The 66,821-nt window shown below is 44.6% G+C and overlaps 3 protein-coding genes, 1 non-coding gene and 1 pseudogene across 5 annotated transcripts; 2 read left to right on the top strand and 3 right to left on the bottom strand.

Moving 5' to 3' along the window:
- Positions 1-24,996: 24,996 nt before the first annotated feature.
- On the bottom strand, positions 24,997-26,012 carry LOC136464193 (putative invertase inhibitor). Its single transcript, XM_066463152.1, has one exon. The coding sequence runs from the start codon at positions 25,928-25,930 to the stop codon at positions 25,364-25,366; it is 567 nt and encodes a 188-aa protein (XP_066319249.1). The 5' UTR covers positions 25,931-26,012; the 3' UTR covers positions 24,997-25,363.
- Positions 26,013-26,370: 358 nt separating this feature from the next.
- Positions 26,371-31,408, top strand: LOC136467499 (uncharacterized). 2 transcript variants are annotated; one of them, XM_066466228.1, is made up of 14 exons: positions 26,372-26,640; positions 26,738-26,785; positions 27,070-27,130; positions 27,261-27,293; positions 27,536-27,660; positions 28,671-28,805; positions 29,054-29,130; positions 29,238-29,485; positions 29,795-29,851; positions 29,942-30,110; positions 30,259-30,316; positions 30,394-30,479; positions 30,581-30,637; positions 31,051-31,408. In XM_066466228.1, the coding sequence occupies exons 1-14, from the start codon at positions 26,511-26,513 to the stop codon at positions 31,123-31,125; spliced, it is 1,359 nt and encodes a 452-aa protein (XP_066322325.1). In that variant the 5' UTR covers positions 26,372-26,510; the 3' UTR covers positions 31,126-31,408. The 2 variants fall into 2 exon arrangements, with proteins under 2 accessions (XP_066322326.1, XP_066322325.1); XM_066466229.1 differs by lacking the exon at positions 27,261-27,293 and having other exon boundaries at positions 26,371-26,640.
- A 3,567-nt stretch (positions 31,409-34,975) lies between these two features.
- Positions 34,976-36,632, bottom strand: LOC136464191 (E3 ubiquitin-protein ligase ATL4-like). Its single transcript, XM_066463151.1, has one exon. It carries the CDS (start codon positions 36,376-36,378, stop codon positions 35,221-35,223), a length of 1,158 nt encoding a protein of 385 aa, XP_066319248.1. The 5' UTR covers positions 36,379-36,632; the 3' UTR covers positions 34,976-35,220.
- Positions 36,633-47,727: 11,095 nt separating this feature from the next.
- TRNAM-CAU (transfer RNA methionine (anticodon CAU)) lies at positions 47,728-47,799 on the top strand. Its single transcript has one exon. It is a non-coding gene; the product is annotated as a tRNA-Met (tRNA).
- A 794-nt stretch (positions 47,800-48,593) lies between these two features.
- LOC136464190 (dolichyl pyrophosphate Glc1Man9GlcNAc2 alpha-1,3-glucosyltransferase-like) lies at positions 48,594-52,464 on the bottom strand (annotated as a pseudogene).
- Positions 52,465-66,821: the final 14,357 nt, after the last annotated feature.

The raw sequence follows: 66,821 nt of genomic DNA, 5'->3' as shown, positions 1-66,821 counted from the left end.
GCAGGAGGCACTGTCGACGAAATCTGGTCGACAGTCTATCGAGTGGTATACCCATGGTAGTAGATGAATCGGTGGAGGTGCGTGTGAGACGAACCAGATGGTAACAGAGACACAAGATTTATACAGGTTCAGGCCGTCAGCTTGACGTAACACCCTACATCATGTGCTCTGTTATTTTGTATTGATTGTGTATCAGATTCGATATATCTCGTCTGGGGGACCCCTGCCTCTCCTTATATACTCTAGAGAGGTAGGGTTATAAGAAAAATATCCTATTTGGTATTATATAATAAATCATATCTTCTTGTAGCCTTGCGGTGCACGTCATGATCTTATGGGCTGGGCCACCTCTGATGGTGCGGCCCATGTCTTGTCTTGTGAGTACGGGGGTATATCCCCACAGCTAATCCTCGAGCGCCTTATATCCTTTGAGCAACGCTGTCTTGAATAAGTCCGAGCAGTTTGACGTGAAGCCGACCAGTTTAACTGGTGATCCGAGCAGTGGAAGTCGAAGCCGACCAGTTTAACTGGTTAGGAGGCCTCGGACTTAGCCAAATAAGGCTTGCCAAAAGGATGAAAGAGGCTCAAGATTAATTTTAAAAATTATTCACCTCAGATGAAGTGTAGCCACTTAGACTCCGTTTACGAGGTCGGATGATTATCATCCGTGACTTAGTCAATAAGGAGGGTAAATCAAGAAATAAGCACTACATTCACCGTTAGGTGAAGTGTAGCCAATTAGTCCCCGAGCCTGCTGAAAGATGAAGAAAAAAATCTTGTAGCAGGGTCAAAGAAAATAAGCCTGAAAGCTTGCCAATGTCATCTGTCATGTGCGTATTAAGACCCCAGACGTGCTACTCAAGATCAGCACCATGATCCGAACAGCATGCAGCAAGTTGATAGCACACCGATGAGACATAGCAAGATCCGACCGCCAAGGAAGTCCCCAGCTTAGCTGGCGACTCTTGCATGAAGAATCCGAACGCCGAGAAGTCCCTAGCTTAGCTGGCGATGCTTACACGAAAAATCCGAACGCCGAGGAGTCCTCAGCTTAGCTGGTGAGCCCCCATCATGGCTGATGATGAAGCGACAAACAATCCAAACGGCGAGAAGTCCCCAGTTTAGCTGGCGAACCCCTAGCGTAGCTGACGATAAAACGACAGACAACCCGACCAGTTGGTTGGTGAAGAATCGAGCACCGAGTAGAAGTGAAGGCCGAACAGTCCGACAAACTGGTCGGCGACGAAGTCCATGAACCTAGCGGCCCGGCCAGTTGATTGGCGGAGAAGTCCGAAGGCCAGGTGGTTCGACCACCCGAACGATGATCTTGCAATAAATATGTAGAATGGGTAGTACATGATGTAAAAATAAACAAATGAACTCGACGATGAAGGCAACAGAGCGGAATAGATAAACATTATGTTTGTATGAAGTGTTCATATTTTAAATATGAATAACTTCCTACCAGTTGGTTCTGTATCGCATCACCAGCCCCGACTAGTCCATACTCCATAGCATAGAGTGCTTAGCACCCGTTTACGTGTAAGAGCACAGGCGTCACCGAGGAGCCACTGCCGACCACCCATAATGCAGAGGGCTGACACTCGTAAACGTGTAGGGGTGAGATCGAGAACAGGGCTGTTTCTGGTAACGCAAGTGAGAACGTGGCTGGTTGGTGAGTTGATGAAGAATATCTTAAATATATTGTAAATATTAAGTTTCCTTTTGGAGATGTGTTTATATTTAATATAAACTGCCCGAGCCGTTAGTTTGTTGGTTGAGCCCCCCAGCCCCGGCTAGCCCGTAAACCGTAACGCGGAGCACTAGAGCTCGTGTACGTGTAGAAAGACAAGCATCACCGAGGAGCCGCTGCCGACCACCCATAACACAGAGGACAGGCGCTCGTGCACGTGTAGGGAGAAGGCAGAGATAGGGTCGTCTCTAGAGAGCACAAGCATAAATGTGGCTGTTTGAGGAGCCGTTGAGGCGAAAGCGTATGTCATCTTTAAGATGATATACATGAAGAAAAGTCGTTTGGAGAATAATCATGTAGAGAATAGTATGAAGAAACATCATGGCAAAAACTTTATTAAATATTCATATATAAAAAGGTACTTATCTTTAGACATAACGTCTGGTCGGCGGCGATGAAATTGTCCGACCCTCGAGCTCTCTGGCCTGTCGTCATGGCGGCGGTCGTGGTTGTTATAACGCCGTTCTTCGTGGAGATCATTGCGATGCGGCAGACGATCGGAACGAGTAGTCCGGTCCACTCGCTTAGCGGCTCGCTTGATGGCTCGGACGGTTCGTTTGATATCTCGGACAGGTACGCGGAGTCATAGGCGAACGGACGTAATCGGAGCCTGACGAAGTCAATCCACATGGGGAGGTGAAGTCCTTGAGCATGTACGACCGAGACGAGGGCGCAGTCCAAGATCTTCCTTGCATGCCTGAGATACGTGAGGTTGCCCGCATGGTGGTGCAGATCTAGATACATATGTGCTTGTATATCTCTTCAACTACTCCAATTAGCTTGTATGGCCGACCAACATCTTTGGTGGAAACACTGCTCCACATCGCGTTATGGCCGGCCGCCTTTCCTGATTGCTGGTTGTCGTGATCCACGAAAACGATCTTACGTATCCGATCAGAAATCATGAGCAACAACAAGATATGATTAGGTTTCTCCCAACCGAAATAATGCAGACATACAGATATATCTAGAAGTATAATAACAATATTTAATTAGGAAGCGACTTTGACTTAGTTTGCTTGGATTGCTTGACTCCGATCTTGTTGTCGTGTGTTGCATCTGTTGGAGGCGCATGGCAAGGCGTCAGAATCTAGCATGTGCGGTCGTTCACCGAGGAAAGTGATCCGCTGTGTGCCAGCGTCGAGTTGCTGCCGAATGCTAAGTTACCGACGATGTTGATTGAAGAAAAGATTCCCATCTGGTTTGCCATAGAATCAGCACGCACATCCCCTGCCTGGCACGCCACTGGCGACGAAATCTAGTCGGTAGTCTACCGAGGGGTATACCTACGGTAGTAGATGGATCGGTGGAGGTGCGCGTGATACGAACCAGATGGTAATAGAGACACAAGACACAAGATTTATACAGGTTCAGGCCGTCAGCTTTGAAAGCATCTAGGCCCCTAGTTGGATTTCGGTGATTAATGTCAATACAAGATTACTATGACTAACGTGTGTTTTGCAGAGGCAATTAAGTTAGGTCATGGTAATGGAGATCGATTGGGCAATCGAGGTTGTCATGCCCCTACGATGGAAATCGTTTCGGTTTTCAAAGGATGGACGACAAGGTTAAGGATAACTAGTTCTAAGTGTCGATTGAAGTTGGAGAGACACTTAGAGTAGTTTAGGACTTTGTTTTTTCCTTTGGCCGTACTATGAAGGGGGGTATGAACGGGTAGCTTGACCTAGTTGAGTCTAGTGAGTTAGGTGTGGTGCACACTTGTTAAAACTAGCTCTAGGTAGCTCCTATGAATGCCTAAGATCCTTTGGAGCAAACTTCATTCATATATGTTCGGAAGTTGGAAGTGAATGGAGGGTCAAATACTGACCGGACGCTGGCTCCGGTGCGACCGGACGCTGGCCGCAGGGTCTGGTCAGTTCATTTGACCGAGAAGATCAAGTCTGGTGTGACCGGACGCTGGGAGGTCATGTGACCGGACGCTGAGGGCCAGCGTCCGGTCAACTCCAGTAAGGGTCCAGACTTGGAAAAGTGTGACTGGACGCGTCCGGTCAGTGTGACCGGACCCTAAGTATCCTGCGTCCGGTCATTTACAGTAAGCATCCAAGAGCGACCGGACGCGTCCGGCCAGTACTGACCGGACCCTGACAGCGTCCGGTCATCACTTGAATGCTAGTTCGCGGGTTGAACTGACCGGAGCGTCCGGTCATCACGACCGGAGCGTCCGGTCATCCCGCAGAAGCTCATAACGGTTCGTTTTTCAGGCTGGCTTATAAATAGAAGCTCCACTCGTGAGTGGAGTATCCTTTGCTCATTCCAACAGCTGAGAAACACGTTTGTGAGTGCCAAGAAGAGCAAGATCCTAGTGAGGTGTTTGTAATTTGAGAATCCAAGAGAGTAGCCTCACTAGCAAATCAAGAGTAGCAAAGTGTGCATCCATCTTCTCATTAGGCTTCGCGTGGTCAAGTGAGAGTTCGTGCTTGTTACTCTTGGTGATCGCCATCACCTAGACGGCTTGGTGGTGATTGGGAGTTTGGTGTTCACCCGGCGGAGCTTGTGGGTGACCCAACTCAAGTTGTGAGCGGCTTTGGGTGATTCGCCGCGACGGAGTGTCGAAGAATCAACCCGTAGAGAGCACTTGATCCTTGCGCGGATCAAGGGGGAGCTACACCCTTGCGCGGGTGCTCCAACGAGGACTAGTGAGGAGTGGCGACTCTCCGATACCTCGGCAAAACATCGCCACGTTCCTTTCTCTCTCTACTTACTTTGAGCTCTTACTTTGAGTATTTACTTTGAGCAATTCAATACTTGTTTTACATCCATAGAATTGCTTGCTAGAGTAAGTTTGGAACATAGGTTGAGAGGTTGTTGTGCATTAGTTTGATTCAAACACTTTTCTAGGCACAAGGGGTTAATTGGGCTATCCGTAGGATTTGATTATTGCAAGAGAATTTAGAATTAGCCCAATTCACCCCCCTCTTGGGCATCTTGATCCTTTCAATTGGTATCAGAGCCTCGTGCTCACGTTTTTAAGCTTAATCGCTTAGAGCAAGATGTCTCACGGGGATGGACCTCCTCCTATCTTTGAGGGAGATGATTTTCCATATTGGAAAATCCGCATGGAGGCATACTTAGAAGCTCTAGATGTTGGAATTCTTAGAGCCGCCTCTCAAGGGTTCCCCGCACCTAGGAATGCCGCACAACTTCAAGGCGATGAAGTGAATTATGAGAAATGGAATGCAAAGGCTCGCAACACCATTTTTAGAGGCCTTTGCAAAGAGGTGTTCAATCGTGTAAGGAACCACAAAGACGCCCATGCTCTATGGTCGGACGTTTGTGCGCTCCATGAGGGAACCAAGAGTGAGCGTGAGGAACGCTATCATCTTGTGATTAAAAAGCTAAATTCTTTTGAGATGTTTCCCAAAGAAAGTGCTAATGAGATGTATTCTCGATTAAATGTTCTTGTAGAGGAAGTCAATGGGCTTGGACTTACTCAAATGTCACCATCCGATGTTGTGAGAAAAATCTTGAGTGTCCTCCCCATTGATAAATATGGACACATTGTGACCGTGCTACATCAAGGTGATCTTTCCACCGCTACACCGACACAAATCTTGGGAAAGATCAATGCTCATGAGATGTACATGCACATTACACCACAAGATGGCTCATCCTCTACAAAGAAGAAAGAGAAGGACTTAGCATTCAAAGCTAGCCAAGACAAGGGCAAAGCAAGACTTGAGTATGAGAGCTCAAGTGATGAAGATGATGAAGAAAGCCTTGCCCTCATGGTGAAGAAGTCCACCAAGATGCTAAAAAGGCTAAACAAGAGTGGCATCAAGTTCGATGGCAAGAAGAAGAAGTTCTTCACAAGCTCAAGAAGAAAGCCAATCTCCGAGATGGATTGCTACAATTGTGGCGAACTTGGCCATCTAGCTCATCAATGCACAAAGCCCAAGAAAGACAAGTTCAAGAACAAGGGCAAGAAAGATGATTCAAGTGATGAAGATGAAAAGAAGAAGAACAAGCCATACAAGAAGAGAGATGGCAAAAAGAGGGACTTCTATAAGAAGAAGAAGAGTGGCAAGGCCTACATTGTCGGTGATTGGCTCACGGACATTGATTCATCAAGTGGATCATCCGATGATGAGAGTGACGATGAAAAGGTGGCCGCCATTGCTATTGATCTTGCATCTTCACCGCCACCATCGCCATCATCCTCTACACACCTATGCCTTATGGCCAAAGGTAAACGCAAGGTAACTAAGAGTGATGATAGTAGTGATGATGAACATGCTAGTGATGATGATAGTGATAGCGATGATGATGACTCACCTACATATGATGATCTTGTCAAAATACTAAGAAAATATACTAAGATCATTAGAAAGAGTAGAGCTACAAATGAAAAACTTGATGCTAAAAATGATTCACTCTTAGCTAAGTGTGATACATTAGAAAAGGCTAATGATGAGCTCAAAGAAACAAATGATTCTATATCATCCAAACTCAAGGAGCTCAAATCTTCTAAGAAAGAGCTTAAAGATAAAAATGATAAACTTGAGTGGGTGCACAATGAGCTTGTCACTAGTTACCATAAGCTAAAAGATGAATATATAACTCTAAAGATCAATTATGATACCCTTATTATTGCACAAGAATTCTTACCAAATGAGCCATATGATGCTACTAACCATGTTGTTAAGATTGATATAGCTACCTCATGTGATGATTTAATTGATGAAAGCATTGAGCATGGATCTAGTAGCAAGGGCAAGCAAGTGGTTGAGTGCAATGACTATGATGAGTTTGTCAAGCTCAAGAGTGACAATGAGAAGCTAATGAAAGATCTTGAAGAGATGAAAAGTCACAACACCATTGTGCTAGAAACTCTTGATCATGACAAAGAGGTGATCCTTGAGAATGAGAAGCTAAAAGAAGAAATCAAGAAACTCAAGGAGGAGAAGAACAATGATATTCTCAAGGAAGAGAATAAGAAGCTCAAGATGGAGAAAGAGCATCTCAAGGTGGGATTGAGCAAGTTTGCTAGAGGCAAGCATCTCCAAAGTGAGCTACTCATGAATACCGTCATGAAGATGGATAGAAGTGGCATTGGATATATGGCAAGTGTAGAGAAGAAGAAGGCTCAATCTCAACACCAACAATCAAAGCCAAAGCCAAAGCCAAAGAGATGTTTTGAGTGTGGACTAGAAGGCCACTTTGCTCATGAGTGTCAAACTCCACCACCACAACCCTTGCCCAAGCATGCTAGACCCTTTGCTTTCAATGCTCACTACATGCTTAGAAAAGATTCGAGTGGAAAGATGAAAGTCATGTTCTTAGGTCCCCCCAACAAGAGTAGGCCTAAGAAAGTTTGGGTGGCTAAGTCACTTGTTGAGAAGGTGAAGGGCCCTCAACAAGCTTGGATCCCTAAAGCTTGAATCTCTTGTGTGTAGGTGAACTACAAGACCGGTGGAAGTCATTGGGTTATTGATAGTGGTTGCACTCAACATATGACCGGTGATCCTCGTATGTTCACCTCACTAGATGAAGAGATAGATGGACAAGAGAAAATAACATTTGGAGATAATTCAAAGGGCAAGGTTAAAGGATTGGGCAAAGTGGCAATATCAAATGATCATTCCATCTCCAATGTGCTCTATGTTGCTTCATTGAGCTTCAACTTGCTATCCGTTAGGCAATTGTGTGATCTTGGCTTTCAATGCTTATTCACCGAGAAGGAGGTGGTTGTATCCAAGGTAGATGACAATCAAGTGATATTCAATGGATTTAGATACAACAACTTATATCTTGTTGACTTCACCTCCGAAGATGCAAACTTGAAGACTTGCCTATTCACCAAAACAACACTTGGGTGGCTATGGCATAGAAGACTTGCTCATGTTGGGATGAGCTCACTCAAGAAGCTTATGAAGAATGATTTGGTGAGAGGGTTGAAGGATGTGAAGTTTGAGAAGGACAAGCTTTGTAGTGCATGTCAAGCCGGCAAGCAAGTTGCAAACACTCATCCAACCAAAGCTTTCATGTCAACCACAAGAGTGCTAGAACTCCTACACATGGATTTATTTGGACCAACAACATACAAGAGTTTGGGAGGAAATCTCTATTGTCTTGTGATTGTGGATGACTATTCAAGATATACATGGGTGTTCTTCCTTCATGACAAATCCGAAGTTGCATCTTGTTTCAAGAAGTTTGCCAAGAGAGCTCAAAATGAATTTGAAGTGAAGCTCAAGAAGATAAGGAGTGACAATGGCAAAGAGTTTGACAACACAAATATAGAAGCTTATTGTGATGAAGTTGGAATCAAACATGAAGTCTCCGCAACCTATACTCCTCAACAAAATGGTGTAGTTGAGAGGAAGAACCGGACTTTGATCACTCTTGCAAGGACAATGCTAGATGAGTACAACACCCCCGAAGCTCTATGGGCGGAAGCAATCAACACCGCATGTTATGCATCCAACCGCCTATTTCTTCAAAAGTTCCTTGTCAAGACACCATATAAGTTGCTAAATGGAAAGAAGCCGGACGTCTCCTTCTTTAGGGTGTTTGGTTGCAAGTGCTACATCTACAAGAAGCGGCAACACCTAGGGAAGTTTCAAAGGCGTTGTGATATAGGTTTTCTTGTTGGTTACTCATTGAAGTCCAAAGCATATAGAGTATTTAATCATGCCACCGGCTTGGTTGAAGAAACATATGATGTAGAATTTGATGAATCTAACGGCTCCCAAGGAGCACATGAGAATCTTGATGATGTAGGTGATGAACCATTGAGGGAGGCTATGAAGAATATTCCAGTGGGAGACATCAAGCCAAAAGATGATGAAGATGATGTACAAGTCATTAATCAACCCTCTTCATCAAATGTACCACAAGATGGTGAAAAAGTTGGGAGAGTAGAAAATGAAGATACTCATATCTCCCATGAGCAAATGGTGGTACAAGCACAAGATGTTGATGCTCCACAACCTCCTCCTCAAGTGGTCAATAGAAGAAATACACCTCTCCTACAAGATCATCCACAAGATCTCATCATAGGGAGTCCAACAAAGGGGGTGATGACTCGATCTCAAAAGCTTACTTCATTTATTGCTCATCACTCTTTTGTCTCTTGCTATGAGCCTACCAAGGTAGATGATGCTCTTAAAGATCCGGATTGGATCAATGCCATGCATGAAGAGTTGAACAACTTCACTCGCAATGAAGTTTGGAATCTTGAAGAGCGACCAAAAGATGCAAGAGTCATTGGAACAAAGTGGGTGTTCCGCAACAAGCAAGATGATCAAGGTGTTGTTGTGAGAAACAAGGCAAGACTAGTGGCAAAGGGGTTCTCTCAAGTTGAAGGTTTAGATTTTGGAGAAACCTTTGCACCGGTTGCAAGATTAGAAGCCATCCGTATCCTCCTTGCATATGCATCACATCATGAAATGAAACTATATCAAATGGATGTGAAAAGTGCATTCTTAAATGGCTTTATTAATGAACTAGTCTATATTGATCAACCTCCCGGGTTTGAAGACCCTAGATATCCTAATCATGTTTATAGGTTGTCCAAGGCACTATATGGGCTTAAGCAAGCCCTAAGAGCTTGGTATGAGCGCCTTCGGGACTTCCTTATTGAGAAGGGCTTCACCATTGGGAAGGTCGATACCACACTATTCACCAAGAAGCTTGATGGGCATATCTTCATTTGTCAAGTATATGTTGATGATATCATCTTTGGATCATCAAATGAAGACTCATGCAAAGAATTTGGTGAATTGATGTCTAAGGAGTTCGAGATGTCAATGATTGGTGAGCTTACATTCTTTCTTGGTTTTCAAGTCAAGCAAATGAAAGAAGGCATATTCATCTCTCAAGAGAAATACACAAAAGATCTTCTAAAGAGATTCAAGATGGATGAATGTAAGCCAATCAAGACCCCAATGCCTACCAATGGACATCTCGACCTAGATGAGGGAGGTAACTCGGTTGATCAAACTCTCTACCGTTCTATGATTGGTAGCTTGTTATATTTAACCGCATCTAGGCCCAACATCATGTTTAGTGTGTGTATGTGTGCTAGATTTCAAGCTAGTCCTAAGGAAACACATTTAATTGCCGTAAAAAGAATCCTTAGGTATCTTAAGCACACACCAAGCATTGGCCTTTGGTATCCCAAAGGAGCTTTATTTGAATTAATTGGCTATTCCGATTCGGACTACGCCGGATGCAAAGTTGATAGAAAGAGCACATCCGGAGGGTGCCATTTGCTTGGTAGATCACTTGTGTCTTGGTCCTCCAAGAAACAAAATAGTGTGGCTTTGTCCACTGCCGAAGCGGAATACATTGCCGCGGGTGCTTGTTGTGCACAAATATTATACATGAAACAAACTTTACTAGACTATGGAGTAGTTCTAGAGAAAGTACCTCTTTTGTGCGACAATGAAAGTGCGGTAAAACTTACAAATAATCCGGTTCAACACTCTCGCACCAAGCATATAGATATCCGCCATCACTTTCTAAGAGATCATGTAGCCAAAAATAATATATCACTAGAGGGTGTAAGATCCGAAGATCAATTAGCGGATATCTTTACTAAACCGTTAGATGAAGCTACATTTTGTAGATTGCGGAATGAGCTCAATGTACTTGATTTTAGTAACTTCACTAAAAATTGAGCTTGTGTTGTCCCTTGCATTCATTGTAATATACAACATGTTTAATTTGTAGCAATGCATATAGGGCTTGTCTAACATGGTTAAGATAACCGCCGAAAAGCGTGTGAAGAAGCTTAACCTTGGATCAAACTTGACAAGCAACTAGATTTACTTACAAGCATTACATATGCATGAATGTTGTTTTGTCGTTTTGTTCCATTTGCCCTCTTGTTGCCTAGTTTCTTAAAAAGAATTATAGCCTAAAGCAAAATATTTTGAAAAATATGAGGGTTTGAGAGAGGTCACTCACATCAGTCCCAATTGGTGTTTATTTGGATCTTATTCAAGTTGGGACTTGATTGGGAACAGGCAGCGCAAAGGAAGGTTGAAGGATTGCTGGAAAAGGTGCACCGGACGCTGCACCGGACGCTGCTGTCCAGCGTCCGGTCAGTTCACAGGAGGTGAACTGCTGTTAAAGGAGTGACCGGACGCTGCGTCTGTGCGTCCGGTCAGAAAGGGCTCAGCGTCCGGTCGATCGGAGGATGACAAAGTTAAACTGACCGGACCCTGCCTGCGTCCGGTCATGGACCACCGGACGCGTCCGGTCGCGATTCCAGAGGATTTGGACCTCTCTGGAATCGACCGGACGCTGGGTGGTAGCGTCCGGTCGCTACCACCGGAGCGTCCGGTCAGTGGATCTCGCGCATCTTAAGGACTCTTTTCCCCGTTTCCTTTTCTGTCACGTTCTTGGGGGTTACTTAACCACGTTCTCTGTCACCCGCCGTGACCTAGCCCAAGCCGCCGCCGTGCCCTAGCCCGAGCAGCCGCGCCGCCGCAGCCTCGCCGAGTCGCCGCCGTCCCTCGCGCCACCGCGCTCGGTCCCCTCGCCAAGCCGCGCCGCCGTCCCGCGGGCCTCCGCGCCTGCTCAGTGCCACGCCTCTGCAGCGCCCCAGGGCCCGCTGCCGAGCTGCGCGCCCCGGCCTCGCGCGTCACCGAGCCCCGCGCCTGCTCGCCTCCACGCCGTGCTCCAGGCTTCTCGCGCCCTAGCTCGTCGCTCCATCGTTGCCTCTTGCGCCGATCTGTTGATCATCAATTTGTGAGCCCTAGCCCTACTATCTCCTTTGTTTAGTACGAATTTTTTTTTTCTCAATCTTGATCTATACAATGGTGCCCTGGATCAATTTGTAGTCTCTGATTCACCATTACTTTCAGGACTTTCACCCTAACCCTAGCCTGGTTCCGAGGATCCCCCGCATGACATCTTACCTCTTCTCGGTTCGCTGATCGTCAGGTAGAAAGCCATTCGATTCAATTTCGCATCTACATTGCTTTCTCTGCTAGGTCTTCGCATCTATTAGACATATGGTATTTATTTGTATATCCATCTATTCTATCGTGCAGCGAGTCGGTTCCGTTGTGGTTCAATTGGCAGTTGGCAGTCAACTCGGAGCCAAGCTCGCGAGTAAGGATCGAGGCCAAGCCTCGAAAGCGACAGTTTGACAGTTGATCTTCATCAGCGTCAGTTCACCATCTTGTCAGTTCAGATGGCTCGCACCAAGAATGTTGGTGGTGGCCCAGGTGAAGATGATCGGAGGCCCCCGCCTCGTCAGCCAGCCAGATCCAAGGGCAAATCAACCAAGCAAGTAACATCCAAGAAGCGGAAGTACCCCGACGCAGAGACAGCCAGAGCAGCAGCTGTTGCAGAGGCCGCAGAGCGTGCCGAGAGAGGTGGCACCCACAGCGGAGTTGTCATTGCAGATCAGCCAGTTTCACCCACAGTCAGAGCTGCGATTGAGGAGGTTGAGCGTCGTCATGGTAGTCCAGCAGGGACTGCCATGTTTGCAGGACGACGGGTTGCCATTGAGGAGGGTCCGTCAGCACAGCAGCAGCCTCCACCAGCAGAGCCTCAGCTAGCCCAGGAGACTCAGGAGAGTCAGGAGACCGAGCCGGCACCTCAGCTACGCCGCTCGAGTCGTACCGGTGCTGCAGTTCCACCGAGGCCAGCTACACGGCGCAGGGGTTCACGCCCTCCGCCCAGACCACAGGGTCCGCCTCCAGTGGTTCACCTCGACTTGAGGGCCGCTACAGCCAGGCAGGTTCAGCAGCTGTGGTTTGTTGAGTTTGAGGTTTGGTTCCCTCCGAGGAGGGATGAGAGAGCAGCTGAGGGGTTCTACACGCCACTGCAGGAGGATTTCTACAATGCATATCTAAACAGTGGGGCAGTGTTCAGATCACAGAGGGTCTATCCGATAGAGTCCATTGTGGCAGCAGCCGGAGAGGGCATTCGGCAATACTTGTCATATTTGCCAGGACTGTCAGATCTGATTGGACGGACAGGGATATATGTACCTTCTTGGGTTCGTCAGTTTTATGCCTCGCTCTACATCGATCCTCATCACAGATTTATTCACTTTGCCTTCAACGGCAAAGACTATAGAGTGACGAGTAGCAGGGCCAGAGAGATACTGAGACTATAGGAGCAGCCTATAAGGATGCATGAGGTTTGCTATGGACATCAGGAGCCTCCCAGGCATCCTCATGGAGGGTTGGTGCCCCCTACAGACTTAGTGCGCCATTGCTTCAAGGAGCCATTTGGTGAGGGGTCGAGCAGGAACCCCAGTGACTTGACTCCTACAGCGAGGATACTAGAGGCCATTATCAGGAGGACACTGCTTCCCAGGTTGGGATACAGGGAGGGCCTGACTCGCTTACAGCTCTGGCTTCTCAATGCCATCATGCAGATGACAGTGTTTGACATCTGGGACCTCCTTCTTTCAGAGATGGAGGATACTATTGCTGAGGGATTCAAGGGTCGCAGGCAGCTTCCCTATGCTCACTGGATCACGTTCCTCATCCGCAGAGTTGTGATTGATAAGCCCCCTGGCATGATGGATGAGTATACAGGTGCCACTACAGAGTTCCCAGCTTACAACCTGTCACAGAGGATCAGACACGCCACTCCTCAGGCACCCAGTCAGCCTAGCTGTCGCCCCAATGTGCCAGAGTCTGCAGCTCAGCAGGACGAGATCATCAGAGGGATTGCAGCCACTGAGGAGGAGGAGCTAGAGGCACAGCAGGGAGTGAGTGAGTACAGTGACAGCTCTGATGACAACTACCAGCCTATACCTCAGATGCCTCCACGCAGACACGATGCAGAGGCCGGTAGCTCCAGTTCTGCTCCACCTGCTCCACAGACAGACCCCGCTCTCATTGCTATTCTTGAGCGAATGCAGCAGGATCAGACACGACAGGCACAGGAGACAGCTACAAACTTTGCACAGTTTCAGGCTCGTTAGGACGAGTTTCAGCGGCAGCAGCAGCTCCTTCAGCACCAGCAGTTACTCATGCAGCAGCAGCTCATGGGATTCATGCAGCATGTAGTGACAGCCATTGGGATTCCACTGCCACAGACTTCGCCCCAGCTTGCACAGCCTCCTACCACTTCGACGACTCCAGCAGTACAGCCCATCGGGCTTCAGAGTCAGGGACAGCCTCCAGCTCAGTTTACTTCACCTCCTGTACAGGTGTCCCAATGGTTAGCTTCACCTGGTGTAGCCCCGCAGTTCACCCCTTATCACACGGGTTTCTCACCAGAGTAGACTTCCTCGCTATTCGTGCCTGAGTCGTCAGTCTCTAGGAGTCTTGGAGCATCATTCAGCGAGTTGACCAGCATGCCTACTCCGCCTCACATGCATACTGCCGGTCCGTCTACAGCAGCTCCAGCTATCATGACTACTCAGAGGCTCCCCTCGTCTATCGCCTCGTCAGATCCTACGACAGACATACTTGCAGCTTCACAGGCAGCACCAGCCCTAGCTCAGACCCAGACCGCTTCAGCGACACTTCCTGCTTCAGAGGGTCAGTCAGTTCAGAGCTCAGGGTCAGATGATGATGGCGCCCAGTTCCACCTTGCTCCACGTACTTCAGCGCCCGACTCGTCCGCTGCAGCCCCGCCGACCGACCCTTAGGTTTTGGTGTTTGACGCCAAAGGGGGAGAGGGTTTGAGTATGTAGACTTAGGGGGAGCGAGTTTAGGGGGAGCTAGTTATCTAGTATTAGCTTATTATATACATTTGGAGTTTTATTTGTGTGATACACTATTACTTATGCATTCGTGTGTTTTCTTTCATGCATACTATTATATATACATGTGATAGTGCTATCTACATGATTGTGATATTTGACATGTGTGATTTCTATTTTGCTTTATCTATATGTCATATCACTTGTGGAATGCTCATTTGCTTTTGCTTCCGCATTTTTACTTCGAAGCAAATGAGCTTTGTTATTTGTACTCATGCTTAATTCATATCTTTTGAGTACATTGTGTTGGCTTGGGTCATATAAGCTTGACTAACTCTTTTGTTCTTATTGACAAAAGCTTATATGAACCAAGCCCGTCAAAAACCTCACTCCATAACATACTCGAGGTGGTATTGTCATCAATCACCAAAAAGGGGGAGATTGAAAGCATCTAGGCCCCTAGTTGGATTTCGGTGATTAATGTCAATACAAGATTACTATGACTAACGTGTGTTTTGCAGAGGCAATTAAGTTAGGTCATGGTAATGGAGATCGATTGGGCAATCGAGGTTGTCATGCCCCTACGATGGAAATCGTTTCGGTTTTCAAAGGATGGACGACAAGGTTAAGGATAACTAGTTCTAAGTGTCGATTGAAGTTGGAGAGACACTTAGAGTAGTTTAGGACTTTGTTTTTTCCTTTGGCCGTACTATGAAGGGGGGTATGAACGGGTAGCTTGACCTAGTTGAGTCTAGTGAGTTAGGTGTGGTGCACACTTGTTAAAACTAGCTCTAGGTAGCTCCTATGAATGCCTAAGATCCTTTGGAGCAAACTTCATTCACATATGTTCGGAAGTTGGAAGTGAATGGAGGGTCAAATACTGATCGGACGCTGGCTCCGGTGCGACCGGACGCTGGCCGCAGGGTCCGGTCAGTTCATTTGACCGAGAAGATCAAGTCTGGTGTGACCGGACGCTGGGAGGTCATGTGACCGGACGCTGAGGGCCAGCATCCGGTCAACTCCAGTAAGGGTCCAGACTTGGAAAAGTGTGACCGGACGCGTCCGGTCAGTGTGACCGGACCCTGAGTATCCTGCGTCCGGTCGTTTACAGTAAACATCCAAGAGCGACCGGACGCGTCCGGCCGGTACTGACCAGACCCTGACAGCGTCCGGTCATCACTTGAATGCTAGTTCGCGGGTTGAACTGACCGGAGCGTCCGGTCATCACGACCGGAGCGTCCGGTCATCCCGCAGAAGCTCATAACGGTTCGTTTTTCAGGCTGGCTTATAAATAGAAGCTCTACTCGTGAGTGGAGTATCCTTTGCTCATTCCAACAGCTGAGAAACACGTTTGTGAGTGCCAAGAAGAGTAAGATCCTAGTGAGGTGTTTGTGATTTGAGAATCCAAGAGAGTAGCCTCACTAGCAAATCAAGAGTAGCAAAGTGTGCATCCATCTTCTCATTAGGCTTCGCGTGGTCAAGTGAGAGTTCATGCTTGTTACTCTTGGTGATCGCCATCACCTAGACGGCTTGGTGGTGATTGGGAGTTTGGTGTTCACCCGGCGGAGCTTGTGGGTGACCCAACTCAAGTTGTGAGCGGCTTTGGGTGATTCGCCGCGATGGAGTGTCGAAGAATCAACCCATAGAGAGCACTTGATCCTTGCGTGGATCAAGGGGGAGCTACACCCTTGCGCGGGTGCTCCAACGAGGACTAGTGGGGAGTGGCGACTCTCCGATACCTCGGCAAAATATCGCCGCGTTCCTTTCTCTCTCTACTTACTTTGAGCTCTTACTTTGAGTATTTACTTTGAGCAATTCAATACTTGTTTTACATCCATAGAATTGCTTGCTAGAGTAAGTTTGGAACATAGGTTGAGAGGTTGTTGTGCATTAGTTTGATTCAAACACTTTTCTAGGCACAAGGGGTTAATTGGGCTATCCGTAGGATTTGATTATTGCAAGAGAATTTAGAATTAGCCCAATTCACCCCCCCTCTTGGGCATCTTGATCCTTTCAAGCTTGACGTAACACCCTACATCATGTGCTATGTTATTTTGTATTGATTGTGTATCAGATTTGATATATCTCATCTAGGGGACCCCTGCCTCTCCTTATATACTCTGGAGGGGTAGGGTTACAAGGAAAATATCATATTTGGTATTATATAATAAATCACATCTTCTTATAGCCTTGCTGTGCACACCTTGATCTTATGGGCTGGGCCACCTCTAATGGTGTGGCTCATGTCTTGTCTTGTAGGTACCGGGGGTATATCCCCCACAGGCGCCTAGGGTGCAACAGGGGCCACATTGGTGGAAGGTGGGAGCTATTGAGGGAGAAGGTGGCGGCAACACTAGGAGGAGACAGGAGCTAGAGGTTGCACCGCGGAAGGGTGGGGAGGCAACAACATGGTGATAGAGGAGAAACAAGACTGGAGAGAAGGAGAAAGGAGAAAATATGAGACTGGTTTGTGGACCCCATGACCCCATTTGCCACGTCATGTCCAAGTCAACGAAGCTACGTGTCAAAACCAACACATCAGCGCCAGTGCCACACTACGAGAAATCCACCTTTGGAGAGATCATGGAGGTAACTTGCACGGTTTTGTTAATTGAAAGAGTGTCAATACTAGGTTTTGCTTTTTTAGGGAGAATTCCCATGCTCAAATGATAGTTAACAAAAGCAGATAAGGACTTTTTCCACATCTCTTCTCTGTTGACTTAAGAACTCTATGGCCATCCTAGTTCCTTTATGGTCTTCAACTACAACTTTACAAGCTCATAATAAGCCGAATAGGATGAAAAGGAACCAAATACGAATGATTATGGGCATTTTTCTCATATTCGAAGTCAGCTATGGATAATGTTGAATGTTCATCTAATAGATGTAATAGATATATGATTTTGAATACTCATAATTTGGATATGATAGAGATATTGAATGTTCAAATTTAGATAGGGATTATCTATTTGGTATTCCTACCTCGAAAATAGACAAATATCGAGAAATATTCGTTATGTTTTCATGCCCGATCAGTGATATGCACAATATATCCCTAAAAAAATACCAATCATAATAGGAAGTACGACACATATGACGACTCAATATATACTTCTAATGCCAAAGAGTGTTGTTATATTCTTTTTCTAAAGGAGTGTGATTATATTCTTGTATGTGCATTATATATTATGGAGCTCCCCTTCCTAATCTATTTATTGTTATCGTACCCCCTCTGTCATAAAATATAAGGGATATAAGTTTATCTTAAGTTAAATTATAAAGTTTGACCAAATTTATTAAGAAGAGTATTATATATATAACATCAAAGATGTAAATTATGAAAATATATTTCATAACATATCCAATGATGCTAATTTAACGATGTAACTATTATTTTTCTTTTCCATTGTTTTGATCAAAGTTAACACAGTTTGAGGACAAACTTAAATCCCTTATATTTCAGGACTAAGAGAGTATCACAAAAGCTTCAAAAAAAAACCACGCCCACCAAAATAACCTATAAATTATTAAATTAATGAAGAAAACTATACCATTAAATTTGATGATAATCTAAAGGCTTAGAATACCACTTTGTTTGGTTCATGACCTGTCATACAACAAGGCTGCTAGATAGCGATTTCCAACCTAAACATACAAAACTAGCTAGACGCCCACGCAAAGATGTCTGGATTGAAACCAAACAAGTTGTAAACTAAAGAGTCCATGCCTAATATTAAGGTCTACAGTTAAGAGATTAGTTGGAAAAAGACAGAAGAACCTACGTGGCTCCATTGTTGTAACGGTTTAGATTAAGCTAAAGAGTTCATACATAACATAAAATATTAAGGCATAGAAAATTATGAGATTAATTAGAACCAGAGAAAAATCTACAATGTTGGATTTTATAATGATCTAACGGCTTACATGAAACTAAAGAACATGTGCCACTACTACAGAAATTAACTGTAGGGGCGGCTCTAAAGCCTCTGTAGGAGCGGCTGCGCCAGCCGCCCCTCCTAGGATGTTCCTACAGAGGGTGCCTCTGTAGGAGCGGTTTCCTGACCGCCCCTGCAGGGGCGGTTGGTGTTTTCAGCCGCCCCTACAGTGCCCTCTGTCGAGGCGGCTGGTAATATCAGCCGCCCCTGTAGTGGACTTCTGTAAGGGCGGCTGTATCACCAGCCGCCCCTGCTGTGTGTATTTATAAGGGCGGTTCAATCAAGAACCGCCCCTACAGTGGATTTTCCAGCAAAAAAAATAATTCAAATTCAAATCTGACCACACACACATATATATATATATATATATATATATATATATATATATATATATATATATATATATATATAAAATTCAAATTCGAATCTGACCGCCACAAATATACATATATACATCCACAAACACAAGACCATGTTGAAAACTTTAGAAGGCGCAAGTATTAGCTTCCATGTTGAAAAACATGACAAGAGTAAATAATTTATCAAAAACTATTGTGACAGTTCTATCATTCTCTCAGAAATATAGAATTTTATCTCATATTTTCTACAATCCTTCAGGAAGCTGTTGATATCAGTGCAACCACAAACTTCAATCTTAACTCATGCTAATTTAGTACAAAACGAGAAATGACAGATGAAGCACACTGGAGCATCACTAGACCAAGATACTCACAGGAGTGAAGAACTTGGATGCACTTAGAGGTATACAGCCAGGTAGTCCACCAATCTGAAAGAATACAGAAAAAATGAAAGAATCAGCTGATGCACTTAGATGACACTACCATAAGTTACATGTGCTATAAAATCAATTTTCTCAGGAATCAGGTGTAAAGCTTCCATGTTGCACAAACTCTGAACCCAACAAAAATAGTACCACACCACATATATAGAAGCTGGAAATATCCCAAGTTTTATTTTTAGTTCCCAGACTTTGTGTATAGAGCATATAACATATATTGAAACCAATTACTAAAAGAAATTCAAGTTTGGATGTTGCAAGTTGTGACAAAGTGGTATAGATACATGTAGAGATAGCATATCGAACAAAATGTATGCATAGATAATTAGATATCAATTTCCAAGGTAAAGCTTGGTACAAGTACATTTAAGTTAGAATCTTACATTATACAAGTCAATTACCAGTTCATCAGGGTTTGGCGAAAATGCACTATTGATATAGACAAACTGTTGGCAACACAGACCACAACTCAGTAAAATTCCAGTGTCATAGATAAAATTCTCATAGAACTGACAATTATATTCCTACCAGTGTATCTTGATGAAGTTGTCGGCGAAGAAACTCTATGACCTTCAAAAACTTATCTCGTCCTGAAATCTGGTACGAGATACACAAATAACAACTTAATCAGGTTCAAGGTATGAAAACAAAGGAGAACGTCACTTAAGCCAATTTTAGGGACAGACTGCAGTAACAAGCTGATGATGACAGGATTTAACAAAATCAACCACTTGAACTAAATCCTTGTGCCAAGGTTTACTTAGTGACATACTGACATGAGGCAAAGATCATGTCTAAAGGACTAACCAGAGAAAGATTACAGCGACTTTTTCACAAAAGAGAAATAAACACTACCAATAAGAAGCATTTAAGCAACTATATGGAACTCACTCTCTCTTAGTACTACACGACACAACATATATGGATCTAGCTGCGAGGGATAGTGCCATGGACGACACCCACCATATGCTCGATCAAATGACTACAAGGTTTAGCTCTCTTTAGCGGACAGTTATACTTTGCATATGAAGGGCTTCTTTAACTGATAGAAAACTTTGGTCTTTGATTCATTAGAATCTACTAAACCATACCTGTCACAGTGAAGAAGATAAGAATCTTTTGTAAACGAAGACATGATTTTTAGAGGCCTCAGAAACAAAGCAATCATCATTTGTTCATCAACTTGGAGCGTCAAGGCATGGTGTTAACTGATGGCCAAAAAAGGCATGGTGCTAATTGGTTTACCCTCAGAAACTGCATGATATCAGTAACATAACACTCATGCCCAGTACCTCACAAGCGAGCGAACATCAGATCATATCATTGAGCAATGCACATGTAATTTTCATCACAGGCTCAAGAAGGAAACAATAGCAAGGCGAGAGGGACGGCTGCTTGTATTGGAAGCTGTGTTGCTGAGGTGGACCAATCAGATAAGACGAAGATGATGTGGTGCTGGCATGGACCAATCGCAGTTCTAGGGGCGACGTGTACCAACTCGCTACCCAGGGAGGCCTTCCTGAATAGAGGGCTCAGAAACATAGCAATGATCATCATTTGTTCATCAACTTGGAGCCTCAAGGCATGGTGATAACTGGTTGACCCTCAGAAATTGCATCATATAAGTAACACCCATGCCGAGTATCTCACAAGTGAACGAACATCAGATCATATCATTGAGCAATGCATATGGAATTTTTATCATAGGCTCAAGAAGGGAAAAAAATAGCAAACGGCAGACGCTAAGATCATCTGATCATAACCAAATCTCGGTTTAGAATCAGAAGGTTGACCACAGTAGGGGAGCTAGGCAACGTGACCCCAAAATCGCCTCTAAAATCAGAAAAGGATGTGATTTTGCGGTCATAATTTGGCCGCTAACCATAAATCTGGAATTTGAATGGCACTTAAGCTAACATGGACTAAATTTCACAAAATTAGAACTGCATAGAACCACGGCAGAATTACCTCTGGGAACTGCATTTTAATATTTTATCATATTCTTTAGAGGTAATAATGCAGGATCTTAACTATTGTATGCAATTTCCAAGCAGGTTGTAGCTAAGAATCCCTCTCTGCACCTACCATGGGTTCTTACAAATTCCTTTACATGTTGGAAATCACCAACATATAAGAAAAAAAGAGCACTGTAGGGGATTCTATCATATTGCTATTAAACTTACGTAGTCATAACCAGCATAACTACCAAGAAATGAAAGCAGCATTAGTTGACAGACAAATAATTTCGCAGACAACCAAAGCAGCATTAGTATGCACAAAAAAAATTAACAGCCATGTAACAAAGGTTCTGAACATGCTGAATCGTATCTCAGAAGGATGCATGAATACACGCACCTCTTGTCGACTGGCCATGCTTGACATAGTGTACCAAATCAGGAACCTGCAACAAACAAATCGAGGTACATCTAAAAAAATACAGAGGCATAAAATCGAACTACAGCCATAGGAGGACCTCAGCTAGGTGCACACACCACAGGGAGCGAAAGGAGCCGGGGGCGGGTTCGGCGTGGCAGAGAGAGAGAGAGAGGAGTCAGGGGCGGGGTTCGGCGCTAGGAGCTCCCGACCTAGGGTTTCCTGTAGCATATGAACGCCCGCGGGCTAGAGGAGGATGCGGCGCCGGGGGGCAGGCACGCTGGCGGGCAGCCACCGGCATGGCCCGGTCACGCTGCGCCGTGGCCGGGGATAGCCACCGCCGGCGGCCACGCGCGGTGCCGCGGCAGAGGCCGGGGAGCGCGGTGAGCCGACGGCACTTGCCCGGGCGGCACGCCGTGGGGAGGCGGAGGAGGAGGACGAGGGCGACCGCAGCCGCGCCGCGCTGCTGGCGCCGGTGGTCGCCCTGGACGCACGTCGGGAGAGATCGGGAGAGGGAGGGAGCAGACGAGAGAAAGCGAGGAAGGGGAAGGAGAAGCAGAGGTTTGGGGAAGGGAAATCAGAAGCTGGATATTATGTTCGTTTCGCTGGATTCTGAGAAGAAGCCGTAGAAGGTAAATAAGAGCGCGAAGAACTCGAAGAAGCCGGAGAGGACGACGGGAAGCTGCTCCGGACGAGAATCAGATTCAAGAGATCTGGGCCATCGATTCGAAAATCCGACGGAGGAAAAAATTTCTGCCGACTAGGACAGGGCTCCTGTCGGAGGAGCATGTCCGGCTTGTCTAGGTAAATTATACTGTGATACAGCTGAGATAGCAGCTTTAGTTCAACACAAATTTACTTTCGTTGTCAAAGTTCTACAAATCAAAAGCATAAGATCAATATAACGTATATTTAAGGTCCTAATAATAAAGGAAAAAATTGGAAATCATCCAGCTATACCAACCTTAAAAAAAAATAAAAAACATTTTTGCTAAACTAATTTGATAATTTTGAGATACCAAATGATCTCAAATGAAAATTTGATAAACACCAAAGTTGTAGAGGTCATGAAGATCTACAACTTTTATTTTGGTCATCTTGTCATTTGACAAAATTTGAACCTTTCAAATTTAAAATTTTGAAAAATGACAAGTTTGAACCAAAATTTGAGACCCAAATTGATTTCAACATAAAAAGTGATGAATACCAAAGTTGTTCAACTCATTAATATCTACAACTTTTATTTTAGTCATCTTGTCATTTGACAAAATTTGAACCTTTCAAATTTGAATTTTTAAAAAATGACAAGTTCGAACCAAAATTTGAGACCCAAATTGATTTCAACATAAAAAGTGATGAATACCAAAGTTGTTCAACTCATGAAGATCTACAACTTTTATTTTGGTCATTTCTTCATTTAACAAATTTTTAGTATACATTGTTCACTAATCTTACACATGTCTCATAGTTTATAAAACCATATGAGAGATGTGTCACATTTGTGAACAATGTCACTACCACTTTGTCATATGAAGAAATGACCAATACAAAAATTGTAGATCTTGATGAGTTATTCAACTTTGATATTTATCACTTTTTCAGCTGAAATCATTTGGGGTACCAAAATCTTGTCTGAAGTTGTATTTTTTTGAAATTCAAAATTTAAATTGCTCAAACTTTTCATATATATATATTGACAAAACCAACAAAATAAATTGATAGAGAATGATTTTAGAAAATTTTAGGAAAAAAATCATCAGATTTGGAGTTAGTATGAGGAAGAAAAACTAGTTATAAATTTGACCCACAGATTAAAAAAAGAAATCACACTGTTCAGTATGATCACGTAAGGATCATCTAGAACAGTGTGATTTCTCTTTTTAATCTGTGGGTAAACTTTATAACTAATTGTTCTCCCTTATACTAACTCCAAATGTGATGGCTTTTTTTCCTAAAAATTTCTAAAATCATGCTTCAGCATTTAAGTTTGATCAAACTTGGATGTGACAATGTTTTACACATTTTAAAATTTGAAATTTGAAATTTGACAAGTTCAAACCAAATTTTAAAACCATAAATGATTTCAGATGTAAAAGTGATGAATACAAAAGTTGTTCAACTCATCAATATCTACAACTTTTATTTTGGTTATCTTGTCATTTGACTAAATTTGAACCTTTCAAATTTTGAATTTTTAAAAAAGACAAATGGGCACTGCAGGGGCGGCTGGTGATTGAGCCGCCCCTACAGATCAACCCCAACTGTAGGGGCGGCTCAGGTTACCAGCCGCCCCTACAGTGCCATCTATAGGGGCGGCTGGGCTGCTGGGGCCCGAGGACGCCCACTATAGGGGCGCCCCCAACCCCAGCCGTCCTTATAGTAAAAATGTCCCCGTTCCTACAGTAAGAATTTGGCGTAGTGTGCCTAATATAATTAACAAATAGTAAATTTGAAATAATAAATTAAGAAAATAGCAATTTGGTTTCCATACTAGTTGGAAAGGGAAATATCTATATAAAGTGTCAACATAAAACACCATTAGTAAAGAAAAATTCGAACAAAAACTATGAAAAGTTAATAGTTTGATTTCCAAATAAATTCTAAGTAATGTGCTTCCTTCAAACAATAGTTTCAAAAGAAACCACTATGTTCTATCAAAAGGACTGAGAAATCCAAGGTTCATTAAGAAAAGAGAAGAACCTATATGTTGTTGGACTTTAAGGTGATCTAACAGCTACAATTAAATCATATAATTTATGCTAATATGATTAGTAGACAGTAAGGCCTCGACCTTAAGAGACGAATAAAAAAATAAGAGGCCTTGACATTAAGAGACGAATAAAAAAAATAAGAACCCACACTGCTAGTTTTATGATGATTTAAGGGTTTAGATTAAACAAAACGTCCATGTCCCATACAATTAGTAAATACTAATTTTAAAATAATAAATTAAGAAAGAATAGAAATTTGATTTCCATACAAATAGAAAAATACCTAAATAAAGAGTTTATGTAAAACACAATTAGTAAAGGCAAATTTTGAATTAAAACTATGAAAAGTTGATAACTTGATCTCTAAATGAATTGTAAAGAAAAGATTCATAAATTAATTATATTAGTAAATAGCAAAATCACAAATTACATATTATAAATTTTATTTTCATATGTTGGAAAACGACACGTAAATAAAAAGTTATTGTATTACAAGTTTTAGAAAGTGTGATTATAATCTCTTTTGTATTGAAAGAACCGTGATTATATTCTTGTACAGTTGTATGTGCATTATGAGCCTGTTTGATTTTCTTGTCCAGGCAAAGTTGTCTAGCCAGATAGTAATCGAGGGCATCAATTTTAAGTACCTAGCAATCAGGATTATTGCTCGGTAAGCTGTCATGTATAGTAATTGTAGAAGCTGATATGCCAGCTGCTGGCTACTACTAACAACTGTTTACATAGGTCCACTGTCCACCCAAGTAAAAGAAGAGGCCCAAAGGCCAAAAAAAAAAAAAAAGTGCACTGCAGCCGGCAGCACGCGTTGCTTCCACTCAAGGCTCAAGCGTCCCGGCCCCGCACACCTAACAATCCACGTTCAAAGATCAAAAAAGGCGCGACACAGATTCCAGATGCGCCACTCAACCACTAAACCATATCGCGCGCATGCATGCGAAGCATGCACGGCACGACACACAACCAAACTCCGACCCAACAACGAACAAGGGAAACAAAAAAAATAAGAACAAAAAACATCTTCTGCTTGCAGTAATTAAATCCTCTCTTGTCCAGTAGGAATTAGGAAAGCATATTATTATACCTGCATTATGTCCATGCTTATTATCAAGCACGCTGTTTAGTACAGAAGCCTTAATCACTAATCTTTGGCCTTGGCATTGATGGTGGCGGCGTCAGTGACGCCGCGACGGCGAGAGCGACGGTCGCCAGGTTCTTGAACTCGGCGTCCTCCGCGGCCAGCGGCGACGTGTCGTCAGCCTCGCCAAACGCGTCCTCGCACGTCTCGGGCGCGTCCAGAGCCGCGCTGAGCTGCGTGACTGCGTCGTCGATGACGCCCTCCGTGCCGTGGGCGAGCTCCTCCTCTGCCTGGTCGAGCTGGTCCACGGCGTCCGAGTATACCTCCGCGCACACGGACAGGCGGTCCCGCCTCCTCGCGTCCCTCTCGAGCGCGCTCATGGCCTCGATGCGCGCGGCCGTCGCGTTGGCCTTTGCCTCGGCGATCCTGGCCGCGATGGCGGCGAGGCCGCGCGCGTCGGTGGCCTCGGCGCTGGCCTTGTCGGCCTGGAAGATCCTAATGCAGTAGTCGTAGCCGATGGATGGGTGGCCGGCGGCGAAGGACCTGCATGTGTCTTGCAGCGGGGAAGACCTGCACATCGGCAAGCTGAGCAGGACGAACAACACGGAGGAGACTAGCTTCATGGTGGCGCCGATGATTTTTTGCTTAGCTAGTTAACTTGCGGGGGCGACGTGTTGAGAGTTGGATGTGGATGGCAGAGACACAGTTGGTGGCTTGGTGCCGCCGGCCGGCTCGTAGCTAATAAGTAGTCGTGCAGACAGAAAAATGCCCTCCGAGTGTACAATATCCGAATAATATTTATATATTTATATTTATGAAGGAAGGTTCTAATAACGTGTACAAGTGTTGACTCTGATTTAGGTGCCATAACACCCCAGTATTAATTTTATATGGAGTATGGGTGGTCTTATTCCTTTGAAAAACCAATATGGTGTTATTTTCATTAAAATTTTCGTTCGATTAGACCAAAACCAGCATATAGACAAATCGGTCTGGTTTTGGTTTTAGTGTCAACAACAAGGCACATAGAAGAGGGCCGATCACGATGCCCGTCCGGGTCCAGTCGAGCCAGAAGAATCTCGGTCGGCCCAAACTGAAAAAATAGGCCCACTGCCACACTGCTCCGGCTCCGGCCACAGCCGAGACGCGACTAGCAGCAGCCGCTTGCTCAGATCGGCAGCGGCGGCGGCGGCGGCGGCGGAGATGGCGATCCGGTACTGGCAGATGGCCGCGGCAGCCGTTGGGTTCCGCCTCGTCCTGGTTCTCTTCGGCGGGGACCTCCACCTTGCCTCTCGCCCTGAGGTCTCCACCCCCCTCACCTCCCTTCGCCGCCGTAAGCGCGTCCCCACGCCCTATCCTCCTTGTGATCCGGACCGTCGTGTGGCTTCGCCGTAATTCGAGCTTTGGTTTCTCTCTTCTCTGTCTTACAGTGGCGGAAGGCTACTGGCTGAAGCAAGCGTCCGTGTCGCCGTACTCCGGTAAGTTACACGACCCCGTTCTTGCACCCTTCTCACTTTGACAGTTGCATCTGAACTCGTGACCAATGAGCTAGTAGTAGTTGCTGCACTGAGTTGTTATGCAGTGGATCAAGTAACACAGGGTGTGTTTCCACATAAAAGACGAAGTAGCATAGGTTTGCTATATCTAAACCAAGTGACATCACATGGTTAATGAAATACACTTTGATTGGTTCCTTGCACTGCTCTGTCTTATGCTATGAACTGGAAGGATGATTTATCCTGTTGATCGATTTCTCTTTCAGGTTCTATGTATCACGGTTCCCCGTTGCTCCTGTCTGTTCTTGGTCCATTAACTAATAGCAGGTGATTAATCCTTTTTTATGATATTTCTGCCTTCGTTGCTCCTGCTATACCATCCCAGCATTTGTTAATTTTGACAAAGTTTCATTTGAAAATCGAAATGTTAACATCCATAGATTTGATGGTATTACAGGCCTGACGGACATCATGCTCATATTTACTGCAGGTAGAGATATGTTGGTATCTACCTTTTCTTGCAACTAACGTGTGCTTTTAACCTTTTATAAGATTTACAAATTGTTGATATGTAGTTGGCTTTTTTTTGAAAAATAGTTGGTTTCCCATAGCTTTCTTTTATTTGTCTCAGCATGTGACTAAAAATAAAATAATATCCTCAAACATCTTCCATTGATTGAATTTTGTTGGTGGTAAAGTAATTCCTGTTACGCTCATCAATGCACAACACAGTTTGATTTTTGTGGCTGTAGATTTTCTAGCTGCCATGCTCATCCGAGCAACTGGGCATAAACTCCAAATGGCACGGAACAGAAGTTTGAAGTCACTTGACCTCACAAAGGCAGTAAACGATACAGGTGGATCATAGCAATTAATGTTATGTTTTTTCATTCCTCTCTGAATGTGCCCTATCAAATTTACCCAAACAAGCCGGAGGTGGTTTCCCGAAGGAAACACCGTCCACGTCGCCCGAAATTCCTGCAGCCGTCCGATCTGCCGATCAACGGTCCAAGAAAAAGAAGCGGATTCCGTCGGAGGCAGCTTCTCCTGCTTTATCCGGCTTCTCAGCTGCTTCGTCTCGGCTTCCCTAGCTTCTCATCAGAATCCGGCCTGGCCTGGCAAATATATACTTGGGCTTCCGCTTCTCGTACTACCTTAAATGGGAAAATATTGGGTGCAGCAGAGGGGGGGGGGGGGGGGGGGGGGAGACAACCCTCTAAAAACATGCACACCCATATTACATCCGTAGATGTACTTTCTCACAAAAGTTGGGATGCAAACTCATTTTGTAGAGATTTGATGAGTTTGCATCCAACTTTTGTGACCAAGTACATCTATGGATGTGCATTGTTAGAAAATTTCTAAGCATCTTTTTGGGGGGTGGGGGACTTTTCTGCCAAGATGGTGTTTTTTGCACACAATATTTTCCCAGCTTAAAAGTGCCTTAGTTTCTTACCCTGTTACCAACATTGTTGTACTTGTTTTACCATAGATTGTTTCTTACAATATCAATATGGTTTTGATACTCGCAACTTGTAAACTGCAAAATTCAAAAATAGACATAATTTATTCACAAATTTAGTGATTGGCATGTTGCCATTCTTTATTTTCATAGTATTATCTGGAAGACACAGCCCATTTTTTTTCCTTTCTTGTAATGCTCCAGTAATAAAGTAGTTATGAATTTCTCACATTAAAACTGAAGTTGCGTAGCCTCTGCTTTCATGGTAGCACTTGTTTTGCTGTCTGTAAGTATGTACAACCTATCATGGAAATGTTCTTTGTACTTAACAGTCTAATGCTTTCAGGTTTCGCTTACTATTTGTTAGACTGGTACTTATTATTCATAACAATATCATTGATGCAGTTAATGTAAGCGCTGGAGATGTTGCTTCTCTCATATATTTGTGGAACCCTTGGGCAATAGTCACTTGTGTGGGTTCATGTACATCACCAATCGAGAATCTAATGGTTGTAATAATGATCTATGGAGCCTGTTCACGTAAGATGGTCTCAATTTTGTGTTTCCATTCCTTATTTTTCTAGTATGAATTAAAACCTCCAATCTCAAAACTGGAAATCACACTTTTATCTCATTTTGCTTCAGTTTCTATTTCAAAATGAATCCTGGTATTTGACAAATCATCAGTTAGTAACTTTGTTATTGCGATTGGGATATTGATCCTTGGGTAACCTAGAGTTCCCAAGTTTTATGCTGGTTAATAAATCTGTATTTGTAATTTTTATTAGGTCTGGCTCCTCTTGCTGCTTTTGGATATGTTATGGCCACGCATCTCTCTCTTTATCCTGCAATTCTCATTGTACCGGTCAGTACCACAATTTCTGTTTGCATTTTCCATTTCAGTTCAAATGTCCGATCATATCTGCTACTAACCTGCATGGTTGTCTACTAAAGAATATAACTCTGTTTCAGGTCATTCTGTTGCTGAGTTATGGTCCAGATGCTCCTCCACCAAAAGTATTTCTTATTAAAGGGTCAAGTGCCAGTAAAAGTGACGAGTCAGACAACGATAAAACAACCAGACAGAGAGTTGTTCAACAGTTTTCATGGAAACCAGTACTTCACTTTATATTTTGGCTGTTTATCTGGTCATGCCATGTGTTGTTATTGAGCAGCGTGATTCTGAAGAAAGTTGGTGGCCTCCACGAGATGTTTGAAAAGTAAGATGCTATAAGCTCCTTTTGCGGCCTTCAGGGGGATGTGTTTCCTGGGAAGTCACCAAATTCATCTCAAAATATGCACTAGTTTGCCCTAAGCCTTCGCTTAAAAGACAGCTTTTCTTAAAGGAGTGAGGTATAACTTTGCTTAGGAGTTTGGTTCAGACATTTGCAAATTGTGTTGTCCTTGTAAAGGCGGTTTTCCCTATCTTAGGAGTTCAGTCTCTGAACTTCATCTCATAAACAGCTCTTTTCATTTCCAATCAACTTATTTTGTCCGTCACCTGATTACTGATGTGCTGTTGTTTGCAGGATGTATGGTTTTATACTTACAGTGAAGGACCTATCACCAAATATCGGTGTTTTATGGTAAGTGTTGAGATTTTTCTAATAGAATATTTGTCATTGTCACTCAAGCATAGTTCCAATGTGTCTTATACATTTTGAGAATGACTGCAGGTACTTCTTTGCTGAAGTCTTCAACTTCTTTAGAAATTTCTTTCTTATAGTCTTCAATATGAACATCATTTTTGTGGTCTTGCCATTGGCCATCCGATTGAAGCATCGTCCGTGCTTTCTTGCATTTGTTTACACTGCAATTGTGGCAATATTGAAATCATATCCATCGGTGAGTTTTTTTTTTATATTTTATATCATATTTCTAAAAAAATAGTCTTTCAGGTGCAAAATATTGCCATAGCTATCTGTTTTGTTTGTGTGCTCTGGTTTTTATTTTCAATCTGTTGATATGTGTCTTATTATGATTTTTCCTGAAGGCTGGAGATTCAGCTCTGTATCTTGGTCTTCTGGGCTTATTTGTCAACGAGTTAGCAGGTAGGTAGCAGTTCTACTACATAATGTTTTTAATGGTTCCTAGAGAATTAATAATGCTTTATGTTTACATCTTGCAGAAATGCAGTTCACATTCTTCTTATTTTTCGGATATATTGGAGTCTCCCTGCTTAGCCCTGTCATGCATAATCTGTGGATCTGGAGGGTCTCTCTCTTGCTCTGTGAATTAACACCATTGTCAGGGACTTGTAATGCAAAGAGTGTTTCTAGTATATCGTTGCTAACCTGACAGGGTTTTCCTTTCAGGGCACTGGTAATGCAAATTTCTACTTCGCCACTGGTTTGGCTTATACTTGCCTTCAGGTAACCAAATACTCTTATCATATGCTTTTCCCCTTTTTGTGACAATACCTACCATTCCACTACTGGCAGCTTTTCTTGCAAACAATTCTTTAAAAAAAATTGTAGAATTCTTAGCAGGAATTTAGGATTTTGTTTTGGAGCAAACTGTTGCGTAGATCCACCCCTTCCTTTTGATGGTATTGGCCAGTTCATGTTTATGTTGCTGCCCCCCAAAGCTGGGTTTGAAAACCCAATCTTGAAAGTGAACTTTAAGATCCAATGTGGGAATTTATGCGTAGCGATCAAACACAGACATTTATATATATTCTTTTTTGTTATGGACATGTATATAGAAGTCATTTGGGGTATATATCTGTTAAAGTTGTGGAGCTTAATTTCTCTAACTTACCGAAGTCCCGTTTTCCAATTTGCAGACTGTGTTGCTGGTAGAGAGTGTAAGTTCAATGATAAAGCACGACAGAAAGCTAAGGTTACTTGTTACAAGCTAACTTGGTCCCTCAGATAAAGCTCCGATGCTTGCAATTTCCTCTCTGGTGCTCTTGATTCTTGAACACAAACAGCTCCTCATCCTGGAGTTTGTAGATGTAGCTCATATTCGATGTAGCATGTTGTATTGTAGACCCCCACACTTGTAAAATACGAGGACCACAACTCTTTTAACGAAGACAAGGAACACGACAGGGCTCGCCCTTGGTGACTCATTTGTGATCGCTACCGAGCATTGGTGTGGATTGGTGAATCTGTGATGTTCAGTGATGCAGCTTGGTTGAATTGCCCTCGCGTACAATTAATTCCGTCAATCTGCTGGATAGTGAAGGAAACCTTCATTTGAAAGTTAACCAAGCGGATAACTAATTTTCGTTTCTTCAGAGCAAGTTCATTATTATCGGCGCGTTGCAGTTCGTAGCGTACTGCAGAGACGTCTGCTGTTCAGAGCTCTTCTACGATTCTACCGTTGGGATTTTTAACCCTCGTCCTTGCAGTTGCAGTGTAATCTTGGGTTCCCGTGGCACTGTTGCAAGCGCCAGCTTCGAAGGATGCACGTGAGGAAGGCATGGTTAGCGACGATTCCTACTCAGCTCCAGCACGCGAGGGTGATGGGGCCCACGAAAGCAAGAGGGAGCCAAGTTAAGCTAAGTGTTTGTTAGAGACCGCTTCGCTTTTATGTTTTTTTTTTTTTACTCTGCTCTATGTTTTTCAACAAAACAAGTATAGCTCCACATACTCTACTTCTAGAAAAAAAAAGTTGAGAGAACACATAAAGGGGTGTTCTAGAGCTTAGTAGTCATGTTCCCACAAACGGCCTGTTCACTGGTTGATTTCTGGGTTAATTTGGACTAACTGGTACTAGTTTATTGTGAGAGAAAAACACTGTTGGTTAGGGTGAAAGAAATGAGAACATGGAACGAAAACGAAAACTTGAGGTGTCATTTTATAACGTGGGAACATAAATGTTGCCGAATCGAGGATGTGGACGTGACCGGAACAAGAAACGTGGCCATGTTTCATGTTCTCGGTGGCTCACTTGAGAGACTCTAGATTTTTATGTATCTATATTACGGTAGAGTTTTTGAAACAGAGTTGATGGGACAGTCTCGAAACAGACCCTAATTTTTTCTAGCTCATTCACCGTGTTCCAACTTCCGGTCAGTGGGGTTTACGAGACTCTGCGCACGGAGCTTTTACTTGAGAATCCATTTGGTTATTGGCGTGCTGAAGTGGCTCTCAGAGTGGTCGGCGAAGTGCTACCAGACGCCTCACTGTAAGTGTTTGTTTAGGTCCCCCAAAAGTTTTCCAAAAAGTGCTACAGTAGTCATCACATCGAATCTTGCGATACGTGTATAGAGTATTAAATGTAAACGGAAAAAAAACTAATTGCACAGTTTGGTTGAAAATTGCGAGATGAATGTTTCGAGCCTAATTAGTCAATGATTGAATACTAATTGCCAAATAAAAACGAAAGTGCTACCGTAGCTAAATTCTCAAAATTCACAAACTAAACACGCACTAAATGAGTATCTTGTACCGCCCTATTCGCTCGGCTTATAAGCTGTACTTTTTCATCAGTCAATAGTAGTTTCAGTCGTAACTTATCAACCAAGCAAACATAACCGTACATGTGTTCACTCATGTTCTACAGTGCGCACACAGGGAAACTAGACCTTCATCACTCTTGCCAACTTAGCAAGCTATCTACTCTTTCGTCGCTGAACCCATGTTTGCCGGGGAGAAAGAGTTAAGGCCGCGTCGCATGCGCATGGGTTTCAACTCTGCCGTAAAAGATTTACGTATCATTGTATTAAACAGAAGAGTTTAAGGTCATGTTCGACTTACTGAAATTTGGCTGAAATTAGCTAAAAACACTGTTCTGGCTGAAATATTGTAAGAGAAAAATATTGTTCCGACTAAAAAAAAAACCCGAACAAGCTAGATTTAAGGTAAGCCGAACGGGGCCTAAACATACAGACAACGCGCTTCTATCAAGCGTAGGAAGAGATCAACCTAAAACAGTCGTGGCCGGACCGTTCTAGCAAAAGACATATAGTTTCGACATTACATAAATGAAAAACAACCAAAGCCGACGCAACGGTGCGATCTAGAAGGTAACCTTGCGTCTTCGCGGCTGCCTAGACAAGCCCTTTAAAGTATCGTTTTTAATAAGACAACGTTCAAATAAGAAGTCTATCTAAAAATAAAAAACGGCAATTTTAACAGGAGAGGGAGCATGTGCCCGGGCGGTGCAGTGCCATGGCGAGAAGCCCCGGCCCTATGCAACGCCCACGATCACAGGGAGCATACACTTGTACGTAACACTGTCACTGCATACACACAGATACAGGTACACGTACACGCAGGCATGGGCGCACGGCACGGTCCAGCCGACGCTCGATCACGTCGCGGTATTGAATCCCTACACCCACCCGTTCAGGTTTCAGCTACATGGCGCTCGTGCTGTTAGCCTTGTTTAGATTCAGTTTTTTCACTCTCTCTTCGTCACATCAAATCTTTAGACACATGCATAAAGTATTAAATATAGATAAAAAATAACTAATTACACAGTTTGATTTTAAATTACGAGACGAATCTTTTAAGCCTAGTTAAACTATGATTGGACAATAATTGTCAAATACAAATAAAAGTGCTACAGTGCCAAATACTGATTTCTAACAGCGATCTAAACAAGGACTTACTTCCAATGGAGTACGCCTGGTCGCTTGGACGCCCTGCGAGAAATCACATCCATGCACACACACAGCCACAGCGTACGAGGCCGCGACTTTTTTCACTGGACCGACGCTTGAACGGCGCTTCTCCCCGCGGCGCAAGGCAAAGCAGCTGCAGCGGCCGGCGCGGGGTCACCTCGCCGCGGTAGGAAGCGGAGTTTAATGGCCGGGCATTCATTCCGTTCGGGGTGCGCGCGCGGTTGGGCGCTGCCGCTGCTACTACCCTGCCTGTGCCTGCTGCCTGCCACTGCGGTCGCTGCTCCAGAGTCCAGACGACCATGGTCCACGGAGTCGAATCCATCAATGCGTCGCTCTATGCTTGCCGAGCCTTGCTGCCCTCGGTACTAATCGCCGGGTACTCTGCGCTGCGGTGTGCCCCGCGCAGTGCGTTTGGTGGCTGGCAAATTGGCGGATCACCGGCTAATGATGAGCAGGTCCACATGGATGGAGACGAGTATTCATACACTTTGAGCGATGAGGCCCAGTTGTCTGTGGTCTCGGAAAGCTATGCACTGGCCCTATATATATGTATCCATTGACGCATACACAAATTGACGGATACAAATTCATAAACAAGAATGCAACTCGGATTCATGAACAAGGCGAAGTACTAGGTCGATGTCACGGCGACTTGACGAACTGCGCGTGCCCAAGCCAGCCCCGTGCATTTCCTAGAGGGTGCATGCATGGACCACCGGCTCACCAGCAGCCAAGTTCCGGCGCCACGACAACAATCGGAATTCCCAGTAGTATCTGCCCAAGGGCGACGAGCAGAAAAGACTCATAGGAGTTCTAGACAATCTAGAATTTGGAAGCAGGACTAGTACACTAACACTTCACTTGTCTCTATTTGTCTTGATCCTGAACATGCGAGAAACGGCCATGGCATTCGCAATCGCCTGAAGGATCACCAACAGTGACCTGCAATCCGCGTGCCCATCCACATATTTGTCACAGGACAGCGGAAACGAGTACACGACTGACTGCGAGTCTGGCAGGCTGCAGCGCACTGCGGCCATGGATGGCTGCCACACAGGTGACAACCACACGCGCGCCACCACCACCACCACCACCTCCACCACCACGGTCAGAGGAGAGGACGACCCAACGCAACCAACCAAGAATCCCGGCCTCCTCAAATCCCCAAATTGCATCGCATTGCTGTCCCGGAAAAGAACAAAAATCGATCAATTCAAGAAGAAGCTTTCGGAGACGCTAAACTCACCCCTGGTCTCTGGAGACCCTGCTTGTTTCTTGTGTTTTTACAATGGAATGGGGGTCCTAAGTAGAAAAAAATTGAATATGGAAGGAGTTAAAAAAAAAACACCCTCGTGCGATCCCGTAATTACAGCTGCCTGGCTATACCCCGACGATCCAACGGTACAGGGCCACGAACGCCGGCTCCTCCTCGTCGGGCGCGCGGTGCATCGACGCGCCCGTCGCCGCCTCCGGGTCCCACCGCCACGAGTCGTCCTGCCGGTGTCCCTGGCTCTGGCTGCGGCTGTGGTGTCCCTGGCCCTGGCTCCACCGCCCGCTGTGGTGCCCCTGGCTCCACCGCGCGCTCCACCGCTCGGAGAGGGAGGAGGCCGAGGACGCGAGGCGGTCCACGTACTCGCGCAGCCACCCGCGGGACCCGGCCGCCTCCGCCAGCGCCTCGCCGGGCGTCGCCGGCGCGGCCTGGTGGGTCGCCGACTTGGCCGCGGCCGACACCGCGGGGCGGGTGATGCGGGACACGACGGCCTCCACCTCCTCGTCGACGCGGTAGTCGAAGGAGCCCAGCGAGTAGGTGCGGCGGTCGTCGCCCGCGGCGGAGGAGCGGCGGTTGCTCACGCTGCCGATCTCGACGCGGAAGCTCCTCGAGTTGTTGCTGCTGCTGCTGACCCGCGAGTCCAGCGGCTCCTGCGCCTGCGCGGGCGGCGCGGTGGGGAGCGGCGGGTGCGGGAGCGAGACGGCGGCGCGGCAGAGCGGGCACGACGGCGTGGTGCGCAGCCACGCGTCGACGCAGGCGGCGTGGAAGGCGTGCCGGCACGCCGGGAGCAGCCGCAACTCGGCGTCGGGGGAGAAGGGCGAGAGGCAGACCGCGCAGTCGGGGGAGCTCTTGGGAAGCGCCGCCAGCGCCGACGCCATGGTGAACAGCGGCAGCGACGCGATCAGCCGCTCCTTCTCGTCGTCCACCACCTCCTCCGCAGGCTGCGCCTCCTCCGGCCCCACCGCCGCTGCGCTCCTCCTCGTGGACCCCACCTCCGCCTCGTCCTCCGACGCGCGGCGGGCCCTGCTGGCCGGGAGCGGGCTCGGGCCCCGATGCGATGATGACGATGACGAGGAGGAGCGGGCGAGGCAGCGGAGGAGGAGATGGATCGAGACGGAGGCGAAGACGACGAACGCGAGCAGCGCGGCGATGATGAGCAGCGAGGGGGAGAGGTTGAACGACGACGAAGAGGACGGCGGCGGCGGCAATGAGGGCGGGAGTGTGGCCGCGAACGGGTAGCCGGCGGCCGGCGGCGGGAGGCCGTCCATCAGGGGAGCAGCGGCAGCCGCAGCCCACGAGAGGAGAGCGGTGGTGTGTTTAAGGCGGCCTGCAGGCTGTGGCCTCGCGCCTTTTATTTATGGGTTTTGGAGTGCGTGGCGTGATGGACGGGGGAGGAGGGGGACGGCAGCACCACCCGTCAGCCAGCCAGCCAGCCAGCCTGTGATTCACAGGAAGCTGAGGATGTGACACTCTTTCTTCAGTTTCTCCTCTACAAACTTTTTGTTCGTCATCGAGGATTTGCGTTGGTGACTTCTGACTTGGCTTGGTTAATATATATAATAATCGATGACTCACACTGATCCTATTGCTCTTGTTATTTCCCAATTCAAGACAAATGAACTTTTATGATACTGCTGCTCGTAATTTCCAGGGGATTGTAGCTTGCACTGGATTTTATTTAAGCTTACTTTATTATCTGAATCTGGTCACGAAAGTGTTTTCTACAATGTGCGGCCACGGTTTTCAGAATACCGGTCGTGTACACTACCGAGACCGACCATCTCGAACCAATCAAAATTGTACTAATTCCTCCTTGAAAAAAGTACTCCGCTGAGAGCCTTCAACCATTATACATCCAGGAAAATGCACATAGTAATTCATCTACATTAGGGCTAATAAAACACCTAAACTAAATGCGATGACCACGATTAGATGTGGGATGCCAGGGTTCTCACCCCCCGCGCCCTCCCGCACGCCGCGACCCGCCGCTACTGCGATTTAACGCTCCAAGCCAATCATCACCGAATAAAAAAACGCGTTCAAAACCTTCCGGGCCACCGCCGCGTCGTTCGACGTTAAAACATTTCGATCGTCCGCGCCCGCGCCCACGCCCACACCCTTCGTTGAGAGGAGGAGGAAGCCGCGGTGCCCATACGCGCCCACACCCTTCGCGGAGGGGGGGGGGGGGGAGGAAGCCGCAGTGCCCGTATGTCGTGGCGCGGCGCCGCCGATCACCCGCGCCCACACCCTTCGCGGGGGGGGGGGGGGGGAGGAGGAGGAAGCCGCGGTGCCTGGTGAGCTGGGTTTGAACGACGGCGAGATCCATGTGACCGTCGGCGATATTGCCCAGGTACTTAATTATACGTGCAAATCTCTTAGATATGTCATGAATCTTAGTCACTGCAATTTGCAATAGCATCTTGCTACTTAGAGCGCCGACCTCACGTCATCGCACAACGTGCAACCTTCATCTGCCTGAACGACGGCACACTTTCATTGCTATATTGCCTCAATTTGCCGGACGTGGTGAGGAAACCCTGCTGCCCGTCGCTACTACCGACCGGCCGGCCATAACCCCGGCGCCGCGACGAACGCGTAGCAGGGCACTAAACTCGGGCGGCCCGGCTGCATCTACGGACTAGCCGACAGAAGATCTGGCCGGCCACATCTCATTGTCATCGTAGGTACTTCACAATGTCTACTATCAGTATCATAGGGACTCTGAAGTCTGATCATGAATGATTTCCAATGTGACAAATACTCTGTATTTATTCTAAAAAACTCTGGGAGTGAAAAGTTGCAAAAAATTAGCAGGGCCTGCAGTACTAAAAAAAACTAGAAAACATGTGCTCTGTCTGATTTCGGTTTTAGTTTTAGTCATGTGCTAGAATTTGATAATATGCAAAAAAAAAAACTACATTGAGTTCAAATAAAGTATCTTCGTAAATACGAAGCATTTTTCTTTCTCAAGTTTTTTTCATATCAGAAGCTTCTTTTTTCCACCATCTAATGGATTAGATGTCGACAATATTTTTTTCATTCTAGATCAATATGTACCGGTGCCAGTGTGTAACACTACAACTTGACTGATATAAAAAAATACTAAATAATATTCATGTGTTGCAAATGTCAGAATTCCTTTTATCTGTGAACTGAGGTACTATAGAATTCTATATACAACTCAATTTAATGAAACCAAAAGTTCAGTATTCATATGGGACAAGAGTAACTATCACATGATCAATAATGCTAGTTTGTTCTAATTGTTCTGAATTTCATTGCATGACTATGATGAATGCTTGAGCTATATATCAGTACTCACTTTTGGGGTCGGTCTATATAAAAGAAAAATAAGTAGAAGGAAAGAGGAAAAAGATATACCTCCCTTGCAGTTTTTTAACATCCTACTATGTGGTCCTCCTTGACTTTCATGCTTTGAAGTTCCAGTCATGTGCTCTGTCTAGTACTCTGGTTACAGATTCAGTTACTAACACAGCTTATAGCTAACACAGATAACATATGCTTCCGGCTTAATTTTGATGCAAGGTATGCCAATTTACAAGTATGTTAAATTTGTATTTGACACGTAATGTTAAATTAGTTCTGTGCCAAACCAAATATTTACTTAAATCTGTACCCAGTTATCTTATCTTGGAGAAAACCCTGCTGCCCGTCGCTACCACCGGCTGAAGATCCTCGCTGGTACTTCGCAATGTCTACGCCCGGAGATACACGCGATGCGCTAAGCGATATCACCAACATCGCAGGTATGCTTTCAGTATAAACAACACTTTCATCTAAATTGTGACATCTAAACTTTTGGATGTTTACACAGACACCTTTCATTCAGCGAGTTGAACGGAGACGTATCATTTTACTTTGTCAAACTCAAAGCACTCGAGTATTTGTAACTATATGTTTTCAGTCACGTTAATTCTACAGTGAATTTTAGTCAGTGAAGATAAATTTGTGTTTCTGAATTCTGATATATTTTCAGGGATTTATCACACAATAGGGGGGGGGGAGAAAAATTAGTTTCAACGCTCGTACTTTAATTCCCTTACTAATAGTCTGTTCACTTGGTCGTATTTGACTTATAAGTCATGGCTTATCAGTCAATAAACAATATTTTTCTCTCACACCAAATCAGCCAACAATATTTTCAGTCATGGCTTATAAGCCAAACAAGCCCAAACAAATAGGGCGTGGGTGTATTGTGGGCTTGCACATGTCTAAAGAGACTAGGGGGTCTAGCTACATGTGGCGTATGCAGACACATGTTTTGGCACAAACAGTTCAGCTGTTTTGCTATAAACACTCCTTCTAATGATGTTGACTATCAGAAATTGATCCGTATGGATAGAGAAAAAGAACCGTCTGTGTTGTGTACAGGCACCAGCTTTTTGGATCAAACACAATCTATGGGGCTTACTTGGGAAGCTGCACCTCAAAAGGGGGCTTCAGGAAGAAGCTGCTCAAGCCCTTTTCAATCATGCGCAGCGTTGTGGCGATCGGCGAACATACCACGATCCTGAACTACTCCTACTGAACTAGAAACCGACAAGGAATCGATTGAGGCAGAATTAATTCGATCAAATCAGCCATGAATTCGCGTCAAATCACTAGCAGCAGCAGTAGCGCCTCTAGCTAAGCTAGGCAGTGTACTGTGATTAAACCCTACTAAGCGATTGAGATCTACCATATACGGAATTATGGATCAACGAAGCCGCTCGCGGTTTAACTGATCCATAATTAAGATGGATTGATTAAGAAAACGATGTTAGCAAATAGGAGTACATGCATGTAGCGGTAGTTTTTCTTTGTTTGCCAAGGTGCGAGATTAAACAGCGATATTGGGAGCAACATCGTTAGATCGATGGAGCACAAGTACTCTGAGCAATGTAATGCCCTGCTGGTACGTTCTCGGTACGTGCCATGCTGCTGCCATAACGCTCACGCCCGGGAATTTATGAACTCCATCAGACACGTATCAACCCTGTGGCCCCCTTGCTTTCACTGCACTTGTATGACATGTATTGGACGAATAATTACCAGCAAATCTAGAAGAAAAAAGGTCTCTTGGATTGATTAGATTCCCTCTTCTAAGCTGGAGTAAATAAGTACGACCGTCCTCTTTTTTTTTAAATGGTGCATTTGGAAATTATAAATATTCTTAATGTTTGTAAATATCATGAAATTAAATGAAAAGTACACTCGGTTAATATGTAATATCGGAGAATTCGAACCAAATCTGTCACAAGGCAGACCCAGGGCATGTGCGGCTAATATATGTTGACCACTAGCTTGGTAATTTTGCATTGACTGAACAAGCCGCTTGCAATCGTTGAGAATGATTTGGAGACATGTTGGAATTTGACTTGGAATTGTTTAGCCATTTCTAAATTCTCTTTCACATGCATAGAGTGGCTGGTGGGAGTAGAAGCGCCGTGCTGCTACAAATAATAGCACGCCGATAAACTTATACTGGCTACTGAGCACTGGCCATTAAATTAGAATTGTGTTCAGATGGATAATGCCATGATCGATTGATTAATCACGCATAGGTGTAGAATTGTTTTTTTTGGCGTCCAGCACAGGGAGATATGGTGTTGCATGCTCTATTAATTGTCTCACATGCACGTTAACAAGTATATATAAATGCTAATGCAAGATGCAAATATTTCAGATTGTATAAATTAGTACTGCTCATATAGTATCTGCAAAACGCGTCGGCAGAATTCATTGGTGCTCTGTATTATACTACTCCAGTGGAAGTTGTTGAACATGCCCCATTTCATTGACTAATCATTCCTGGCATATGCTGAAATTTAGCTTATACGGATGTTTATTTTGAAATATTGTAAGAGAAAAATATTGTTTCATAACTGAAAAGTAGCTCAAGCAATAAGACGAATGTTTGTTACTTCCTCCCAAAATGAATGAACAGGAGATCTAGCTTTCACTGGTGAAAAAAAAATAGGGCACCTGCCCGAGGCTCCGCACGGTGAATGAGAAGCTCAGAAGGTGGTACGAGCATCTCGATCAAATCTCTCAATTGTTTAGGGCGTCACCAACAAGGGTTCAAAACGTTTAGGCCATGTTTAGATTCCAAAAATTTTCAACCTAAAGTATCACATCGAATCTTACGGCATATGCATGGAGTACTAAATGTAGACGAAAAAAAAACTAATTGTACAGTTGGGTGAGAAATCGCGAGACGAAACTTTCGAACATAATTAGTCCATAATTAGATACTAATTACTAAATACAAACGAAAGTGCTACAACCAAAAAATTTTAGGAACTAAACGCGCCCTTAGTCCGGTGGATAAAAGAGAACGAAAAAAGCAGTCGCTGTATGCTCGCGCGGAGCCCAAGTAACTCACAATTTCTGAATGTGTGGGCTCCCTTTCTTTTCCTCTGTGCAGCAAGCATTTTCTACTTGTTTGCATCGCTATGTTAGGGACGCACTTATAAGTTGCTTTAAGAGAATACTCTAAAATCAATTTAGGATATAGGAGTATTTCTTTAGGGATGGAAGAGAAGAGGTTGTCTCGTTTATTTAGAAGAGAGGATGCTTCTTCTAGAAGATCTCTTAAAAATGATAGGTATAGAAGATTGGATAGGATATTGTTCTAACACGCTTACTCCCTCAATCAAAAAAAAAGTTTTTTTTATCAAGTTAATCTATTTTAACTTTAGCTTAATATATATAATAAAATTTTAATATTATTTTAAAAATATAATTCTAGCTTCCTATCAAATCAACCTATCTCAACTTCGACTAAAAATGTATACAAATTTAATATTATTCATATATCAAATAATTATAGTTAGACTTATGGTGAAAACATAATTCTATAGTACATTTATTTGGAGTTATAGATGTTAATAATATTTTCTATAAAGTTAGCCAAACTTAACTTGATTCAAATACAGAATTGCATTTTTTATGTACCGGGGTAATAGTATGTTTTTGAGTTCCCACACCAGATCTGTTGTGCACCTGTGCGCCCACTATTGGTGGGATTCGATCGATCACTTGCATCTGAATACAGGGGTGTTTGATTTCTACGTGTTCTCCTAAAATTCCTGTCATATTGAATATTTAGACATATATATGGAGTATTAAATATAGATTAATTATGAAACTAATTACACAACTTGTGACTAATTTACGAGACGAATCTTTTAAGCCTAATTAGTCCTTGATTTGACAACGTGGTGCTATAATAAATATGTGCTAATGATAGATTAATTATGCTTAAAAAATCGTCTCGCAAATTAGCCTCTATCTATATAATTGGTTTTGTAATTAATCTATATTTAATGCTCTTTATTAGTACCTAAATATTTGATGTGACATAAATTTTATGAGCGACTAAAAAACCCAACACCCGTATGGCCAGCATTAATTGTCCAGAGCCGTGTTTGGAATACTATGCTAACCAACCAGGATTCCTACATGAATAACCTTGCTGTTCCAACAATAATATGTGTTTGGGGGTGTATAGTTCCGACCCTGTGGCATCGTTTACAGGGAACAGGCGAAGTAGAAGAGCACGCTATCGAGCGGTAAGATGTGACGTGCCAATGTGCCATGGCCGGCCCCCCGCGCGCGCGCGCGCACACACACAGATCGATCAGCAAGCTGATGCAAATCTGAGCGGCGGTAAGGGTGCTGGTGCACGACCCAATTAACCCTGCTAGCTAGTTTGTCCATGGTGTCTCGCATCGCATCGTAAAGCCACTCAGGTGGAGTTGGTGGGGTTGTACCCGGCACGGGTGGCAAGAGGATTTAACAGGCTCAACCTCTGCGTCCTTTGGGCGGATCAATCGGCGTTCCACCGTACAACTGCCCACTATATTAGCACAAATTTTACGTGCATAGAAGTTTACACGTGAGCGTGCTGCATATAACTGTGTTTGCCTGGATCCATGCTGATCTCGAGTAATTCTATTTCCCTTAGAAGTTGATCGTATACTTAGCATTTTGACTGTAGACGGTAGTTGATCTGTACACGGTAGTTGATCTGTAGACTGTAGTTGATCTGATGTTACTATATAATAATTATATAGTAGCACCCTATACATATATCTCATGCTTATGTTGAGAGCTAGCCAGCATAGGTCCATACGGAAAAACATGCGTACACATCGTGCCTCAGGGATTTGTAATCTTGTGCATTTACTTTTGATGTAGAAAAAAATCTGTGCTTTGACGCATAACATGACAAAAGTTTTTGGAGGGACTCCATGAGATCAGTGGTGATAGGGGGGCTTGAGCCCCCTCCCCACCACTATATCCACCCTTACTCCTACATACCAACGTGCAATCACTGTGGTCTTCTGCTCGAGATGGACGACGGTCAGTGGCTTCGGAAGGAGACGCATTGCTTCCTTCTTATATGCATAGAGCTCAATTTCTCATGCGCCTGAGACGACAGTCAATGGCTTCGGAAGGAGACACATTGCTTCCTTCTTATATGCATACTCCATCCGTCCCATAAAGAGTGACGTTTTTTTACTTTCAGACATTATGTTTAACCGTTCGTCTTACTCAAAAATTTTATGTAAACTATAAAATAAATAAAGCATTATTAAAGTATCTCTAATAATAAAATAAATCATAACAAAATAGATGATATTTATATAAATTTTTTGAATAAGACAGATGGTCAAAGAAGATGTCTGAAAGTTAAAAACAACACTTTTTTTTAGGACGGAGGAAGTAGAGCTCAATTTTTCAAACGCCCGAGACAACGGTCAATGGCTTGGTAAGGAGACGCATTGCTTCCTTCTTATATGCATAGAACTCAAGCATGTCTTCGCGGCTATCGAGGAAAGAGACGTAGTTGCGGTCTTTAAGGAGGTGGCACGTCACCTGCTAGACCGCGACGACAGCTTCCTACTACGGACAGGGAGCTGCTGCAGCCGTCTCGACCAGTTTGTTGCTGCCCTCAACAGCGACGACCTGCAGCCCCCTTTTCTGGAGCTAGTCGAGGTGTTGGCTACTGCGTTGCCGCCCTCGGTCCTGGCTGCAACACACGCACTGCCCGTGTTCACTGAGGAGGAGGTGCACCCGAAGACTGTTGTTCTCCGGCGAACATGGAGAGAGTGCAACCGCCCCTGGGACAAATTAAGGTGAGGTGTACCTGGTTGCTCTTCTTCGCGTCTCCATAGGCCTAGTCACGGTGGAGGACAAAGGCCCTATGTGGGAGCAAATAGACTTAGCTCTAAGTCAGCTCACCGGCACCTCAGCACCTCAGCTGAGGTGAAGGCCAAATGGAAAAAGTGAAGTAGGAGTACAGACAGTTCATCGAAACTCCTGACGCAAAAAATGGAGGTAGGGCGAACTTAGACTACAAAGTTTTGGCTAAAAATGATAGTATGTTTACATGTATATTATGAAGAAAAGTGTTAGAACGACAAATAAGAACGAAATCAACATTGAAAGGCACGTCGCTATTGAGCCGCGCAGGGCCGCCCTCTGTCAGGAGCCTCCCAACTGAGGCACCGTGAATGCAAGAGCATGACTATGCCGGGGTATGGGGAGGCCGAAGGCGAGAGCATGACTATGGGAGCACTGCCACCACCTTCAGGGTTATGTTAACACTTAGACCTTCCTGTATTCTTTTTCCTCAAGATTATCGAAGACAATAACTTCCTTTCAAAACATGCTAAGAAAATCATAAATCTATGTTCGCTTGTCTTATAATCCATACTTTTCGGCTTGTCTTTTCAGCCAGAACAGTATTTTTCTCTCACAACAAATCAGCCGGAACAATGTTTCAGCTTGTTTTTTCAGCGAAACGAACGGGGCCTAACATACGAGATATAAAGTAAATTCTGTTGTTGTGTAGATCCTGTTAATATAAGCCTAACAAAATTCCGTTTGCTATTTTTGAAATTTGTTGTCATTTATTATGCATTTGAGAACTTACGGTTAGCTGAGGTGCATTGGGAACCCCGGACTATGGGGCCGAAGCTGGATAAGCTAGCTGGATAAGTTAAGGGAGCCAGAGATGCCTTGAGACACACTACAACCTTGTTCTTTGTCTGAAGCGGCGACGCACCCATCACATCGCTAATTCGCCGTTTGTCTGAAGCATGAGAACAAACAAATCAAAGCTAGACTGATGATGCGTGCTGCCTTAGTTTGTTTATTATACTATAACCCATGGGGCAATGTAATCGGGAGGAGTCCAGGAATATTATTGCATCTCCCAGCATGCTACCCTTGCTAGGTTCGAAACACTTAAAATATGGGTAACAGTAGTGCACCACAGGGCTTGCTGTTTCTACTACAGTTTCTTCTTCTTCTTCTCATGTTGCATTGCAGGGGACCTAGGGATCCAGGACTGAGGTGTGTGACGCACAACTTTTTTTTTTCTTTTACATGATCGAGATTGGCATTTTTTGTTGTTTATATGATGTCATTAACGGTAAAAAATGTTGCTAATACCGATGGTTCGTACTGGGTCTGGATCGAGTGCGTGGTTCCATTAAGAATCTGTTCTTGAGATGTGAAATGCCGTTAGCTCCTAGTACTAGTACTAGCAGTACTTGTACCTCATTGTAAAAGGGAGCTTTTGCTCACAGTAAGGTCACACTCGGACTTGCCTGAACTACTGGCCTCCAGTTCTACTACTACACCTTCACCTTTTACATATAGCCCAAAAGGAGCAAAAGATGATTCCTTGTTCTTTTCCGTTATTATGGACCAGAAGAAAGCACTACCTTGCAATAGATGGCAAGTGGGATTCTTAAGCTAAAAAAAATTGATGCCCAATGCTAAAGCTGCAGCTTCAAGGCATGCCTGCATCTTCTATCTTGGATACCAAATGCAGCCGTGCTATTTGCGACATGAGAAGCCTGGGAAGCTGCAGGCAGAGCTGTTTGCATGGTGCTCAATTTGAGTTGTGTTCCGCATTCCTTCCATGCATCATCATGACTCGCGAGATCCTCTTGACCTCTTTGTCTTTCTCTGTCTCTCCGTCTCTCGGCTCATTCGCTCAGCCCTGATGCCATGACATGATGAGCATCAGCAGGGAGTTAGACTTGCGTGCCTGCTCTATCTGTGACCTTTTGATCTTTTAAACAATCTGCCAGGGATATGATATTATGATGTCACAATGGAAGCCGTACGTCAAGAACAACCGAACATGCAGACATACAATACTTCAGAATATGGCTGCTATCTCTTGCACGCCCGTGCCTGAATTTCATCACAATTCCCAGCGGAATGTTCCAGGAGCGCGCTCAGTTTACCTGCCATGAATAACTGAACCATTGAGGACCGCGTGGTGTACTCGGCACCATGCATCAGTGACCATGATCAAATCAAATTCTTGCCTAGCAATATAGTAAACCTTATCCTAAATCTTGACGTGGTAACAGCTTCATGGAAGGTGATCTGCTGACGTGCAGTGCAGTGCAATGCATGCAGCCGGCCATTGCTTGATCCGGCCGTGTCCGGGGTGTAACAAAACACCTGGTGTGGAGAAACAACGAACACGTGATGTTACTTTCCTGAAGATTAAACAAAAATTACTGTCGTAATCGGCATTCTGAATCGAAGGTTTACTACAACAATATTACCTCTACTGATCTATCGCTTGCAAGGGCAAATACATCAAATCCAGGCGACGTGACGCGTTCGCATGTGACCTAACTCTCCGTGACATCATCACCGTTGCTCAGCCCCGGCCAGATGCTGCCACGGACCCTGGAGCTTTCAAGCGTTTGGACCCATACGGAAGATGAAGGAAACGCGGTTGACTAAATGACTGCGGCTTGATCGTTCTGGTCATAAGTATCCCGTCCATGCAAGTAATATATATGACTATGTATGTATCCGTGTGTGTGTGTGACAGAGAGCTTTATCTGTGAAATTACAAGTAATAAGCGAGTCAAACATGTCTGCAAAGACGGCAAATTATCATTCACCAACAAGAACGTGCACTGAGGACGAGCCGTAGCTCAGTTGGCTTGCTTGGCGTGTACCTCTGTACCTAGAGGAGAGGCTAAAAAAAACAAGAACGTGCACATCCAAATCCGGGACGGTGGAAAGAGGAAAAGCAGGTGTCCATGCGCTTTTTTCAGTTTTTGGACAGATGAGCCTGTTCGGTTGGCTGGTTCATATCGTTGCTGGTTCGTGAAGAAGTACTGCTGGCCAGTTTGTGTGAGAGAAAAATACTATTCCGACTGGAAATTTACGATCGTTTACGACAAACCACAGCCAAATGAACATGCTGCATAGGCGATCGACGTTTTACGTAGGCTTGTTGGGATCAGCGAAAAAGGGGTCAGCGTTTCACTTTGCCCTTTTGTTTGTCGATGTCTTTGTTTCTGTGCCGTGGATGCCAAGTTTAAGTGAGAATACTGTTGGTGATGCGTCGAATCCGCATAGCAATTTCTAGGTTGAAAACACGGTAACCAGTGACATATGAGGTGAAGTAGTAAGTGTTGTTTTATTTTGGAACTGTAGAATTTGTGTGCGTGTCCATTTGGAATGTCATAGTCTGTCATAACTTACCGTAATTTGAACAAAGTCATTTAGCGTCAAAAGCTACTTGTATCATTCATTAACTAGTCGTAGTTCTATCTGACACAAAGATCAGAGTGGCGCAGCGGAAGCGTGGTGGGCCCATAACCCACAGGTCCCAGGATCGAAACCTGGCTCTGATAAGGTTTTTGATGTTTTTTCAATTTGTTTCTGTCTCTTGTTCCCCCTTTCAAATTCAATTATTTTTTGGCCCTCATAAATTTTTTATGTTTTTTCAATTTGATTTTGTCTCTTGTTCCTCCTTTCAAATTCAATTCAGTTTGCCTCTTGTTCCCCTTTGAAATTCAATTCAGTCAATTCTAAACTGTTTTTTTGTTAATTCCATCCCTTGTTTCCCCTTTCAATTTCAATCCAGACAATCCTAAACTGTTTTTTTTGTTAATTCCATCCCTTGTTTCCCCTTTCAATTGCAATTCAGTCAATTCTAAAGTCTAAACTGTTTTGTTTTTTTTGTGGTTAATTCCGCTCTGTCCCGGCGTCCCTGGTTTGCCCATTTCAATTTCAGTTCAGTCGTTCTAAACTTGCCGGCTGGCCGCAACTGCGAGCCCCTTTGCCGTGCACCCTCAGCATCAGCAGACCTTGACCTATGGCAATCGGAAAGTCTGCATTGGGTGGCGTTGGCTGAGCAGAGAAGACGAGAAGCACCAAGATGCTATCAGGCAAAGAGCTGGTACCTATACCTAGCACAAGCTAGTGGAAAAATCGCTCACTAGCTTGCACATCCGGTGTGTGGCTCCATTCAGCAAGCTCAAGTCAGGAATGCAGTATTCAGAGCTAAGGCAGGCAAAGCCTTTAGTCTAAGGAGCCAAGGCAGGCACAGGTTCTACGCATCATCTCGCAAACGTGATCGGCATGTATGCGGAATTGCATATCGATGACAAGGAGATCATACATCCCATTTGATTTCTTTTCTTCCTATAAATTTGAATCGTTCATACATCATACACACAACGCAGTAGCCAGATGTTATACATCATACACACTCAGTGACTCAACGCAGTAGCCAGATGTTATTGAGATTGTAAAAGATGGGGGGACAAGGAAATCATACAAGCAGCTTCTGTTACTTAAACTGACATTACATCATAACATGGTCAAACATCTCTAAAATTTCTTGCACACAAACAATGACTTCGACAGCTAAAAGAAAATGCTGTCCCAGTCATGAGTCATGACTGTTGGCTGCTGCATCGGTCCAGGCAGCATGTCATTGCAATTAGTCTCAACCCAAGAAAGGCAAGAGAATGCTTATATATTGATCACCGGTAATCAAATCATGTGTGTCTGACTATACATACGAGCTGCCACACCCAGGAGTACATCATTCCGAGGCCACTATAGAATGACACCATTATGAGAGGTAGGAAGGGGAGCCTATCACCGAACACATGATGGTGAAATAATTGAGACCATAATTCTATACCCACGATTCCCAAAAGATAGCTTAAACCAATCCATCCAATGATGCCATTCTTCTTCACTGTGCTGCCTGACCGATTTACTTTCTTTCCTTCCAGGTCAGAGTTTGCAGCAAAATGGGATGTACAACCTACCCACATGAGAGTGGCGTAGGTCAGCAGCAGCATCACCTTTATCATGTACTCTTGGTTCTCAAACAGCAAAGGGAATAGAGAGTAGCATGAAACTGCAGATACATTTTTTAAGCAAATGATTAATTGCCAGTTAGCCAGGTTTATCACATTTCTGACATGACAATCATAATACTACTTAAAAAACATAATATGGGAATAATGCAGATACTGAGGTGGGCAAAATTGCAAAAGAATCTTTTTTTTCATGGACAGAAAAGGCACCCAAAAACGTTGATTCAAGAAATGTCACAAGTGGAACAAAGTAAACATTGAACTGTAACCAAGAGCAAAACATACCTATGGACAACAAAAAGTAATGCCTGGCATCGTTCAAGCTATCCATGGCAATTAGGGCAAGTGGGATAGTGAAATGAAGTGATGCCTTCTCATGTACATGCCATCCAAACATAAACCCACATGTGCATGCATACGAGACCAATCTAATAATATGCTTTGGTTGAGGATTAGAGAATGCTTTGATAAGACAAGGAGCCATGGCAAGAATGACCAATAAGAATGTAGCAATTGGGGTGACCTGCAATCCATTAAGTTCACAGATGTGAAACCATAAACCCATCATGTTTAAAAAAAGGGCAGACCCAGTGCCGGAGGCTCCCACATGAGTGGGGTCTGGGGAAGGGAAAAACCAAGGCAAGCCTTCCCCTCGCAAAATCTGCGGAGAGGCTGCTTCGAACCCGTGACCTGGTGACTCAGTGAGACAGCTCTCACCACTACACCAGGCCTGCCCTTCATAAACCCATCATGTTTCATTGGAATAAACAAAAAGAACAGGAAGAATGGATGGTGGAAGAAAGAACATTCGGAAGAACAACAAAAGGAGACGAATCACCAACGAGTCCCCCAGTAAACGAAGCTTCAGGTACGGCAATATTAAAGCCTAGTCTTCTAAGGAGAAATGCAAGAATCTTGTCAAGTATAATATAGAATACCCAAAAGTTTGGGGCCCAGTAAGCATGGCATAGGCCTCGCCCAAAGGGAAACAATCAGTTAATTAGTTGTTGCATCTGCAAAATCATTAGAGCCGTAAGAATTGCAGTCATGTTAAAATAATACCACATTTATACATGTCAATATATTGAGAGGATTTTTTCACAATAGCAAAGGCATATATTACAGACAATGTTGTATTACCGAAACAAAGAATAAAACATGCTAAACAGATGGGTATATATTGCTAAAGGCTGGCGCTAAACTTCCTACAAAGTTCAGTTTATACAATCCCTTGCGTCGAAGAGTGTAGAGCTTCTTCTTTTTGTACAGACCCTCCTATTCTTTCAAATAAACAAAACACAAAAAAAATGCAGAGCACTGAAAATTCATATATCTACATGACTCCCATATTTCATTGGCACAGGGCATTAGCAGTACATTGGTAAAACTTGTATGAAAACACCATTTAGCTCAGAGGCTGCAGACAGACAAGGTTAACATGGTCTTACTATGAAAAACGCCATGGATTTGATGCAAGCTTAAACACATAAGAAATTTGACAAAACAGCTACACACTGCACTACTAGCTTATAAGCCTTCTCTACAGGATTCAGCATCAAATTAATTGAATTAACTGCAGAAAGATTGCAAATATTACATACAATACGACAATACCATTCTCTACTGATTTTTTTTGAACGTTTGTATTGTGGAGACCAGTTTTAATAAAATTTCAGTAGGGGCTCACACCCCTCCTGTTCCATCAAAAAAAAATATTATATACGATGTTTGTATTACAGGGAATAAAATCGCGAAGCCAAACTGCAAATAAATCTGATACGCAGATATAGATTGGCTAAAGTGGAACACCAAAATTCCGATGAGGTTGAAGTTTACCAATACCCACTAGTGTTTAAGAGTGCAGAGTTATAAACATTCAAATATCTGAGTGCAGGAATTCAAAAGCTCATTTGACAAAAAGATTAATAGTGCAAAATGCAGAACTGGCATGATTGGTTAGCTGTATGAAAACATTATTTTAACTCAGAGCTTACAGACATAACAAGATTAGCAGAAAAAATTTACTAAGTTAAACTCCACAGCAATTATCACAACTAAAACCAATATTACTATTCATTGACGGAGCTACACAAGCTGAAACAGCTCCAGCTACTATGATAAGAAATTCAGAAACACGGTGCATTACTCAAGTTTAAACCTCCTCTACCAGATTTAATGTCAAACTAACTGAATTAGCTGCATTACTCACCAAGTCTCAACTGTTCACAAATCACAAGCCACATTTCCTACTTTCATCAGAAACTAGATGTTTACAGACAAGTACCATACGGAGATAGCCAAGATACCAACATGTTGTTGAATCCAAAACTTCAATTAACCAGATTCACTCACCTGACCATAGTACACGAAGGGCGCAAATGCTGCAGCAAAAACAACAGCCACTCCAGAGCCCATCAGGCACGAGCCTTCCCAGCCCCTTCACGACACCCCGGCCACAGCAATAATGCCGGAACAAATACATAAAGTAGACCGGCGCCGCCACGAGGAACAAGTGCTTCGAGCAGAGCAAACTTGCGAACACGACTCCCCCGGCAAGATCCCACTCCTGCTCGAGGAAATGCAACGAGAGCAGCAGCAGCCCCATGAGGAATCCATTGTACTGAAAGTGGACGTGGTCGACAGCGAGCAGCGCCGGCGACCATAGGACGAGCGCGAGAGCGAGGAACAGCCGCTGATTCCGCCGCGCGTCCCTCGTCAGTAAGAGGACGGACCCGAGGAGGAGGAGGTCGGAGAAAGCGACAGTGAGGCGGAGGTAGAGGAGATGCGCGAAGGGCGGCGCGTCGGGCACGGGGACTGAGACGAGGGTGGCGTCGACGAGCGGCGCAGGGAGGGAGAGGAGGCGGGAGAAGTAGGCGAAGAAGGGCGGGTAGTCGAGCGTCCACTGGGAGGAGGCGTCGGTGTACCACTGCCGCGCGGGGAGCGCGTGCGTGAGGGCGAGCCAGTAGCGGTGAACGTCGAAGTCGGTGGAGCGGTAGGTGGGTACAAGGAGGAGCTTCACGCAGGTGGCGGCAGCAAAGGCCCAGGCCACCGACGCTGCCGTCGACGTCGACGGCGAGGTGGTGTAGGCCATCAGGGCGGCGCGGCTGGGTTGTTCGGGTTGAGATCTGGAGAGGACGGGTTGGGTCGTGACGTCGCGTTGTACGCGGGTCTTCGTGTTTGTTCACTTTGTTGGTTGGGCCGCTGGCAGAGTGGGCCGAGTTTTCGTGCCCGGACTGCCGTCGGCAGATTCCATTTTGGGTCGTCGGCGCGGGAGTTCGTGTGCACGGAGACGGAGACGGAGACGGTGAGCCGGCGACGAGTGTGGGGTAGTTGCCAGCCGCGCGTTGCCCCGCCTCGGTGCTCTGCACTGACTGGCATCCGAGATCTGGCGGGCGTAGATTTGCATGGACGTGGCAAAGCGGAGCACACCTGAGGAGGAAGGTGTCAGACTGTCAGGTGTGGTGGTGCATGGTACGCGTTGGGCAGTCGCCCGTTCCCAGGGACGGGGAGTTGGGCCTTCAACACAGAGCCCAGGAAAATGGGCCTGTAGCCCTTGTTTGGGCCCACTGCCACACCTTTCTTCCAGGGTGATTCTCCTGCGCAAACCGATGGTTATCTTCCAGAACGGAGAGGAGTAAACAGTTGGCAACGGGGCGGGTCAGGGCCAGGTGGAGCATCCGCAGACCTGCCCCAGAAACCCGACAGAAAAACCTGCCCCGACCTCGAATAGTGATTCGGGTGGAAGTTTGAACCCACCCCTGAACCCGATGGGGACCCGAAACCCAAGTTCAATTAGCGAGTGGAGGATTTGTTATGCCGCCGCCAGAGGTGAGATATGTCCACGCCGAGGAATAACTAGGCGCCGGCCGCCGAGGGGAGCGCCATCATCCAGCCGCCACCTTTGCTTGTGGCCACGCTAGCGTAGCTGCAGGTCAAGGTCGGGCTCTCGGGCAGCCACGCCGGTAGATCTATTCACCACTAGCGGTGGGAGAAGGAGCCGGTCGTTGCTGCGCGCTAGCGCGTCGGGAGTAGAGGAAGGGAGGCGGCGCTGGAGCGGGACCACGAGAGCACGCGCGCGACCACTCGCGCGATGCGGGAGGCGTCGGTTGCCGGTGGAGGCGTGATGCGGGAGGCGTCATGTAAGTGCATTTAGCCCTTTAGTGGGTTTTGGTGAATTGAATGAAAAATCATTAAAGGTCTAACAAGTTTGCTAAGTATTAAACAGAAAATTGAGTTTATTGCATCACTCATGGATTGTAGAATGAGAAGTGTATATAGGTTCAACAAGAAGGCAAACTTGATGATATTCTACGTAATGTTCAAATCAAGGCCAAAATTGTGTATTGTTGTGTTGGAAGATCATGGAAACAATATAGTTCCAATGCAAATAGAGTTGATGAAATAGCTTCTATATTGAGGGATATCATAGTATCATGACGAAGCAAGCATATTTGGCAAATGATAAATGAGACATGAGTTGATGATTTTGGATTGGTTTCAATAATAGCTTGCTTTACATGAACTAAAAGAGTTTGATAGTGGATTAGCTTTGATCAAGTATTAAAGAATGAATCCAGGGTGCATAAGTGAGGACATACCAAGCAAAGGTTTAATGACAAAGAACACAACTCATATTGGATATAAGTCAGTCTCTATGTTGGTTTACTTGTATGGATAAAGATTTGAAAAATCACTTTGCATTAATATGATCAAGCTAGAAGTATGAAGATAGAGACTGAAGTAAGTGTTAGGAATGTCAAGCCAAAATAGAAAGGATATAAGGAATCATGAATTGGCTTGACCACATTGATGTTGATCCATATATGTCTCTATGTGAGTCTAACTGAAGCTTGATTGATCTGAACTTTCATATCTAGAACAATATTCAAGGAAGGATCACAATATTAAAGAAATGGCTTTTCAAAGGATGCTTAGTTTGATGTGACTTGAGTGTGGCTTGATAAGGTGAAGATAGCAAGGAAAGGGCTTCGAGGGACTAAGCGGAGGTGAAGGGCAAGCGATGGCTTGAGAACCGAGATACCATGGCTAAGGTGAAGAAGAGAGTACTTGCATTGAGTCGAGGAGCTAATCAAGCTATGTGGAGACATATAGGCCTCGTTCGCTGATCTGAAACTTGGCTGAAACTGACTGAAAAACACTGTTTCAGATAAATTATTGTGAGAGAAAAACACTATTTCAGCTGAAAAAAGAAGCCAAACAAGCCGAATGTGGGGTAAGCCGAACAGGGCCATCGTGGTAAGGATCAAATCATCAGTGAAAGTGACTTGAAGCAATGGACTGAACTCACATGTGTTGGAAAGATTCAAGTCACAAGATCAACTTGCTCGAAGAGATGAGACAAAGATAATTGCAAACCTTATGAAGTAATATTGAGAAAAAAGGATAATACATGCGATGGTGGAAACCCCCAATTATGAAAGGATGTGGTGGCCAACTCAAAGATATTTAAATTCTTTGATATTTTGAATTTGAGTTTAGGAAAAGCCATACTATAAAGGGGGATACAATGCATAAGCTTTAATGTGCAACCAAGTGCTCATTTACCCATCAAATATCCTTAAAGCCTTAGCTAAGACAGCAAGCTTTGCAATCCTATCTTTTGTGCTGCCTGGTAAGTGAGGCACTGCCGCACTGAGGCACTGCTGTAATTCAGGCGAGGCACTACCGCAGTGAGGCACTGCCACAGTTCAGCCGTGGCACTACCGCGACTTAACTGACCGTTGGGAGCAGGGGTTATTTATACCTTCTCTTCTCTCCCACAATGGTCACCTACTTTTTAGCATGACCATTCTCTTCCCAGGTGCGACTAGAGCTATCTCTCTTGCTCCTTCCTCTCCATTGGAAGGCTCCCAAGCTTCTCTTGATTTCCAATCAAATCCTTACGAGATTAAGCTTTGAAACTGCATTAGAGAGCAGCCCCAACTGATCTTCATCTCCTAGAGCACTTGGTTCACGTTCAATGTAACACCCTCGGTGTTACACCCTAAATCATTTACTAAAACATGTCATGAGCATCATGTTTATGTGTTAATGCATATGATAGGATGTGTAGATAAATTTCTTGTAACTTAAAATGACAAATAAAAATGTTAAACGAAAGTTGATTCAATTGTTCAGGTATATCAAGTAGGGTTTAAAACCAATTTTTATTAAGCAAAAATACTATAGAACATGTGTGTGATACTTAAATAAAGTTTGAAGTACAAACTTTGTAGATGACAGTAAAATACTTGCTGTCAAAAAATGATTTTACTAGCTAATATTTCCACTAGCTTAGAAATCATAAATTGAAATTAAATTCGGCTCAACTTAGAAATTTTCCAAGTCTGTCAACAGCTAGACATTGCTATGTTTAGCAATTTATTTTGAGAGATTGGGTTAAGGGGTGGTGTAGTGTTATAGCTCGATTTGGTAGTCTCATATGCCATCTTGAGCATGGTGAAGATGGTTTGGCTCTTGGAGCATCCGTTTAGTTTTTATGGGCGCTTTAAAATTCATGCACGTCACAGTCTCGGGATGGTTGACGTCGTGCGCGCGATCACCGCACAGCCACCCCGCGCCATGCACATGGCCGCATCCTGCGTGGTCATCCTGGTGCTGCCATGCTAGGTCGGTTGGGCCACCTGGGTTTGGCCGAGGCCGGCTGCAGCGAGCCGTTGGCCCCGTACCCTACTGTCCAGCCTCGCGCTGCCATCGTGTCCGCCCACTGCTGTCTCGCCGCACTGCCGACCCGCCTCACGCCACAACACTGTCGCTGCCATCGCATCGTCGTCATGTCCATGCCTATCCGTTGTACCCCCTGTGCCGCCGCTGGCCCAGTCAAGGCCGCCACTGCCGCACGCACGTGGCCGAGCCGCCGCCGCCTTGTCATTTAAGACACTACGGCCGCACGGGCCACGCCGGTTGGACGCGCGCATGCCTTGTCTGTAACGCCTACGTGTGAGTGTCCTGTGGTAGAACCGCCTAAAATAACTCACTTCCAGAGGCGTTTGTCTTCCCTTAGACACTAAACACCCCAAGAGTGAGCTAATTTAAATAGTTATATCGAGCACACCCCATGGGAGAACCTAAAAATCCATATTTTTCAACATAATCATAAATGGGAGAATAAAGCTTACAATATTTTAGCCATTTCTTACATCACTTTCCATACAACATCATAGTATAATATTTATTATTTGTAACAGTGGAATATAACCATGTTATCAGAGTTTTAGTGGAAATAAAATCATTTAATGACAAGTTAAACATTAACATGATGATCCATTATATACATCATAACATGTTATAAGTTTTTTCCATTGTAAAACATTTTGGGTGGAAGTTTCAAATAAACTCTATGCCCGCAACATTAAGGAAATCCTCGCTGAGTCTACCAGGAGATTTTCACACACAAGTGTCAGCTCCACATGTTCCTGTCACCTACAACAGGGTAGAACAAACCCTGAGTACTCAATTGTACTCCGCAAGACTTACCCATTAGGAGGAAAGAAAAGGCTCCAAGGATATGCAAGGTTATCTGGCTTGTGGTTTTATTGCATCTGCAGAAAGCATTACTAAGCGTGCATCCTTATATTCAATTTCCTTAGCAGTCATCATTAGTTCATTAACAAACCATTCTATGTAAGCACATGTGCTACTTTCAAGCAGGTGGTAAGCAGTCAGAACCATTTTACCATCTTTCATATTCTAGTTCTTACTACGGTGCTAGATCGTAGCCAAGCCGTACCGTATCACACGGTAATTCACGAACCAATGTATCCCAGCTGGGTACCCTAAAACACATGCCCCGCTTGTACCCTAGGCACAAGTAGGACCCACCCACCACTCTCCTATCAAGGGGTCTAGGTCCCAATCCAAACTTGGAGGACTCCAAGGCCCCACACCTGAGTCCCGGACTTAGTATGGTGCTTAGACCTCCACCATCCCCGCCTTCAATGAGTCAGTCCGGAAAGAGCCGAAACCCACGATAAGAGAGCAATGAGCCTTCCCGCCCTCATAAGTGAAAGCTCTAGTTTGGTTTTGGTTAATTGATGAAACCCTAAGTGCTAACCTAGTTTATCAAAGTGATTATGAGATAGGTAGCACTACTCCAAGTGATGAAGCAATGACGAAGATCATGACAATGGTGATAGCATGGTGATGATCAAATGCTTGAACTTGGAAAAGAAGAAAGAGAAAAACAAAAGGCTCAAGGCAAAGGTATAAAATGTAGGAGCCATTTTGTTTTAGTGATCAAGACACTTAGTGAGTGTGATCACATTTAGGATAGATAGCCGTACTATTAAGAGGAGTGAAACTCGTATCGGAATGCGGTTATCAAAGTGCCACTAGATGCTCTAACTCATTGCATATGCATTTAGGATCTAGTGGAGTGCTAACACCCTTGAAAATATTTGTGAAAAAAGGCTAACACATGTGCGCAAGGTGTTTGTAGGGTTGAGATGGGTTTGGGTCCCTCTCTCCCTCCCGCCTCTCAAGCTCGGCGGGATTCGGCGCTTTCGGGAAAATGAAATGTCTATTTTCTATTGCGCCGGATGCAAAATTCTTGGTGGTTGGCACATTTGAGTAAGGGTGAAGAAGTTAGAGTTGAAATGGAGTTGGTCGAAATGATGCTGGCATCGGTCTACTGATCGGATGCTGGGTCACTCAGCAACCGGACGCTGAAAGGCTGCGTCCGGTCGAGCTGGCAGAGAAGTCGCCAGTTTCGGTGTTGCACCGGATGCTGGACCTGTGATGCACCGGACGCTGGTTTCTGCGTCCGGTCAAACTGACTGGTCTGCACAGTCACTAGGGTTGAGCACCGGACCCTGGTCTGCGTCCGGTCAAGGTGGACTGAACGCGTCCGGTCGAAAAAATATGCCTCGGGGAGCTTACTGGAAACGACCAGACGCTGAGGCTTCAGCGTCCGGTCAGTATGACCGGAGCGTCCGGTCAGAGCGCGTTTTGCCCAGTGAAGGGGTATAATGGCTCTATTTGATGGGGGCTCTATTTATAGCCCCATGGCTGGCTCAAAGGACAACTCTTGCACATTTTTATTGACATAGCATCCTTGTGAGCTTAGCCAAAGCCCTCTCACTCATCTCCATCATTGATCCATCATCATTGTGAGATTGGGAGAGAATCCAAGTGCATTGCTTGAGTGATTGCATCTAGAGGCACTTGGTATTCGTGTTGCGCTGTGGATTTCGCTTGTTTCTCTTGGTGGTTGCCACCACCTAGACGGTTGGAGCAGCGGTGGAGGATCGGCATGAGTTGGTGATTGTTCGTGGCCATCTCCGGTGATTATAAGGGGAGTTGTACCTTCCCCGGCAGAGTGCCGAAAGGTAACTCTAGTAAATTGCTCGTGTCATTGAGTTACCTCACTTGTGGGTCGGTTCTTGCGGTGTCCAATCGTGTGGACGAGGTTTGTGAAACACCTCTTAGCCGCCGAACCACCAAGTGTTGGTCGACACAACGGGGACGTAGCGTGTTGGCAAGCACGTGAACCTCGGGAGAAAATCGATTGTCTCTCTTCTTTGGCATTCTCCCGGTGATTGGCTATATATTCATCTTGTGATTGGTTCATCCCCTACACGTCGGTATAATCACTCTACTCACTCATTTACATTCTTGCAAACTAGTTGATACAAGCTCTTTAGTGTAATTAGAATTGAGAGCTTGCTTTATTATTTACATTCATCTAGTTGAGCTCTTTAGAGTAGCAAGGTTGAGAGCTCTTTAGAGTAATTACATAGCAAGTTTGTGTGCCTAAGTATTCATTGCAACTAGAATTGTTGGATAGGTGGCTTGCAACCCTTGTAGAGCTAGAGCAAGTTTGCATTACGCTATTTGTCATACTAATCAAATTGCTCTAGTTGATTTGTAGATTTTTAAATAGGCTATTCACCCTCCCTCTAGCCATATTAGGACCTTTCAATAAGCAAGTATGTGCTCAGGATAATAAGTCTATGACCTGACTAGAATCCAATGCAATGGACGGTCCTTAACCGACATAGATGGAACAAGTGCAATCCGAGCCTCGCTCGAATATCAAACTAAGTCTAGACCCAAAGTACCATTCTGCCCGGTCTCTAATTATCATTCATATATATTCCATGTGATAGTAATATAATAACAACAATAATATCTTTCCTATCTCTCACGAGTGACATGCAATCACTTGACTTCTACTGGAGTCCTGTAGCATAGCAATCTACACGATCCTGTCATACTAGTAAGACTCATAGGATAAGGATATATATGGAAGTGGGTTTTATTCAACTCCTTAAACTTAACGCACAAGCATATAATAAAGTGCAGAATAATATGGGTTATGCACCGGGGCTTGCCCGGGTAAGATATAACCAAGGTAGCTTTCATCTTGGTGGCATGATCATCAAGTCACCATCTTTTCCGCTACTTTGGGCATCTCCACGATCCATCGTTGTTCCAATTATGATATACGTGGATGCAATACAGAGACGCAATTAACCAATGGTAACTGCAACTCTACAATACTATTATGCTCCGTGAGCTAACGAGCTAATTTAATGACTAACATACTAGTCTATGTATCCACATCGCCAAGTAAGGCTTGTTTTCGGAAAATGTTTTCGTTCTACAAACCCCCAATTATTTTTGTCATTTGATTGATTAAATATATATTTTCGTACTATGGCTCATTTAGTTACCTTAACAAACTAATTTCTATGGAGCTACAAAAATTACAGTGAGCACCTAATAATGTTAGAAATTTACTATAAAATTTTTAGAGCCAACACTCTTACCAATTTATCACGAAAATTCCTACAAGTTTACGCTTAAATAATATTAGAGCTTGTTAAAAATTTTAAGGCAACTGTGAAATATTTTAGAACCATGGGAACCAAGTACACTAGCAGGTAGATCATGATTTTATGAACTTAATAAAATTAGTTTCACAATTTTTGGTCAACTACACAAATTTCTATTGAATTTACAAGTTTACCTTGGAAACCTAATTAGAAAACGCTTTAGAAAAAGAAAAGGGCCGGTGGTCAACGATTTGGGCCAGCAGCCTAAATGGCTCATGTGGGAGCAGCCAAGCACATAGCAGGTTGACCCACCAAGCGGCCCACGGCGAGGAGCCCACGCGCGCTTGCTAATTTTGCAAAAGAGGGCTCATACTCTTAAAAATTCAAACGACACCATGCAACACTGTTCCATTAGTCTCGAGTTTTGCAAAAAGCACCCCAAAATACCTCACCTTCGCAATGGGGCGGTCCTCAGCCTGTCCACATGTGGCAGCGTGGCACATCGGTGGCAACGATGGTTACACCAGGCCCACTAGGCTTGCTATGACGGAAGTAAGGGCCGACAATCATCTACAGCTAAACACGCTAGGATGGGTGGTAGTTAGAGACTCAGAGGCGGCCTATCATGAGCTGCAGTGGTGAGCGGCTATCCATGGTGGCGGCATAACTATTCCAGCGAGCCTATGCCCTCATGGCTAGGTAGAGATGGCAGAGAAGCATCCATAGCTCACCGTGGTGTACACCCTACTGATGGTTGAAGCTAAGAAGCGCTATGGCAGTCTGGCCTGGCCAAAATAGTGTGTGCACTGGATAGAGGGAGTCAAGGCGAGTGCAGGGTTACGAGCAATCGAACTGCTACCACTCCTACATGCCTTACCTCCCAACCTACTGATTCAGCGGCGCCCACAGCCGGCGGTAAGCAAAGCACCAAATTAGCCAACTACAAGGCTCATTTACGCTTTGGTGCAGGTCAGTTTGCTAGCTAGCTTCCAATCCTAGCCGCTAGGGCACTAAATCGAGATGGGCTATCATGGACCGTGTGTTTTAAGCTTGCCAAGCGGCGCGGCTCCTTCGGCGGCAAGGCAATGGGGCAGCGGCTTCTAGGCTCGGCCAACCTCAGCCGAGGCTACGTTTAATGAGCACGAGCGTCTGCATGGTGTGGCATAGATGGACCATGTCATGGGGTGCTAGGATGTGATGGCTTGGTCTTGGCAGGGCACGAACGGCGGCAATGGAGAAATGACCACATGAGCGAGCGACGCGTCGGTTAGCGCCTGCGTGCGGCCATGCAATGATGTTAAGATGAGGGCGTGGTAGGTGGGTTGAGAGGCGGAGGGCGAGCGCTATAGCGGATGAGGTGAATTGAAGGGCGGGGAAGACACCACGATGACCGAGCGACGACAATCATAGCCTCACCTCGGCGCTACGCGTAGCACTGTGGCTCGATGTAGCCTAGTCAGTAAGAGGATAGGCGAGGTAAGAGGTGCGTTGTGGCGTCGTCCCGGTAGGCGGCACTAGCCTATAGGGAAAGGCCATGACTAGCCCGGGGCTGAGCCTGACGCCAGCTGCGCACGCGTGCGAGGCAAAACGGTGACATGCACTCTTATTAAAGCAGGCCAAAAACTACTTACCAACTCGATGAAGACTCAACCATCTCCATGAACCCAAAGTCGATACTAACACCTAGCTAATGAAGCAAACCTCATGTCTAGAGAGCGACCAAATAGGGAGATAGGGAGGTGCCAACCTGGGTTTGTCACGCTGAACGCCGGTTCGTGAACTGAGCATCGAATCTAGGTTCACAGCGCGTTCTAGTGAAGTTAGGGCAATCTTAGAGCGAACAACATGACATCCAACACAATGTCGACCCATGTCATGCTCTAGCACTCGCTTTGATGCAATCAATAATACCAAAATGTGTGACTAGTGTTTAAACATTTTTGTTAGAAATTCAATGTTAAAATAGCATTGTCTTACTACTTTTCCATACTTAGGAAGTTAAGGATTTCAGTTGAGGCTAAGTAACCATTAACTCTTTTGTCATAATTTTAAATAGATCTAAACCTTGTTAACTTCAACCAACAAATACTTCATGCAATAGTCCATACCCTATACTAACCCATAGGAGCAAAATATTTAAGCACCATTTAACTATTTCGCTCAATATAATTCGCTAAAAATGGTTTTTTAACAATCGTTCAAGTGCTTGCCGACTTAACGAAAAGAGCTTATCTTAACATCAAGTTTGATTTTAGAGCTCCTAAAACACTAGCTAACAACATCTATTTTCCAAAAGTTAAAGTTGCATTGACATCTACCAAGTTTGTACTTCCAACTTTATTTAAGTGTCACATACATGTTCTATAGTATTTTTGCTTAATAAAAATTGGTTTTAAGCCCTTAGTGATATTACAGGACTATTGAATTGACTTTTGTTAAGCATTTTTGTTGATCGTTTTGAGTTACGAAAATTGATCTACACACTTTATCGCATGCAATGACACATAAACATGATGCTCATGACATAGTTTAGCAAGTTGTTTAAGTGGTAACACCAGGGTGTTACATGTCCTGATCGCACCGCTCGTGTCTCACCAAGGCGAGGATGAGCCAAGCCACCTGCCGTGCCCCGTCTCTCTCTTTCTCTCTTTCTCCCTCTGCTGTCGCCGTCGAGCGCGCCATTAAATTCGTCTAGGAGAGATCACCTCAAGTTGATTCGTCTTGTTGTTGGCTCCATCACGCAGCTACCTAGCTACCTGTCCCCACCCTGCCTTGAATGGCGCTCGGTCGAGCTTCAATTTTAGAGCTTTTCACCACCACCGTGCCGATAAGGCCGAGTTCGCCTCTCACCGAGGGCAGCTCTCATCTGACCACCTTAGGCCAAATTGGCTGCATCGCTAGACTCGCCTCGATCCCCTCCTCGCCATGTGCACCTGAGCCGTACCCCTACCATTGTCCCAACGCTGCTGACACGGTTGTGTCCGCTGTGGCTCGTCGCCGAGCTCACCGCGAGTATGCGGCCAGCCTTGCTCGAGGCATCTCTGGCCGAACCATCGCCTCAGCCAGGTCCTTGGTGAGTCTTTGACGCTGACCCGCTACCTCTACTATTCCCTTAGCACTGTGGCTCACCAGAACATTGTCGTCGCCACCATAGGTTGTCCACCGACATGGAGAGGTCACCCTGCTTCATCTCTAGTCTCCGATTCGCTACCCATTGTTGTGCGTTGTCCCATAGGTGAGCATCGATCCTCTAGATGGGTTGAGGGAGTCCCTAGTTGGCCGGCATAGCGGCCCAGTGCCGATCAATGCCGCATCGGCGAGCACGGAGGCGTCGGGGACCTCTCCGATGCGAAGACGAGTTAATACGAGGGTCTTCTTGCATCAACGTTGTCTATAGAAATAATGTGCATAGTCATCATGTTAATAGAGGATAGCGCGAGGTTGTTTCTACAAAAATGTCATCGCGCGCGGGGTTTCCCCACCGCAGACCGTCTCTGCATGGACCGGTGTCTCATGGGCCGCACCGTGGGCCACCGCATGCTCACGCATGCGCACGCACGTGCGCTGCGTCGCGTGGGCCACGCAGGAGAATTCATTTTTCTTTTTCATAAGGAATTAGAAATAGTTTTCTAATATAATTTTTGAGCCGATCTTTGATAAATCATATATGTTAAGTTCCTAAAATTGTGCTATATCTGTTAGTGTATTTAGTTCATATATGTACATGTTGATACCAGGAGCTATTAAATCATTTGAAAATGTTTAATATTGTTAGGAGAATTATTGTAGTAATTTTTGTGGTAAATTGGTGATAGCTTTTGTCCTGAAATTTTTATAGTAGCTTCATGTATTATTATGTGCTCACTATAATTTTTGTAGCTTTAGAATAGACTAAACATAAGGGTTGTTAAATGCTCTTTGTTTCAATATACATTAAATCATTAGTAGAAATAAAGATATATCCTTCATTTGTAAAGCTAGGTGTTTGTTAGTTGAACCCAACACTTTGCTTGGTAAAAATGATAGTTAGTTTAGTACCTTAGTCATTAGAGCTAGCTTAGTAGCTTAGTATGCATATTCTTATTTTAAGAGTTGCTGTTGCATAAATGCTAAGGTTGCATCATCATCGCATGCATGTAGAGAACGAGTTGGGGGAGATCGTGACCATCGGCTATCACGAGTTTGAGGAGATCGTCGAGAAGTACGAGGAGGGGATTCTTGTGTAGGAGGAGGTCCTGGAGCTACCACTGACTGACTCAGGTGACACCGCGCCTGCCTAAGGCAAGCCCTGGTGCATAACCCCTTATTTTTGGATAATCACTGTTTATATATGTTATGTGCATTTATGTTATAGGAATTTTATGAAAACCACATGCATAGATATAATTGTCCTATGAGTCCTACTAGTATAGGTTCGAGTGGGTGCTATGCTTAGGTCATCGATAGCGTGAGTAACCTACCGTTACTCACAATAGGTGATTATTATAATTACTCTCATGATAAAATGATGAAAGGAAAAATGGAGACAGAATAGGGATATGGTATGGGTATTGGTGGGTGTAATAGGTTGTGTCCTGCAGCTAACGAGGCTTAGCTTGGTTACACTATTTTCCCTGTTTGTGTCGATTAAGGACCGTCCGTTGCTGTGGATGGTTGTCAGGTCACAGACTTATTACCCTGAGCACATACATCCTTATGGGAGCGAGAAGGCTCGTTATGCTCTTGTTGTGGGTTCCGTCTCTTTCTAGACCGACTGATTGGAGGTAGGGAAAGATGAAGGTCTAAGCACCTACTGAGACCGGGTCTTAAGTTTAGGGTCTTGGAGTCCAAGTTTGGACGGGGACCTAGACCCCCTGATAGGAGTGGAATGGGTCGGTCTTGTTTGTGCCTGGGGTGCAAATGGGGCGTGTGTTTCGGGGTACCCAACTAGGATACATTAGTTCATAAATCATCATTTTTGTGAGACGGTACGACTTGGCTATGGTCTAGCACCATAGTAAGAATTGGAAGATGAAAGATGGTAAAATGGTTCTGATTGCTCAACCATTGCTTAAAAGTAGAACAGGTGCTTACCTAGAATGGTTAGCTAATGAAGTAATCATGACTGACAATAAAACTTGACTATAAGGATAAACTATTAGTAATGCTTTTCACAAATAAAAAGAAAACAACAAACCCAAATTGCCTATCATACTCCTTGGTGTTGGGAAACTATTCCCACTAGTCGGGTAAGTCTTGTGAGTACATTGTGTACTCAGGGTTTATTTTACCCCTGTTGTAGGTGCAGCTTGAGGAGTAGCTCTTGTGTAGAGGATTCTTCTGCTAGGCACAGACGGATCCTTGTATCATTTCTGCTAGATGTTTATTTTCATTCTGCTTTTTAATTATCGCACTCTGAACTATAGTATTGTAATAAATAATTTCTAAGAACTCTTATTGTATGAAATGGACTAAGTATTGTAAGCTTATACTTATTATTGGATTCTGGATGTAAAACGCAGATTGTTTTGAGTTCTCCCTTAGGGTGTGCTCGACGGAACTGTCCGATGTAGCTAACTTTTGGGGTGCTTAGTGTCTAGTGGAAGATGGACGCCTTCAAAAGCGTGTTATTTCAGGCAGTTCTGCCACATTCAAGCTGGTGGATTGTGTTTATTACCCTTGGAGCTTGCTCCTAGCCGGCTAGAGCATTGCTTGTGGAGCTTGCTAACTTGTGTGGCAGCCTCGTGAGGTTTGTAATCACCTTAACCAGCTAGTGAAATCACCATTCATATCAAGAGTTCATTCTCTTGACTTGAGAATGATGATAAGGTTGAAAGAGACCAAAGCCTTTGTGACTACCTCAACAACATGGACATAGGCAAGCCTTAGTGGTGAGCTGAACCACGGGATAAATCGGTGTCTCACTTATTTTCTTGTGATTTGTATTGCTATACTTGTATTTATGGTGATTCTAGGGGTTGGTCCTAATCTACATGTGCTTAAGCTTCTGCTATGATTCAAGTGGTGGAATAGGTTCAACACTACCCCAGGAAGCTCAGTAATTTACCCAATCTAATATTCCTTGGGTAGTTTTTGAATTATAGTTCAAGCTTGTCTGCCGGCGTAGCAATGCTGCATTTTTAGTGCGGTAGTGCTACGGTGCGGCAATGCCACACCTTGGGAGTAGCAATGCCATGCCTATACTAACAGCAAGTTTGAGTTTTGTTTAAACATGCACATTCACACCCCTCTAGGTGACATCAAGGTCCTTTCACATTAGAAGGGTGAAAGGTCCTAATGGCTAGAGGGGGGTGAATAGCCTATGAAAATTTATACAACAACATTACGCAAAGCGGTTAGACAAATATGAGACGAAGCAAATGTTATGCTAGCCTACTAAGAATGTAAGCCACCTACCACAATTCTTGTTGCTATTTTCTATAAGCACTCAAATGCTATGTCACTACATTAAATTAGTGAGCTCTCAAAGACTAACTAAAGAGCCTCACTAACCACTAGACACGACTCTTGCTTGCCCTCAAAACTAGCTACACTAAAGGACCAAACTACACTAAGAAATGTAAATGTGTGGGAAGGATGGAGTGTTATACCATCGTGTAGAGGAATGAGCCAATCACCAAAGGAGCCAATCAATCACAATAATGAATACCAATGAAGACCAATCACCTCAAAAGCGCATGCTAGTGCGGTAGCTACTAAGAGTCGAGAGATTGCCATGTCGAAAGCTCTAAAGGAGGCTAAAGA

The sequence above is a fragment of the Miscanthus floridulus genome, chromosome 7 (genome assembly GCF_019320115.1).
Source record: "Miscanthus floridulus cultivar M001 chromosome 7, ASM1932011v1, whole genome shotgun sequence".
Taxonomy (NCBI): Eukaryota; Viridiplantae; Streptophyta; class Magnoliopsida; order Poales; family Poaceae; genus Miscanthus; species Miscanthus floridulus.
The sequence above is the reverse complement of the archived record's forward strand: the minus strand, read 5'-3'. Positions and strand labels throughout refer to the sequence as shown.

Coding starts and splice junctions, on each gene's coding strand:
- LOC136467499 (XM_066466228.1), top strand. CDS start 26,511: ATGGCGATCCGGTACTGGCAGATGGCCGCGGCAGCCGTTGGGTTCCGC. Junction 27,131..27,260: donor GGTCCATTAACTAATAGCAG/GTGATTAATCCT, acceptor ATGGTATTACAG/GCCTGACGGACATCATGCTC. Junction 27,661..28,670: donor AAAGGCAGTAAACGATACAG/GTGGATCATAGC, acceptor TCATTGATGCAG/TTAATGTAAGCGCTGGAGAT.
- LOC136464193 (XM_066463152.1), bottom strand. CDS start 25,930: ATGAAGCTAGTCTCCTCCGTGTTGTTCGTCCTGCTCAGCTTGCCGATG.
- LOC136464191 (XM_066463151.1), bottom strand. CDS start 36,378: ATGGACGGCCTCCCGCCGCCGGCCGCCGGCTACCCGTTCGCGGCCACA.